The following is a 72,089-nucleotide window of genomic DNA, read 5'->3' as shown; positions in this document are numbered from 1 at the left end:
AGGTGTTTAGGTTATATTTCCGATCCTTTCCTCAATGAGGGTTGAGGAGTATTTATAGACTTTCACCTTTTGTCACGTAGTGGCCAACTGGCTAGCAGGTGGAAAGACTGATCTACCTTCGGCCGAGGGACCCATGGCAGGCCGGCGGGCCCTGTTGACTCGCCGCCGAGGGGTCTTGGATATGAGTACGCGGATATGTGCCCTGGCTGGCTAGTGATCCCAGCCGAGACCCAAGAGACAGGCCGACGGGCTGCGTCGGTTAGGCTGTCTAAGTCATTGACTTGCTGTGGATATCTTTGACCTTGCTCAATATGTTGACTCGGTCAGCGGGTGCAGAATATGCCCCATCAAAAAGCAATAAAAGAAGTTCAACGGGAAATTCAAAAATTATTTTTACAAGGTGTTACACGGGGCATTTCCCCGCTCAATTCCCAAAGCAATTCGGTAGCCCCTTGGAGGGCTCCTGACTGGAGGACGTCACCTAAGCAACATTGATCGTCCTCTTCAGCTTCCATGAGCTTGAACTTGAATCATTCGGAGGAGAATAGTTTACATCCACATATGCTCGAACTTTTCTCACCCTTGCTCCGTTCTCACCGGCTGTAACACTCTCACTCCCAACTTGACTGACATTAATTGCACATTGCCCTTTGACAGCTCCTTCATTGCTTTCATCTGTACCTGCAGCAAGGAAAACAGACGAACTTTCCTCCTTTTTGCTCTCAATCTGAGGCGGAGGGGTAACAATAGCAGCACAATACTCCAAATTTTCATTTGGAGTGTCAATAATAGGGTCAATAGAAGAGAGGGCATTGCAAGGCTGAGCTTGCATGGGAGCACTCCGGAACTTAGACTGATGGAATATCAGCTCCTCGTCCCCAACCTGAAAAGTAACGTCTTACCCCTGACGTCTATTACTGCACGGGCAGTAGACAAAAATAGTCTCCCTAAAATAATAGGAGTATGTGCATCTTCGGGGATGTCTAAAACGACGAAGTCAACGGGAATAAAGAACCTCCCGATCTTCACAGGTACGTCTTCTATTACACCTAGTGGCCGTGATATACTACGGTCGGCCATCTGGACAGTCATGTTGGTGCAATTAAACTTTGTCAAACCAAGTCTCTTAGCCAGAGACAACGGTAAGACACTCACGCTAGCGCCTAGATCACATAACGCGTTATCAATCAAATGGGTACCGATATGACACGGAATCGAAAAACTACCCGGGTCTGACTGTTTGGGAGGTAACTTATTCTGAACTAGGGCTGACCCCACCTCAGTCAAGGCTACCGTCTCATTATCACTAATATGTCTCTTACGCGATAAAATTTCTTTCATAAATTTAAGGTAAGAGGGTACCTGTTTCAGCAGTTCGGCGAATGGTACAGTGACCTGCAAGCTTCTCAAGATCTCGGCAAATTTGCCAAATTGCTGATTAGCTTTAGTATTCTGCAGACGCCTCGGGAAGGGGAACCGTGATGGGTATCTCGAGTCCCTTGTTTCTCTCTTCTAACGTGTCAGCCGGATCAAGCTCTGTATCCTTTGGACGCTTCTTTTCTCTCGAACGAGGTCTTTCAGGCGATTTCTCACTTAATCGAGCACTAGCAGGCTCTCGATCAAGCTGTCCGTCATACATACTACTTGATCGACCAAAATTCCCATTCCATCGAGTAGTCTCTTCAATAGTATCACTCGATCGAGTAGAAAAATCACTCAATCGAGCAGTTGTCTTTTCCTGTTCACTCGATCGAGTGGAATTTCTACTCGATCGAGTACTTTCATCATCAAATCTGCTCGATCGACCTCCAGAAACTAGTCGATCGAGCACTTTCTTAGCCGTGAGCTCATTTCCTTCGACAGAACACTGTTCATCAGCTATTATTTCCTTCCCCGGGTCTGATTTCAACACTTCTGGTCCCTTATATGAACGACCGCTTCTCAAATTGATTAAATTTACCGTCTCATGTGGATTTTTGTCAGTTTGTGACGGTAAATGACCCGGTTTCCTTGTAGATTGGTTCGCGGCTAATTGGGCAACTTGAGTTTTAAGGGCCTTGATAGATGCATCTTTCTGTTGATCACTCAATTGCCACTGCTTCGTAAAAGACTGCAGCATAGTCTTTAGCTCACCAATCTCACTCACCCCTCCAGAAGATGATGCTCCGTTATTGGGAGGAGGGAAGGAGGGAGGCTTCTGAAAGCCTTGTTGATTCTTATATGGAGGAACATAAAGGCTGCTCACAAAGGAGGAGGGGTAGGATTGAGCACATTTTGACTAGTCCACCTAAAATTGGGATGGACTGCCCCTTGGTTGTTGTAATAGGAACCCCCTCCTTGCCTATATTGTTGAAAGGCGAGGACTTGTTCCTTCTCCATAAGACAGCCAACAGCAGTGTGGCCATCATTGCTCCCACATCTCTCATATGTGACGGTCTCCCCTCTAGTAAGTACATGGACCGTCTGAGGCTCCCCAGCAGAGTGTAACTCCAACTTGTCAAATCTAGCATTCATGGCTTCCAGCTGAGACACAACATGCTTATCAACTGCATGATCTGTTCTAATACCATCCCTCGGGTTTCCATACTCCGCACTATGATTCGCCATCTCTTCAATAAGGGCCCATCCCTTATCATCATCGGTATTTTCCTGGAATCTCCCATTAGATGCCGCATCAAGTATGGCTCTGTGGTCATCATACAGCCCATTGTAGAACTGATTAGATATAAACCATGGGTCAAAACCATGGTGAGGAATAGACCTCACCAATTTCTTGAATCGGGACCATGCCTCATATATAGTCTCATTGGGAGCCTGCCTGAAACTGGTAATCTTGGCCCTCAGCTGATTGGTGCGCTGTGGAGGGAAATATCTCTTGTAAAAGGCAAGAGCAAGAGACTCCCAATCTGTAACCCCTGCAGCTATGCGGTCTAAGTCAGTCAGCCACTCCCTGGCTGAATCGGCCAAAGAAAAAGGAAACAAAACCTCCTTAATATTATCTTGAGTTACCCCCTTTGTGGCTGGGATAGTAGAACAGTAGTCTGTAAAGACCTCCATGTGCTTCCTCGGGTCTTCACCTGCCACACCTCTATACAGATTTCTCTCCACCAGATTGATGTAGGAAGGAGGGATGTCGAATGTATTCCCATCCTCAGTCTAGAGATTGAAACCCTTTGGAATTGAGGATGCTTTAGGTACCGAATGACTGGAAAGTTTTGGCATCTTTGCTTGTTGATCGGCAAAAACAGGAATGTCTTCTGCGAAAAGAGAGTGATGTAGCTCTGGTTCGAAAGTACTCAAGTCTTCCTTTCGTGATTTCCTCTGCAGACGGAGTCTATGCCTGAATAGTCTCTCTGGCTCTGAATCAGCTGAAACTAACTCAAACCTGTCTGACCTGGGCATAAACAACACTGAAAGAAAATGAATAAGAACTGCCTCAAGGAATGAAAATTCCCTGAGACGGATAAAATAAACGAAACAAAAACAGATAGGGCAATTGCCTCCCCGGCAACGGCGCCAAAATTTGATACGTCTGTCGTATACCTATCAAAAATAAACTAACTATATAGCTAGGGAAATCTGGTCGATCTCCTCAGGGAGGCAAGATATCTATAAAAGTCCGTCTATTTGGTCACAAATTGGGGGGGGGGGGGTTGTTTGAATTGTTTTCTAAACTAAAGGTTTAAAGGAAGAGAAGTAGAGAAAAGAGCAGCAAAAGCAGGGAAACAGATTTAAACTATCGGATAGAGAAGGGTCATGTCAGGATTTCGGTTCACTACGGTAGTTCAGTGACTCAACTGTAAACAGCTTAGATAAATTACTGCAAGACGGATACGGAAAGGTCCTTTCGGTCCACTTTCTATCCTAAATTACCACTAACTTAACTTGCATCCTCGTCAGGGTAGTCTACTGTTCATAGCAAGCCTATTTAGTCCAATCTTTCGATCTAGGATTAATTTTAGCCAGATTAAAGGGATGACTCAGAAGTGTGCACTCAACTAAGTCGGTAAAAATACAATTAAATTGCTATGGTGACAAAATCTCACAATTAATTCATCTAACATATTTACTACATCGTCACATTTCTACCGTAGCTCCCCTAACCCCAACATGAAAGGAGTTTAGCTACTCATATTGCTATTAACATCAAAACTAATAACAAATAACGAATTAACAATAAACATGATTAAATAATAAATAAAGTGCATAAAAGAGAATTAGGGCAGAAATTAAATATGACTAAACGAAGAATTAAAGCAAACAAAAGAGAGATTATTATTAAGAAAAGAGAAAGGGATTACAATCGTGCGAATCCGGCGTAAAGAACACAAAATCCGAGCAAAATAATCCCGAGAACAAGGTTACAGTGAATAGGGAAAAGTACACAGTCTTGAAAATTAGATAAAAGCTAAGTAGTGAATAAAATCTGATACTAATGACCTAGCTAATGCGTGCTTAAATAGGAAAATAACTAAGTTTATCGAAATAAAACAACTCACGGGCTAATTAAAGCCCATGACAACAGAAACCACTCGATCGAGCAAAACTCAGGACAATCTACTCGATCGAGTAGAATAGTTACTCGATCGAGTAACTCTCTTTTCAGCACCTTTGGATCGAGTAGAAAACTACTCGATCGACCAACTGGGATCATAAAAACCACTCGATCGAGTGGTAAAACTACTCGATCGAGTCTTTTGTCTTCAAATCAGCTCAAGTTCATGCCCGACTGCCTCGTAATCTGTGCCTTTACGCTTCCCAATGCAGTATCTCACTCTGGAAAATCCCGTCTCCTCTAAATGCATGCAAAAAGGACAAAAAGGGTACGATTCCACTACTTTCGCGTTCATTTCTACAAAATGGACAAAACGAACCAAAGTAGCCAATTCGGGGCATAATACTATATAAACAGTACAAAAATGCATAGAAATACGTGCTGAAATAGGCTAAAAAGACTATATAATATGCACGTATCAGAAGACTAAGTCTGAGAAGGCTGACATGGTACCATTTATTCTATTATTTTCATTTAAGTTCAATTCACATGTTATTGTTGGGATAAAAATTGCTGAAACATTAAATTCTTGGCACACAGCTTCAGTTAATGGCATTCGTACTACTGAAGTTGAATGCTGGAGGAAAGCTTTCCGAAGAAGAAGTGAAGATGATGGAGGATGTCATTTATAAAGGGGGTAATAAGGTACAACAGATTGGTCAAGAGGCCACTACTACCTTGGCAATACATGAGAAGGAAGTATCGGTCAACGAGATTCAGAAAGATCAGGTACCTAATGCTTCTGAAGTTGTAACAACTAAAGCCGATCAGGTACCTAATATACTTCCTTATTTTTCATTTTTTTTTGGGTAAGATCAGGGGGTGTGTTCCCTGCCAGCTCTAATGCTATAACTTCTAACATCGTGCCATTGGTTAATTTTATTAGGTAAATAATGGGTCTGAAAAGGAGATGCAACTTGAGAAGACGGCTGATGGAAAACAGCATACATCCCCTTCAAGTGTTTAATTAGTTAAATTTATATGAATTCTATTAAATTTTGGGATATAATAATGTATGTGTATATTCTTCAGGCCGTAAACAAGAGGCCAGTTATTCTTGCTGACCCTAAATTCGAAAATCCATATGTCCGTGTTGGCCGGGGTCTCGTAGAAATGCACACCAAATCAGCAGTGGAAACTGTAGTTCATGGCGAAAAACTTTTGCCGAATCATAGAAAAGTAGAGATAACTATAGTCTTTCCATGCCATGAAAACTTTCAACGTCGTCGATTCGGACGACATTACCATTCTGGGAGATGCGGTTGGAATTTTCATCCAATGGCCGGAATCTCACATCTACTTGGCTCGGTCGTCTCTGTCTCAGCCGAAAGCAGTTGGGGTTAGAAGAAATACCTTTATATATATGTTACATTTTTAATTGTTGAATGTTTTTATATGTTAAATTTATATGTTATTTTTTTTGTAGGGAACAAAAAAGCCGGCTTTGGCGGATAAGCCTAAATCCACAGACATGCCAACTACCTCGTCGAGACAACAACTTGATGAGGTATTTAATTAACTTCTCCATTTTTATGAAAACCTCCCTTTAATTTTTTTTTGTTTCTGTATTTCTAAAAAGCATGGAAATTTTTTGTATGTAGGGAACAAAAAAGTCGGCTAAGGCGGATAAGCCTAAGTCCACGGACATGCCAACTACCTCGTCCAGACAACAACTTGATGATGTATTTTATTAACTTCTCCATTTTTTTAAAAACCTCGCTCTCTTTATTTATATTTTTTCTGTATTTCTAAAAAGCATGGTAATTTTGTGTAGGGGACAAAAAAGACTGATAAGCCTAAGTCCCAGTCATATACTGCTACTACTACCTCATCATTGAAAGAGCAGTTGATGAGGTATTTAGTTAAGTACGCTTTTATTTTTATTACTCCAACTAGCTAGCTAGGATATGTTACCTTTGGATTTTTTATTATTTTAATTATCTACATGTGTAGGCTGGTGGTAGTAGCACAAAATCAAAGAATCATTATTTCCCCGAACTGAAAGAAGTTAGGAGTTTAAACTCCACAAAATATTCTGGGAAGGATTACATGCAAAAAGTAAGAACGGTGACGATGAGGAAACTACATGAGGAGGCTTGCTTGTCGCACAGCCAACGAGCAATTGATAATTATTCCGCCGAGGAGGATATTCTAGGGGTTGAGTGCGAAGCACTTATGTCATGGGATATGCTAGCCGGTTGGTGGCCTAGACAGATTGATGTCCAACACCTATTTGTTTGGATGAAGTAAGTTTCTTAATAAATAATTTCATATTCTAATATTCGTTCTGACTACTAGATAGTGTTTTAAATACCGGAATTAATACCGTAATAATGTAGGATATTGAAATTGAGAGTGATCCCCGAGAAGAAGATTCCATCTGATCAATACGTATTCCTGTGCCCCTATATTTTATCTTTATTTATTCCGGAATACTCTGCTCAAGATCGGGTAGATTATATTGCTCAAGAATTGGCGACAACCAAGAAGCTGATTTTTGCCCCTTATAATGAAAAAGGGTAATAAACAAATTAATATTACGTTTCCCCCTACAATTGCATTTTCATAACTAATATATGTACTTGTTAATAATGATGATGTCTCTTGATGTAGGACTCATTGGGTGCTAGCAGCCATCATGCCGACAAAGAAGAAAGTTTTTTGGTTGGACTCTATACATAATCAACCAAGCGAGACTTTTAAGCACTTGATTATTAAGTAAGTTTATAATACTGATTTATTTATAATAACATTAAGTTTCAATTTTTATTTATAGCAAAAAGCTCATTTTTGCCCCTAAAAAAATGAGTTTCTACCTCCTTTTTTTTTTTAAAAAAAAAAGGGCCTTTGAGAAGAGAAGAGCTAACGAGCAGGATCAACCCACGAAAGATTCTGATGATGGCCCTACTTTTATTACGATAACAGAGGTACGTGCTCAAATACAATACATTAAGTGCAAAAATCTGTGTTTAATACTAATACAATACCTAAAGTTCAAGATTCTGATGTGAGCCTTCTCTCGTCTGTTTTTTTTTATGTAATAATAGGCCTCTCGCCAGCCGGATAGCATACAATGTGGATACTACGTTTGTCGGTTCATGTTGGAGATTATTAGGCGAGATTTATCCTTATTCCAGAAAAGGTTAGTAATTTAATAATGTGTTTATTACTCTTTTTAAATTAGAGCTGATGTTGTCTTGCTTGCTGCTATACCATGATGTTGCTATGCAGTATTTGATGTTGCATTGTTACAATAATGTCTTGTCTTTGTTTTTTCCGCAGTATGTAATCAACCCGTCACAAGAGATTCAGCCGTACAAAAGTTTAGATATAGACGAGGTAAGGGACATGTTGGGCAAATACGTCTTAGAACATAGAAATGCATGATACTCAGAGCTTAGATCAACTTATTAGTAAATTTTTTGTTGAAGTTAGAGAATGATTAGTTCATGTAAATTTAACTCCTTGTAAGTATATATATATGATGCTTCTGTTGTGGTTGAATTGAATCTATTGAGTTCTGATGAACCCAGCTGTGATTTATGCTGGTGCTGGTATATAGTGCTGCTGATATATGCAGGTTTTTGAATGGCATGAAACATATTTAATTTTTAAAAATATTAGGAGTTCGTAATAAAAACGGTTACTAAAAAAAACCGTTGTGAATACCTTTCACAACGGTTACTAAAAAAAACTGTTGTGAATACCTTTCACAAATACCGCGCATAATATTCAACAACAGGTTTTAAACGAAGAACCGTTGTTAAAAGTCTTCACAATTTTGGAGGGAAAGTTACAACAACGGGTTTTAAACAAAGAACCGTTGTTACTACAAATTTCAACAACGGGTATGTAGCATATACCCGTTGTTAAAAGTCTTCACAATTTTGGAGGGAAAGTTACAACGGTTATACATATAACAACCGTTGTTATATTATTCCCACCAAATTTTTGAAACACTTTCCACAACGGCTTACACGCAACAACAACGGCTTTTAACCGTGGTGAATACTTTCAACAACGGTTTAAGTAAATAACCTAACCGTTGTAAATACCTTTTACAACGGCCGTTTTAACAATGTCCGCTTTTTGTTTTTACAACGGTTTTTACCCGTTGTTATAGCCTGTATCTGTAATAGTGCTAGGGTTGGGTTAACTCGCATTCCTCAAACTCCAGTCTTAAGTTTGGGTGTCGAGTTGGGTATAAATCTCATCCAATCAAAGATAAATAAATACATGGAAAAACGGGTACTAAGTTTCAACAACGTACATAACATGGTTACTCCACATTTGAGTAAGTCTCCTGAGAGAGGGTCTCTCAAGAAGCTTATTCAGAGATTATTTTACAATTTTAAGAAAAAGTGGTACTAAAGGTAATAAAATAGATACAAATCATGATTAAAGATAAAATAGGTACATTTATTAAGTAAATACGTACGAAATAAGTCAAATTACTCTGTCATGATCAACAACAAAAGAGTCACAAATACAAATAAAAAAGTACGAAACACTGGTCTCTCAGTAACTAATTAAAAAACCGTTTCTCACAAGTTTTAGTGAAATTTGGAATGAAGGAATATATAATAACACAGGTTAATTTTTTAGTGACTTTTCCACTAACATGGAATATATAATTTTTTAATGATTGTTCCATAAAAAAAAAACAGGAAGTCTCAATATAGACGGGAATATCCGTCTATAATGAGAGATGGGCCGGATTCCTCTCATAAAGAGGCAAGTGAAAGATCAAATAGTAACCCACTTGGTTTTTCACTTGCCCTCTCACTTGCCTCTTTGTGAAAGGGATCCGACCCGTCTCTTATTATAGACGGATATACCTGTCTATAATGAGAATTTGTAAAAAAAAAAAGGGGATATTTTCTCATGTACTCTTAAATTTTTTTCGTTTTCTAAGGTGTATCCTTCGTTTTTTTCAAAAAAAAAAAATCGAGCGGCAATAACCTGTTCAGAAAACGGTAATTTTTTTTCCAAACCAATTATCTCGTCAAGGCTTTGAATTTAAAGAAAATCGCCGCTTTTAGAACTTGTAGCCGGTAGTTATGGTTGGTCAAAACTTTTTTAAGGAATAAATTTTAACTGACCATAATTCCCGACTACGAGTTGAGGTGAATTCTTTTTCAAACTGAAGACCTCTTAAAGAGGATCAACTTGAAAAAAAAAATTATTGTATTCTAAATTTGTAACCCTGAGCTATTGAAATCAAAATAAAAAGAGGGATACACCTTACAAAAGGAAAAAAATTGAGGGGTACACGATCCCCAAAAAGAATTCTTCATGACTGGATCAATATGTTTTACAGAGATTTGTTTAAAACCGTTTTACAAGAGCGAGATAAATTACTCTTTTGTAGAGGTAAGAGTATTAAAACGTTTCATAAAAGATCAAACTGTAAGAATATTGGATCCAATAATACTATTTATGTGGACACACTATTATACAGATTGTATTTGTTTGTTATCGTTTAAGTCTAGCCCAATATAGTGATCCATTTGGATAATATAATACGGGCATATTAATTACGTCTTATAAAGTATGGGCCGGATATCTTAATTGTGTAGATACCCATTAGGTTACTAATGCATGATGGGCGCATTAGATTAAGGAGACTATATATATAAGTCACCTGGGTTATGGTCCCTGGTAGTACACAATAACCTAATCTTCCCGCATCCCATCAGTAGAGAGATCCCCATGGTATGTGTGTCTACTAGAAGACCTAATCCTGAAGACCGTCCCTTCAGGCGGTTCATCTTAACCATTCGTCATGAAATCAGGTACGCTTCCGTTCTACAGTTTATACCGAGTAATTTAGTATGAAGTTTATGGTCTCTATTCAGATTAATTCTAACAAGTGGTATCAGAGCAACTATGTGACCGTGTGGTGAGCCTGTGGTCAAGAGTACCCGGGTCACCCACCTAGCGGGGGAGGATTCTGGGCTTGGCTGCGGTCAGCTTCCGGGCACAACGAGCACGTTGTGTTATTTAAGTGGGGGAGTTTGTAACACCCCGTGACGTTATGAGATTGAGTTGTCCCACATCGGGAAAATATTGGGATTATGATATGTTTATAAGGGCTTCCACCCACCACTTAGTAACAAGGCCTTGTGCTTTTTGGCTTAAGTGAGGACAAATAATAGGCTCAAAGGTACACATCTCATCTTATTGGGGTTGTGTTACGACGTTGGCGGGTCGGGTTGTTATAAATGGTATCAGAGTTTGCAATGACTAATCTTGGGACACTCAATCATTTTCTCGACATTAAGGTACACCATAATAAAACGGGTTTGTTTCTCTCGCAAAACCAGTACGCTCGTGATATCTTAAAACGTGCTACCATGGATTCCTGCAATCCCTTGAGTACCCCTGTTGAACCCGGAGCCAAACTATCTACTACGGCCGGTCCCCTCATTCCTTAGTAAGCGGATCCGTAAAATGGAGTTTGTATCAACATGTATAATTGACACCTTTTCACTCTGAATTGTTTCTTAAACAGTACATCACTTGTAATGTTATTAGAAACTATAGTAACTGCACATTTGTCATAAATTACTTAAGTGGTCTTTCAATACCGTACCGAATTTGCAGCCTTAAGACAAATGTTCATAACCAACTAGGAGTCGAAATACCAAATGATCTCAACCTGAATCGATCTCCTTTAAATAATGTTTTGTTCCAAAGATAAATGACCAACAATATATTTGGCTGCCCTTAGTGGATCCAAAATCCTAATTCGTATTGCCTTAATATCTGTCCAACAAACTTTAGAATGTACGCAATATCCGAACGCATACAAGCTAAATATATACCATAATACTTAAACACATTAAATATTTCCTGAGACACATGAATTTAAGCATTAATGAATTTTTCTGAATATTTTCCTTAGGGCATTTGAGACTAATTTGTCTCCTTTACTGAAAGGGTTTAAAACTGGAATATTTTCATACTCCACTGAATCCTGAGTATCTACAATCATCTACTAGATTCATCTAGATCAAATAAGATGATAACATAATAGATTTAAGATTTCTTAGACGGAAAACCTTACTTAAAGCTTTATTAGATGAATTACCTTAATTTGCAGAAAATCTACTTTGAATCTATTGAATCAAAGTTCTAGTTACTGCACTGAATAGTTTCGTCAATGTCACCATTGGAAAACAAACCTTTAACATTCATCCAATATAAACAAAAAACCGAATATGCCCAAAAGTCCTTATAGTCAATACCGACATGATGATCCTGATTGTCACATTACCTTTTACACCCTTCTTGGTAACAAATGAATAATTGAAACCAATATATTTCACAATTTTAGGTAATGAACAAAGTCTAAATATCATCATTCATCAAATGACTTATTTTCTTTATGGCATCAATCCACTTATATGAGTTAGGACCTTCAGTGGTTTGGCAAAAAGCGATTAAATCATCTTTACCATTCCATTATTTAACTCTTATTACAACTAGATAGTCTGTCACTACATTGTTGTCCATTTTTATCCATATAGGAAAACAATATAATTAATGTAGTTGTATACCTTATTATGTGGATCTTCTAATGAATTGGTTATTGAGATATTTGAGTTTGTTCTACCAAATTGATCTTATGATCCTGTATAGAGAGACTTAACAATTTCAATTACCTTTTCTCCCACTCAAACTCAATATCTTCAATGAATCCCATAATTTCCGTCTTAAATAACTTGATTGTGGGATCATTAACTTATTACCCTTAAACCTTAAGTACTATCCAACAAAATAGTCATTGACATTCCTTAAGTCCAACTATTAATCTTATGACTTTTAAACCTCAACCTGACTATCCTTAAGTCCAACTACTAACCTTATAACTTTTAAACTTCAACCTTAATTAGTTGGACATACCGGATGTGTACATTATTTACAGTATGATTAAATAGTCAATGGTATTGTTAGAAATTTATCCAGAGATAGCTGCAATCTTAAGAACTTATAACTAGAGTAATATGGAAAAGAGTATAAATAATCACACTCTTTACCAGGCCTTAGGATCTTGTTTGATTACATACTACACCATCCATATTAAGAATCCTCATATGGTGTAATAATATCAAATATAAGATCGAACTCCTCTAGAAATTCTTAAAAATAACCTTGACGTTATTATCCTTAATAGTCATTGCCAAAGTATTAACACTTATATCAAAGATGACAAAACTATTCTTTTACTGAGTAAAATAACTCAGTCAAATATCGCTGAAAACGTCAAAAACTCAAAACTTCGTAACACAACCCCAATAACAACCCGACCCGCCAACGTCGTAACACCGTAATAAAACGGGTTTGTTACTCAAGGGATTGCCGGAATCGCCAACGTCGAAATGAGGGGACCGGCCGTAGTAGATAGTTTGGCTCCGGGTTCAACAGGAGTACTCAAGGGATTGCAGGAATCCATGGTAGCACGTTTTAAGATATCACGAGCGTACTGGTTTTGCGAGAGAAACAAACCCGTTTTATTACGGTGTACCTTAATGTCGAGAAAATGATTGATTGTCCTAAGATTAGTCATTGCAAATTCAGCCGAAAGAGCGTGAATAATCTGGCGGAGAAGATCAGTACTAGAGGCTGTCAAAATGATATCATCCACATATACAAGCAAATAAACCATATAAGTACCATCTCGATAAACAAATAAGGACTGATCACAAACCCTACTCTTGAAACCCCGAGATTGAATGAAGGTCGCAAAGCGGTGGTACCAAGCTCGCGGAGCTTGTTTAAGGCCATATAAGGACTTGTGAAGCCGACATACCTTACGAGGAGCCGAGGGGTCAACGAAACCAGGCGGTTGATGCATATACACTGTTTCAACAAGATCGCCATGAAGAAACGCATTCTTGACATCCAATTGATGGATTGGCCAAGAACGAGAGGTAGCAAGACTGAGTACAGTTCGAATTGTGGTGGGTTTTAACCACCGGACTGCAAGTTTTATCACAATAAATGCCTACCTATTGACATTTACCATTCACCACAAGGCGTGCCTTGTAGCGCTGCAACGATCCGTCGGACATAAATTTGTGACGAAATAGCCATAGGCACCGAATAACAGAAGCATTGTTAGGACGCTGTACCAATTCCCATGTGTTATTTTCAATTAAAGCACGTCATTCGTCGGTCATGGTAGCATGCCAATTCGGATCTTGGAGGAAGTTTGGGTGATTTAGGAATAGGGGAGAGTTACGAGGAAGTCGTGGCAATGAGGTCAATGGGGGTCCGAGGTTTGAAAATACCACGCATGGCACGTGTATTCATTTTATGCTCGCGGGTTGGGGGTGGTGGAGGTGGAGGTGGTGGTGGTACCGTGGCTGGGGAGGATTTGGGTGTAGTGGACTGGGTAGGGGATGGGAGGCAGGGGAAACAGGGGACACGAGGGAGGCATGGGTATGGGTGTTTTGTGGCGGTATAGGGCTGCGGGGGGAGTTGGGTTGGGTTTTGTTTGGGGAGGGGATGGTTTGTAGGTGGGCGTCAATGAGGGCAGAGCGGAGGGCAGCGGTGGATAGGTCAGGGAAGGGATGGTTTCCAGGAGAGGACGCAGGTGTAGCAAATAAGAACACGGATTGAGGGTAGCCGAGAAAAACACATTTAGTGGAGCGAGGGGCAAGCTTGTGTGGTCTTTTGGAAGAAAGGTTGGGGAAACAAGCGCACCCAAATACCCGGCGGTGAGAGTAGGACGGGTTTTTGTGATAGAGAGCGGAAGTAGGTGAGCGGAAATTTAGGAGTTTAGTGGGTAAGATGTTGTGTAAGTGTACGGCTGTTTGAAGGACGCCCACCCAAAACGCTGTTGGTGTAGAGGAATTATGAAGTAAGGCAAGTAAGATTTCATTTATGTGGCGTAGCATTCGTTCAGCCTTGCCATTTTGTGACGATGTTTGTGGGCACGAAAATCGGAAAATAAGGCCATTGTGATTAGCAAAATTTCGAAACTCATGGTTGTCTAATTCGCGGCCTAAGTCACATTGAAAAGCTTTAATAGGTCGTTGAAATTGGGTTTTGACATAATTACGGAAATTTAGAAATTTGGTGAAAGTGTCAGACTTGAATTTTAACGGGTATACCCACACAAATTGCGTGAAATTATCAATTAAGATTAAATAGTATTTGTATCCGGCTTTGCTCGTAACTGGAGAAGTCCATAATTCGCTATGAATTATATCAAAAGGTGCGAGAGTAGTAGAATTAGAATCGTGAAAAGGTAAACGTTTGTGCTTGCTTATTTGACACAAATTACATAAATGTGACACCCCCATACTCCAAGTGCCTTAGCAGGACCACTCAGGTATAGGAACATCACCATCTCGGTTACCCGAGGCAATGATAATCATAAGACAATAAAGAAACGTACTTTAAAAGTAAATATAATTTAAGTGATTACATGTCTCAAACCAATACTGTCAAATGAAATACAACCAATCCAAAACTGTCTACTAATAAAACTGAACAACTAAAGGACATCGTCTGACACAGCGGAAGACTCTTCTAATCGGAAGTGATGACTCATCCAGCCTAGCCCATATGCATCATATCAAACTCGCTCAATAATCGCTCACAATCCCCGAATGGATCACCACAGTTTTTAAAACATTAAACGGGGTCAGTACTAATTACACAATCAAAGCCACACTGAAACAATCATACAAACAGCTCACACACAATCCCAGTTTCCATCTCCAATCACCTCATAACTAACTACACACTAAAGTGTGTAGCCCTGCCAGAGTACCCATCGCAACAGATACACCTCGCCGCCAGTGAGGGACCAGAGCCATTCCCACCTAAGCCCCGCTCATCTCCATTGAGCGATAAACCCATGTTCATTAATGTGCACATCCCTTTTATGGCGGTTCCACAGAAGGCGAATCAAGGGCGTGAAGCCACTCCCACAAGTGACTCCACTCAGCCAGGGAGGCACCCCGATGATCACAGACAGTTATATACAGCAACAATCAACAACATAAACCAACAACCGTTAAGATCACCAACAATGTAATTAATCAACAACTACAACACAATCATCACACACATCATGTAACTAATACTGAGTAGGGAAACCCTACCTGGAAAGCAATCACAGACTCAGATGATCTAAGCAGCTACTCAGAATCTCTCCTCAACAAAGCCTCCTCTTATACATACATATAATTACTACCTTAACCATATGATCATAAAAACCCCCAAATCCCCAAATTAGGGTTTAATCAATATTAACCAAATGCTATAAAAATGGTATGTAGAACTTATCCACGATGCAAGGATCAAAACGGTACAAAGAACAAAGAAAACCGACACCTCTAGCTCCGGGATTTGCTAATAATGCGGAAGAACAAGGCAACGTAACTTGAAATCTCCCTTAACAGTGAATTAGGTTTTGTAAAAGTGTTTAAAGAAGATGATGAATTATTATATATTAATCCGCATTACTAACAAAACCCGTCAAATAACACCCGTAACCCGACTTACTCGATCGAGTAAGGCACTTACTCGATCGAGTGCCACTTACTCGATCGAGTGCCAAGCTTACTCGATCGAGTAGCCTACAGGCAGACTACTGTTTTCGCATAAAACCATACTTACTCGAGAGAGTAAGTCCCACTCGATAGAGTACCCACAGACTCATAAAATCGTAGTATTACAATAAAGAAGAGTTTAATTTGCTACTACAATCAATGCTAGACAAGGACTTTAGAAAATTAAAAACATTTGCACCTGGACGACCCAGACGGGAATGCCAGGCATCGGAGGAGAAAGTGAGAAAATGTTGGTGATGGTTATCAAACAATACCTCGCAAGTGCACGGTTGTCGTTGTACACTTTTGAGGGTCGATACCACAAGGAGTTGGTAGACTACTAATCGTTCTAATCCTTGAGCTTAGCTAAGTCAAGCAATAAAAGGGTGATGGTAATAATCTAACAACTAAACTAGCAAGAAGAAAAGCAATTAAACAAGAGAAGTAAAAACAAGCAAAAGAGATTAAGTATTAATGAAATGATAGGAAACCTAGAACTCGGTTCTCCCACGACGATTCGTAATTTCACATAACAATTCCCTAGGCTAATCACAAGGGTAGAAAGATGAGGGGGAGATGGCTCTGATTCGCCTACTAACTCACTCTCGGGCTCATAATAGGACACTAGAACTACCCACCAACCCCCCTCTCGGTTTCGAAGGTCGGAATCCCTAACCTATTACCCGGCTACCCTAAGAACATGCATTTTCCCAAGGTGGCTTAGTAATGGCTAAGGTCATTAAGCCCTCATCATATTCCGGGTCATCCCACTCCTCCTCTCGGAGGTCGATTTCAAACACTAGCCTAAAGGTACCCTCCCTTGGTTCTCCCTTTCGCTCTCAACCTAGGTTAGGGATAAGACGAATTTACGGGTATCCAATTTACAACCTAACCAACTCTCGTTGGTGGACAAGGGTTACAAATCGACACTATCCAAAATTAATCCATAAACCATATCATTCCTCTAAACTACCCTCACCAATTTCCCCCAACAATTAGCCTTTATGAGAATCAATTAGTGAAATTACTCATGTCGGGTCAAACCGAGTCCTAGTAGAAGACTACTCACTAATCATGGTTCTAAAGGCAAAAGAAACAATAAAGATGGATTCTTTAAGCATAAACATGGTGGGAGACTAAATTCTACTACTAATCATGCAATTAATCAACAAGATTATGAGGAAAGACAAATTAATCTAAGATGGAAAGAGATTAAACCAAAAGACATAAACTTTAACACAAAGAACTCAAAGATTCAATCTTTGTCACAAGAAATCAAAGACTCAATCTTTGGGTGCAAACAACAATGGTGAACAAAGAAAAGATGAACAAGAGAGAGAAAAACATCAATCAAACAACAAAGAGTGGGATTCTAACATAAGCAACTAAACAAAACTTAAGAGAAGAGCAGATGTAAACAAATGAAATTAGGAAGAGAAATTATACAAACTCAATAGCAAAGAAAGGAACTTGGATTGATAATAAGAAATGAGAAACCTTCAATCTTCTTATAACCCAATTTCTAGCACTAAATATGATATAATTATTGAAGAACTTGTTCTAATTAGGGAAAGATTAGCAATGTAATTAACAAAGTTTGAAACTTGGAAAAGGGAAATATATTAGATCTAGGGTTGTGTGTACAAATGGTTAAGGGAGGGGGTATTTATAGTCTTTCATTGGATTTAGAAAAGAAGAGAAAATAAAGCCCAAATCCGCAGCAGCTGCGTTCTACCGGTGGACCGGCTACCGGTCAGCCTACCAGTAGCGAGGTCATTGCAATTTGGAGTTGGAAATTTGGGAAAATAACTGCCATGTGTGTTCTGCCGGTGGACCGGCTGCCGCTGGACAGGCTGCCGGCCTGCCGGCAGAACTTAATCTTCAATGCTTCCAAACCTTCATGATTGTGTGCTCTACCGGTTGGCTGGCTACCGGTCAGCCTACCGGTAGCGAGGCCAATTAATTATTTCTTTTTCAATTCCAATTCAACGTGTGCTTTTGTGCTCTGCCGGTGGACCGGCTGCCGGCATGTCGGCAGAACACAGTCTTCAACTTCCTTTTTTTTCTCTTGGCAATGTCAGTGGGGGTGTTCTGCCCGTGGCAGGACCGGCTGTCGGTGTGACGGCAGAACACACTTCTCAGCCTTTTTCAACTCCTTTTCTTCTCAAGCTAACACGATCTAGCTCCTTCACTCGGTCTTCATTCCATCTTGCCTTTATCAAGGTCAATTCCATACAAAAGAGTACGGGGGGTCATAATATCGAGGTACATGGAATAAAGGGCAAAACAAGAGCGAGAGTGAGCTAAAAACGCGCTAAAAAGGCAAAATGCATGAGAAACTGGAAGTGAAATGGCGTAAACTAACCACATATCAAATCTCCCCACACTAAAGCCTTACTCGTCCTCGAGTAAGTCAAAAACCAATGCACAAGAGACTACTTATAATAACCATCAAGGGCGTGTGCACAATATAAGCATCACTCAATTATTCTAAATTAATAGCCGATCAAGTATTAGCGCACTCAACGCCCCTTCAACTCACAATTTGACACTCATGAGGGAAAAGTGCCCAATTGCAAGGCAAGTTGGGTGTTGCTACAAAATTGTGATGCATCCATCATGAAAGCACATAATCAAGCTATAGAATGCATCTAACAAAAAATGTTCCACTTTCCTCATCTAAGTGGCCGGATTTTCAAACAACAAAACATGGTCTTGGTCGGGAGTACCTCCCAGAAGTTCCAACGGAGGTGCCAACCTCCTAAGCATGGCCCAAGCAACCCTAGCGTGACCAATACTCAAGAAACACATTCAAGAGAGGGGTAAGAGGAAATAGGCAAGTCCGCCGAGAATTACAAACCGACACGAAATTCAACCAAGAGACCCATGACTAAGGGGACCTAGGCAACGACATCCTCACGGTTTCCACTGGTCACTCAATGAAAGATCAAGGTGATTTTTTTGACAAATAGTAACCAAAGTCACTCCCCTTACTCGACTAGCGAAAACGTGCTCGCAATCTAATGTGTAAGACCATCCTATGCCCAATGAAATGCAAACAATGGTATAATGCACACAATATGAAACAAGGGTTATAACGGGGCTAGGGAGTAAGACAAAACGGGATTGGTGCAAGCACCGTTTGGATATGTGGAGTTCAAATCAAGAATTGCCGACACATCGTAACCCATTTCTTATTGCAACACATGAGACATGTCTATGCCCTAACATAGCATGGATCACCAAAACTATGCAAAAATTGCATAAACCCAACTCAAATTGGAAAAATTTGAAAATACTCCTCTTATTTCAACAAATGAGCAACGTCTATGATACGTGCATATTATATAGTCTTTTTAGCCTATTTCAGCACATATTTCTATGCATTTTTGTACTGTTTATATAGTATTATGCCCCGAATTGGCTACTTTGGTTCGTTTTGTCCGTTTTGTAGAAATGAACGCGAAAGTAGTGGAATCGTACCCTTTTCTGTCCTTTTTACATGCATTTAGAGGAGACGGGATTTTCCAGAGTGAGATACTGCATTGGAATGTGTGAAGGCACGGATTACGAGGCAGTCGGGCATGGACTTGAGTTGAACTGAAGACAGAAGACTCGATCGAGTAGTTTTACCACTCGATCGAGTGGTTTTTATGGTCCCAGTCGGTCGATCGAATAGTTTTCTACTCGATCCAAAGATGCTGAAAAGAGAGTTACTCGGTCGAGTAACTATTCTACTCGATCGAGTAGATTGTCCTGAGTTTTGCTCGATCGAGTGGTTTCTGCTGTCATGGGCTTTAATTAGCCCATGAGTTGTTTTATTTCGATAAACTTAGTTATTTTCCTATTTAAGCACGCATTAGCTAGGTCATTATCATCAGATTTTATTCACTACTTAGCTTTTATCTAATATTCAAGACTGCGTTACTTTTCCCTATTCACTGTAACCTTGTTCTCGGGATTGTTTTGCTCGGATTTTGTGTTCTTTACGCCGGATTCGCACGATTGTAATCCCTTTCTCTTTTATTAATAATAATCTCTCTTTTGTTTTCTTTAATTCTTCGTTTAGTCATATTTAATTTCTGCCCTAATTCTCTTTTATGCACTTTATTTATTATTTCATCATGTTTATTGTTAATTCGTTATTTGTTATTAGTTTTGATGTTAATAGCAATATGAGTAGCTAAACTCCTTTCATGTTGGGGTTAGGGGAGCTACGGTAGAAATGTGACGATGTAGTAAATAGGTTAGATGAATTAATTGTGAGATTCTGTCACCATAGCAATTTAATTGTATTTTTACCGACTTAGTTGAGTGCACGCTTCTGAGTCATCCCTTTAATCTGGCTAAAATTAATCCTAGATCGAAAGATTGGACTAAATAGGCTTGTTATGAACAGTAAACTACCCTGACGAGGATGAAAGTTAAGTTAGTGGTAATTTAGGATAGAAAGTGGGCCGAAAGGACCTTTCCGTATCCGTCTTGCAGTAATTTGTCTAAGCTGTTTACAGTTGAGTCACTGAACTACCGTAGTGAACCGAAATCCTGACATTATCAAATTTTGGCGCCGTTGTCGGGGAGGCAATTGCCCTATCTGTTTTTGTTTCGTTTATTTTATATCCGTCTCAGGGAATTTTAATTCCTTGAGGCAGTTCTTATTCATTTTCTTTCAGTGTTGTTTATGCCCAGTCGATGTGTTTGAGTTAGTTTCAGCTGATTCAGAGCCAGAGAGACTATTCAGGCATATAGACTCCGTCTGCAGAGGAAATCACAAAAGGAAGACTTGAGTACTTTCGAGCCAGAGCTACATCACTCTCTTTTCGCAGAAGACATTCCTGTTTTTGCCGATCAACAAGCAAAGATGCCAAAACTTTCCAGTCATTCGGTACCTAAAGCATCCTCAATTCCAAAGGGTTTCAATCTCCAGACTGAGGATGGGAATACATTCGACATCCGTCCTTCCTACATCAATCTGGTGGAGAGAAATCTGTATATAGGTGTGGCAGGTGAAGACCCAAGGAAGCACATGGAGGTCTTTACAGACTACTGTTCTACTATCCCCGCCACAAAGGGGGTAACTCAAGACAAGATTAAGGAGGTTTTGTTTCTTTTTTCTTTGGCTGATTCAGCCAGGGAGTGGCTGAGTGACTTAGATCGCACAGCTGCAGGGGCTACAGATTGGGAGTCTCTTACTCTTGCCTTTTAGAAGAGATATTTCCCTCCACAGCGCACCAATCAGCTAAGGGCCAAGATTACCAGTTTCAGGCAGGCTCCCGATGAGACTTTATATGAGGCATGGTCCCGATTCAAGAAATTGGTGAGGTCTATTCCTCACCATGGTTTTGACCCATGGTTTATATCTAATCAGTTCTACAATGGGCTGTATGATGACCACAGAGCCATACTTGATGCGGCATCTAATGGGCGATTCCAGGAAAATACCGATGATGATAAGGGATGGGCCCTTATTGAAGAGATGGAGAATCATAGTGCTGAGTATGGAAACCCAAGGGATAGTATTAGAATAGTTCATGCAGTTGATAAGCAGGTTGTGGCTCAGCTGGAAGCCATGAATGCTAGATTTGACAAGTTGGAGTTACACTCTGCTGGGGAGCCTCAGACGGTCCATGTACTTACTAGAGGGGAGACCGTCACATGCGAGAGATGTGGGAGCAATGATGGCCACACTGCTGTTGGCTGTCTTATGGAGAAGGAACAAGTCCTCGCCTTTCAACAATATAGGCAAGGAAGGGGTTCCTATTACAACAACCAAGGGGCAGTCCATCTCAATTTGAGGTGGACTAGTCAAAATGTGCTCAATCCTACCCCCCCTCCGTACCAGCAGCAGCCGTATGTTCCTCCACATAAGAATCAACAAGGCTTTTAGAAGCCTCCCTCCTTCCCTCCTCCCAATCACGGAGCATCATCTTCTGGAGGGGTGAGTGAGATTGGTGAGCTAAAGACTATGCTGCAGTCTTTTACGAAGCAGTGGCAATTGAGTGATCAACAAAAAGATGCATCCATCAAGGCCCTTGAAACTCAAGTTGCCCAATTGCCGCGAACCAATCTACAAGGAAACCGGGTCATTTACCATCACAAACCGACAAAAATCCACATGAGACGGTAAATTTAATCAATTTGAGAAGCGGTCGTTCATATGAGGGACCAGAAGTGTTGAAATAAGACCCGAGGAAGGAAATAATAGCTGATGAACAGTGTTCTGTCGAAGAAAATGAGCTCACGACTAAGAAAGTGCTCGATCGACTAGTTTATGGAGGTCGATCGAGCAGATTTGATGATGAAAGTACTCAATCGAGTAGAAATTCCACTCGATCGAGTGAACAGGAAAAGACAACTGCTCGATCGAGTGATTTTTCTACTCGATCGAGTGATACTATTGAATAGACTACTCGATCGAATGGGAATTTTGGTCGATCAAGTAGTATGGATGACGGACAGCTTGATCGAGAGCCTGCTAGTGCTCGATTAAGTGAGAAATCGCATGAAAGACCTCGTTCGAGAGGAAAGAAGCGTCCAAAGGATACAGAGCTTGATCCGGCTGACACGTTAGAAGAGAGAAACAAGGGACTTGAGATACCCATCACGGTTCCCTTCCCGATGCATCTGCAGAATACTAAAGCTAATCAGCAATTTGGCAAATTTGCCGAGATCTTGAGAAGCTTGCAAGTCACTGTACCATTCGCCGAACTGCTGACACAGGTACCCTCTTACCTTAAATTTATGAAAGAAATTTTATCGCGTAAGAGGCATATTAGTGATAATGAGACGGTAGCCTTGACTGAGGTGGGGTCAGCCCTAGTTCAGAATAAGTTACCTCCCAAACAGTCAGACACGGGTAGTTTTTCGATTCCGTGTCATATCGGTACCCATTTGATTGATAACGCGTTATGCGATCTAGGCGCTAGCGTGAGTGTCTTACCGTTGTCTCTGGCTAAGAGACTTGGTTTGACAAAGTTTAATTGCACCAACATGACTGTCCAGATGGCCGACCGTAGTATATCACGGCCACTAGGTGTAATAGAAGACGTACCTGTGAAGATCGGGAGGTTCTTTATTCCCGTTGACTTCATCGTTTTAGACATCCCCGAAGATGCACATACCCCTATTATTTTAGGGAGACCATTTTTGTCTACTGCCCGTGCAGTAATAGACGTCGGGGGTAAGACGTTGAATTTTCAGGTTGGGGACGAGGAGCTGATATTCCATCAGTCAAAGTTCCGGAGGGCTCCCATGCAAGCTCAGCCTTGCAATGCCCTCTCTTCTATTGACCCTATTATTGACACTCCAAATGAAAATTTGGAGTATTGTGCTGCTATTGTTACCCCTCCGCCTCAGATTGAGAGCAAAAAGGAGGAAAGTTCGTCTGTTTTCCTTGCTGTAGGTACAGATGAAAGCAATGAAGGAGCTGTCAAAGGGCAATGTGCAATTAATGTCAGTCAAGTTGGGAGTGAGAGTGTTACAGCCGGTGAGAACGGAGCAAGGGTGAGAAAAGTTCGAGCATATGTGGATGTAAACTATTCTCCTCCGAATGATTCAAGTTCAAGCTCATGGAAGCTGAAGAGGACGATTAATGTTGCTGAGGTGACGTCCTCCAGTCAGGAGCCCTCCAAGGGGCTACCGAATTGCTTTGGGAATTGAGCGGGGAAATGCCCCGTGTAACACCTTGTAAAAACAATTTTTGAATTTCCCGTTGAACTTATTTTATTGCTTTTAATTAGGACAATTAGATTTTAGACAATTTTTAGCGTAGATTTAAGATTATAGACTGTTACTTTGCGTATTTGGTATTTTGGGATATTGTTGCACGTGTTTTTATGCAGGTTTGGGGAATTTTTACGCAAGTTCAAAGGAAGAAAGACGAATTAAGGAACTTACACGAGTAAAAGAGCTCGATCGAGTACTTTTTGTACTCGATCGAGTGAAATATGGTCGATCGAGTGCTTCTTTTTCAGTCGATCGAGTAAATCACATATGGGGAGTTCTCGACCGAGTAGATTTCTACTCGATCGAGTGAATGGGTCATCAAAGTCCTCGATCGAGCAGTTCTAAACCACTCGATCGAGTAAATGGGAAAGGACGCACAGGGAGTTTTCATTTAACTTCCTTATTTTTTGTTCTTATTTCATTTGTTCCCTAATTTTTCGACTCTCCTCCCTAATTGCGATAACAAAATCCCCCAAATCCCCCATTTTTCTTGCCCTCATACCAAATCCGTCACCTACATCTTGTTGCTTGCTAATTAATCATTCAAAGCCCCTAATTCTCCCCTTGATTTGTGCCATTTTACACGGTTTATAAGCGGGATTAGGGTTTGCGGTTTTCGTTCAAAAAATCGCCAATTTTAGCTTGTTATTTGAAGATTAGTTGCAATTTGTAGGTTATTCCCATCAAGTAAGTAATTCCTCCATCCTCATTGCATTTTAATTTCATCTTTTTTTGCATTTTTATGAGGTAAATTGGAATTAGGGCTTCGAAATTGCCTGCTTAGTCGAGTTTTTCGACTTATACTGTCCTTGCTTGCCCTTATTTGCCTTATTTGATGATCAACCCCTTTCCTCATTGCTTTTACATGTTTAATTTCGAATTTTGCTAGAAATTTGCGATAAAGGTGCAGCACAGTCGAAATTTTTCGACTGTAATACTGGGTTTTCGACTGTCATACTGAGTTTTCATGCTTTCATGCCTATTTTACTTCATTTGTTGATTAATTGCTGCTGTTGTTGACTGCTATCCCGCCCCTATCGCTATTTACATGCTATATTCGAAAATTTTGAGGAAAATCGGGAAATTAAGGGTTGTAGTCGACTTTTTCGACTGGTAGGGGAACTGTCATGCTGGTTTTCATGCTGTTAGCCACTGTTTTTCTTATAAATTCCCCTGACCTTTGTATACAGTATGGAGTCTAGCTCACTGCCCTCCACTAGCTCGACTTCTAGTCCACCCTTGACTGAGACGGTGGTCCCTGCTGTTACCACCGCCTTCACTTCAGTTAGTACCGCAGCCCCTGTGTTTCTAGTTTCAGCCGCCGGTACCGTTTTTACCCCAGCTAGCTCTGCTGCTAGCTCTGTTTCGGCTGCCACTTCCGTTACGGCCACCACCACTACTAGCACTGCTGCTAGCCTTTCTTCGTCAGTGGTGGCCACAACAGCCACATCCTCTACTCCAACCGCTGTCTTTACACCTGTGGCGGACTCGCCTGCAGTTGCAGCTGCCTTTAGAGCAGCCATAGTTCCTCACACCGTCACTGCACGGGCTTTTGCTTTGGGTTCTAGAGGCCGGGGCCGAGGTCGTGGACGTTACCGTTCTACACCAGGTCCTGCTACCTCTACTTCTGCCGCTCCCTCCACTTCAGCTGCTTCTCCTTCTGGCACGGTTACGGTCCGAGGGGACACCTCCCTTGACTCTCACCCCGACTATCCGCAGGTACTTTTTATTAACGTTGTTCATCGTAAGAGGTTTTATCACCTCCTAGGCTGTGAGTTTGTTCCTTCCCGGTTTTTAGATAAACCGGCACTTGAGAGACTCGGCATTTACGAGTCGGTTTGTGAGCTTCTACGGGGCATGGGGATGACCGGGCTCATCACTATGAGCGGCCGTACCTTTTTGGAGCTGAGTCTTGAGTTCCTCAGCTCCTTCACCTTCTCCTCCGGAGCACACGATGCTGACCCCGCTACTTCTTCGGTGTCTTTCCGGTTGTTCAACCGGACTTTTCCGATGACTTTGGAGGAGTTTGGTTGCAGACTTGGCCTTTCCTCTACGGGCTACACTACCGCCCCCAGGAGGGTCATTCGTCAGCTTTGGCGGACCCTGGCCCATACCACCTTTCATGAGCGAAAGCTCGCCCAGGTCCACTTTCTCCTGCCCGTTACTCTCTTAGGTTAATGGGGAGCACCATCTTCGGCCGAAAGGAGCCGAACAACTTCACGAACACCGAGCTCTCCATCCTGGACGGTTACCTGAACGTTGACTGTGAGGGTCCTTTTACCCTCAACATTGCTTACTTGACCGCCCAGTACTTTCAGGCCTTAGGGCTGAAGGAGACGGGATCTATTGCCTGTGGTGGCATAGCCACCATTCTTGCCCGTTCCCTCTTCCCCGTCTGGCCTCGTGACTTGCATTACCTCGAGGGAGAGAGGTTGCTGAGTCTGGATGCCATGCTTTCTCAGTATTGGCTGACCCCAGACTACCAGACATGGAAGATAGACGGCTCCTTGTCTGCAGACCTACCTTGTGACACTCTCCCCCATCTAGCCCCTTTGCCTATTGTCGCTAGGGGCACCCGACTGCCACCTCCACCTGCTTTCCACCTTCCACTCCAACCACCTCCCACTATTCCCGCCGCCAAGAAGCGGCGTAGAGTTGAGACTGGAGAGGGGTCCACACCTTTAGGGATTACCCAGCCTTCCACGGCTACTCCCATCCCGACCCTTACTCCCACTCCTACTCCTGTACCACCCACCGACCAGACACAGGCACAGCCGGTTTTTCCGGCTACTTTCGTACCACCTCCACCCTTTGTGGCGTCCGCGGTCATGGACCAAGGGCGCCGTGACGGTTTGTTGCTTGAGATTGCAGAGCGACAGGCTCGTATGGAGAGGGACTTAGCTCATACCTTACACCCTCTGTACGAGTACCACTTGAGGCGACACCGTCCGATCCCAGAGGGTTAGCCACACCCTTCCTTCTACCGGTACCCAGCTGAGGGGTACCCGGAGTCTGCTGAGGAGGAGGAGGACGAGGACGAGGACCCTGCGGTGGCTGCGGAGAGAGCTCGAGCAGAGCAGAGGAGGAGGAGAGAGGAGTAAGAGGATCCGGAGTTCAGGGTGGAGGACATCCGTGACGAGGAGGCTGATGAGTAGCTACTGGTCTACTCACTTCCCCAGTTTTTTGGCTGGTTTGGGGAAGTTCGTGTTTTGTATGTATTTCTTACTCTTTTATTTTGTCTCCTTTTTATTTTATTGTTTTTATTCTTTATTGGTTGTATATTCCCGTTCTCCTGTATATATCTGCTGGTGTATGCTGGAGGACAACGAGGGCGTTGTCCGTTTTGGTTTAGGGAGGGTATTGCATCCTTTTGAGTCTGCATTTGCATTTGTTTTGCATTCACGTTTATTTATTTCAGCTTGCATTGTTTATTTATTTCATTAAAAAAAATCAAAAAAATTAGAAAATTTCAAAAAAATCCAAAAATATTCACGTTTATTTTTGCATATAGGTTGAGTCGGAACGGTAGATTTCTGTGATGAAACTGCACTATAACTTGTCATTTTACTTAACCCTTGCACTTCTGTTGATAGTTATTAGCTTTGTCATACGCATAATCTATGAGTTTCTGTTCAAATATAGCTGACTGTTTAGACTTGAACTGATAAATTGGCAAACTGCTCCATAAATTCTGAGTTTTAGAGCCCATAACTGGTGACATTCATGACCGGTTCATTAGGAATTGAGAGTAGTACTCCTTGCATAGCATGTTCATCATTTTTGCACTTTTATGACATTCAATTTCTTGTCAAATGCACATATTCGGGTTTGTGGTTGGTGTCACATGCAGGGAGGTGCTTGCAAATTCTCCCCTTTTCTTATATCTTTCACCCATTTCGCTCCACTTTAGCCAAAACTTACCTTTTTGACCCATTAACTACATCCAAAATTAAGCCTGCCTAATCAAGCTAGTTTTAGTATGTCTTTTGTGGTATGATTTTCCATCTGCAGTTTGGCCCGTATCTTTTGTATGGAATTGGTGAAAATTAAGGAAGGAGAAAAAGAAAAAAAAAAAGAGAATTGAAAAAGAAAAAAAGAAAACGTGAAAGAAGAAGAAAGAAAGAAAAAAAAACGAAAAAAAAATTGAAAAAAAAGAAGGCTGATTCACGTGAGAAAAAAATAAAGAAAAGAAAAAGTTGAAAAAATAAAGTTTGATTTGTTTGTTGTGATTCATTTAGACGGTGTTTAAAAAGGAAAGTTTGTGACCGTCTAACTCCTCCATTCTTATTCCATATTTTTGAGGAGATTGTGTATGAGTTTAGTGAGTTGTGTGCCAAATGAAGGGCACTTGTACTTAGTTTTTCAGTCAGTTGAGATTCGGATGGTTTATTATGGTCCTGTTAGGAACTAGCTTGACGCTTTTACCTCCACATTACCATAACTTGTTTTGCTTTTTCTCACCTGATCACTATTCCCATATTATTTGTAAGCCCTCGGCTGTGACGGATATTATTGGTTGGAGTGTGTGCATTAGTACTTGAATCGTCTTTCATTTTTGTTGCATGCATGCTATGTAGGTCGTAGTTAGGTGAGTGACTGTCTTTTCTTCTCACTTTTACATATAACATTCACCCTTTGCTTCATGAGAGAATAGTGACCACGAGAGAGTCCGATTTTGTTGGTCTTGCAAGGTCGATAGGTTGGCTATATTTCTGAACAGCTTATAACTCGTTTGCGTATTGACTGCTTAGCTATAACTGCTAGTTTTTGTTGCATTAAATTGGTTCAAGTAGACAAGTTAAGCTAGCTCTGAGTTTTCATTTCCGTTCCGTTAGTTGCATTTTAGTTTACTCGAGGACGAGTAAAGGTTCGGTTTGGGGAGATTTGATACGTGCATATTATATAGTCTTTTTAGCCTATTTCAGCACGTATTTCTATGCATTTTTGTACTGTTTATATAGTATTATGCCCCAAATTGGCTACTTTGGTTCGTTTTATCCGTTTTGTAGAAATGAATGCGAAAGTAGTGGAATCGTACCCTTTTCTGTCCTTTTTACATGCATTTAGAGGAGACGGGATTTTCCAGAGTGAGATACTGCATTGGAATGTGTGAAGGCACGGATTACGAGGCAGTCGGGCATGGACTTGAGCTGAACTGAAGACAGAAGACTCGATCGAGTAGTTTTACCACTCGATCAAGTGGTTTTTATGGTCCCAGTCGGTCGATCGAGTAGTTTTCTACTCGATCCAAAGATGCTGAAAAGAGAGTTACTCGGTCGAGTAACTATTCTACTCGATCGAGTAGATTGTCCTGAGTTTTGCTCGATCGAGTGGTTTCTGCTGTCATGGGCTTTAATTATCCCATGAGTTGTTTTATTTCGATAAACTTAGTTATTTTCCTATTTAAGCACGCATTAGCTAGGTCATTATCATCAGATTTTATTCACTACTTAGCTTTCATCTAATATTCAAGACTGCGTTACTTTTCCCTATTCACTGTAACCTTGTTCTGGGGATTGTTTTGCTCGGATTTTGTGTTCTTTACGCCAGATTCACACGATTGTAATCCCTTTCTCTTTTCTTAATAATAATCTCTCTTTTGTTTGCTTTAATTCTTCGTTTAGTCATATTTAATTTCTGCCCTAATTCTCTTTTATGCACTTTATTTATTATTTCATCATGTTTATTGTTAATTCGTTATTTGTTATTAGTTTTGATGTTAATAGCAATATGAGTAGCTAAACTCCTTTCATGTTGGGGTTAGGGGAGCTACGGTAGAAATGTGACGATGTAGTAAATAGGTTAGATGAATTAATTGTGAGATTCTGTCACCATAACAATTTAATTGTATTTTTACCGACTTAGTTGAGTGCACGCTTCTGAGTCATCCCTTTAATCTGGCTAAAATTAATCCTAGATCGAAAGATTGGACTAAATAGGTTTGCTATGAACAGTAGACTACCCTGACGAGGATGAAAGTTAAGTTAGTGGTAATTTAGGATAGAAAGTGGGCCGAAAGGACCTTTCCGTATCCGTCTTGCAGTAATTTGTCTAAGCTGTTTACAGTTGAGTCACTGAACTACCGTAGTGAACCGAAATCTTGACATGACCCTTCTCTATCTGATAGTTTAAATCTGTTCCCCTGCTTTTAATGCTCTTTTCTCTACTTCTCTTCCTTTAAACCTTTAGTTTAGAAAACAATTCAAACAACCCCCCCCCCCCCCCATTTGTGACCAAATAGACGGTCTTTTACAGATATCTTGCCTCCCTGAGGAGATCGACCTGACTTCCCTAGCTATATAGTTAGTTTAGTTAGTTTATTTTTTATAGGTATACGACAGACGTATCAGTTTACACCCTAACAAAAACTCGGTTTCCCAAATTATGCAAAAATTGTGTAAACCCGACTCACTTTGGAAAAACATCAAATTGTCCTTTTATTTAGCAACGACTTTTTCTATCCCTTTAAATGATGAGGAGGGGTGTTGCTTGCCTTTTTCCTTTCTTGACAATATATATGCACAACACAAGTAACTCATTTTTTTGGATTATTCAGAACTTTTTCACTTTTCTCTTTCATTTTTCATTACAATTTTTCAACCTCTTATTTATATACAACACCAAATGTAGACTAAATTTTTGACCCAATGGACTTGTACTTCGCCCATCACCAAATTCCGACTCCACCACCTAGACACTTCTACAAATCACGACCCATTCTTGATCAAGGAGAGGTGTTTTTGGGATGTAGCTCTTTTAGTGGGTATGCCAAAAAGAAATAGGCTAAGGCTCAGAGGGGTGAATCAAAAAGGAAATCAATGCAAGGGACGAAACTAAGCTACTTTGGCTGTATGAGGTTCATATAAACGGATTTTATTTCATAGCATGTAGACAAAAAAAATGAAATACAATTCACGGTCTAAGGACGAAATGACACACTTATGCGTCTTGATGTGACACGCCTTGCGAGGAGGCCTACTCTCAAACCTAGATGAGGGTGGGGTATGAATGTACCCACCCTAGGAGGCTCTACCCTTACCTTTGAGTGCCTAAGTCGAGCCCTAGGTCTAGTCTACGGTCTTAGGTCTCACAAGATCGGTCTAAACTCATTGGCCAAGCCCACCTCCCTAGGCTAACTAAGAGGTCACGGGTGCAAGTCACGGGGAGGGGGAAGGCACAATTCGAAGTATAGCTCATCATGGGGGTACTTGGTTTCCTTCCTCGACCATGCTTATGCAAAACATTAACAAATTAAGTGCAACTAAGTCCAACAACAACACATTTGCACATGTGACAAAATGCATGCGGAAATCGAAAGAACATGAAAATAAACATGCAACCAATGTCTAATCCTATCAGCACACATCAACACCAAACAATCCATAGGTCTACCAAGGAGACACCCAAGGCGACAAAATTTCCATTCTCCTTCAAAATATCCAGGATACCAAAAAGAAAGAATAGTGAAAGGAGTAAGAGATAGGAAGGATTAGACCAAGCGGTCTTCTAGCTCCTTTTTTCCTCAAATGGTCAATGCGCTATGCCAAAGGTTAGACAAGACATATATATACAATGCAAATGTTTTTGTAATTTTTCTGAAATTTTTCAATTTTTAGGCATTTTCTTGAAATTTTATCAAATTTACAAGTATTTACAAATATATACAAATATTCACAAGAGTGGATATTTCCCTCCCCACACTTGAGATGTACATTGTCCTCAATGGATAAAAGCATAGGGAGTGAATAATAAAAAGAAAGGAACATATTTTTGTATTTTGTCAAATTTTGAAAAGAAAATAACATATTTTTGGTATTTTTTTGTGTTTGAAAATGAAAAGGACATGTTTTTGGTGTTTTTAAAATATATGAATTTCCTCCCCACATTTATTTATTTACATTACTTCCAAATGAAAATAAATGTGTGGAGGAAAATAAATAAAATTAAAATGCATGTTTTTGAATTTTTGAGAGTTTTTTTTAGGCCCTCCCCACACTTATTTATAAATATGGGAGGGCATGTAGAGAAATAAAAGAACATGTTTTTGTGGGTTTTTTTATATGGAATCCCCTCCCCACACTTATCTATGTGCATAATGTGTTGATGAGATTCGGAAATTAAAATGCGTGTTTTTGTGTTTTTGTTATTTTTTTCGTTTTTTTTTATAGGGATGCAATGCATGATCTAATCTAAATGCAAGAAACGAATAACAATGCAACTAAATTATATGAATGCAAGCTACATGTGACGATTTGTACAAGAAATGAAATCTAATGCAAAGTATATGAATGCATCTAACATGACTAATCTACATATGATAGAAGTACACTAAATGCATGCGGAATTTAAATATGAATGAGAGTTTGGATTTGAGGGAGACATACTTGTCTTTTGGATTGAATTGGGAGTAGGTTGAGCCACCAACTCGGCCCTCAAGACTCGGAGTTCATATCATCATCATTCTCCCCGGCCCCAAATTCGGAGACTTGAATCAAATCGTCGGGGTTGAAGGTGTGGTCACCTCCACTACCGCCGGTACCCAAGAGACCTCCCGTGAAGTCTCCACTCATCATCATCACACCGTCATCACCTCCAATAGGCGTTATGCCCCTCCGGTCGTTGCTAGGGCCTAGGAGGGAAGATGGGAGCGGAGAAGTAATCCGGTTGGAGGTTAAGACCCCCGTGAATGATCTTCCCGTCCGCACTAGAGTAGTTCCCGTCGGGCCATGTAAAGTAGGAAGGGCGCCGGGCATCAAAGGGGACGTACTCCCGTCTACAAAAATCATCGTAGATCAGGTAGGAACCGGTGGATTGGTCGTAGTAGATGTTATCCAACTTCCGCCCCAACACATCTCTCTCACTCGCGGCCTTAGCCGTAGCAATGTCCATCCTCTCCATCCACTCGGTAAGGGAAGGTGGTAAGGGAGGGTATGAAGGTTGACCCGAGGAAGACCCCTCACCGGGTTGGAATTGTCATGGTGGGGGGTTGGTGGGTTTGCGGCATAGTGTATTGGAGTGTTGAAGGAGTGGCCGCTCGACTATCCCTCGACTAAACACGTGGAGGGTTAGGGGGAGGTTGATCGGTGGATACCTCCGCTTCAAGCCGGAGGAGGTAATCGTCTTTGTCTTGTTCAATTTTAATTGCGGTGGTTGAATTCCGGTAATTGGTTTGCCAATACTCACGTCCGTCAAGGGGGTTAACTTTTAGCCACTCAAACTTGTTGGTCAAGTAATGTTTAGTCAAATAAGTTTCCCCGGGCACCCAATTCATGGTGGAAAGGTCCACCGGACGGTCCATTGATCGAGCAATTCGGGTGATGATGCCACCCACATGGATCAGGACTTTTTATCCCGGAGAATTGGCAATTTTTGACAAGTGAATTGCAAGGTGGTGAGCCATATTAATCTTGAAGGCGGTGGGTTTTGTAAAAAAATAGGAACCCCAAAATTTCGAGTTCATTAGTCCTAAACACCCACGGCTCATCCACCGCAAGAATTGTGCAGCCCATAAACCTATGGCAAACCCGAATGACGGGGTTGTGGCAAGAAATTGCGGCCCTTTTGACCCCAACGGCATCATCAAGACCGGATATGGCCTTCCAAACTCGGGCATAGTGAAATGTAGCGGGAGGGTTATGGGATGTGGCATTTTCTAACCCAAAAATATTAGCCAACCGGCTCAAAGAAATTGTGTGGTCCCGGTTCATAAGACGAAAACTGAGGGTAGCTACCAAATTCGTCTGACGGTGTTTGCTAATTATCAAGCTACTCAAAACTTCCCATGTAAGCCTAGGGTAAGTATACTCATGCATAAGGTACATGCCCCTCATCCTGACTCCGGTGAAAAGAGCTTTTGTCTCCCTAGCTAACCCGAGGGCCGATAAAGACGGATGATGTAAAAACTTGGTAGGGGTAAGGGGACGATTCTTGAAAAGGATAAATTTACCTTTCTGAGTTTGGGTGGCAAACTCCACCGATGGGAAATCCGGGTCCGGGTTGGTGTCGTTGGCGGCACGTGCAATAAGCACTGCATGTGCCTGTGCAACATCAGCTCGTGTTCTCCTTCCCGCCATATTGAAGATTAAAGGGGATTTTGTGAAGTTTGATTGAAGATTGGTTGAGATTTGAGGGAGTTAGGGTGTGTTTTGAGGGAAAATGAAGGAGAAATGAAGGAGAAAGAGGAAACAATGAGTCAAAATGAGGAGGAAATAAGGGTGGTGCGGGTTTTAGATTGCGTTCTGCTGGTGCGTCTTGCCGGTCTGCAGACCGGCTGCGGGTCTGCCGGCTGAGCACACCCCCTTTTTCAATTTTTTTTCAAATTTTTCCTCAATTTCACTTGTCCTCGCTACCGGTGGACGAACCGGCTGCCGGTCCACCGGTAGAACACACCCCTAATCTCATTTTTATACATTTTGACCTTTGATCTGCGTGTCCTGCCGGTGAGCCGGCTGCCGGCCTACCGGCAGAACACTCCTTTGTTCTTCATTCTTCAATTTTCCAAGAGTAATGTTGTCCCTGACGGTGAGCCGGCTGCCGGCCTACCGGCAGGACACACTCCCAATACAATTTTCCCCCAAATAATTTGTTCGTGCTACCGGTGGATGGACCTGCTGCCGGTCAACCGGTAGAACACAACATACAGCTCAATTTTACCAATTTTCCAACTTGTCCAAGTTTTCACTTAACTTGAAATTCGAAACTTTCGTTTGACCTCGGGACTCGTGTTTTCCACTATCAAGCGGACGCATCATGTCGGGATTTCGGGCCAAACGAAATTAAGACTTGTTTTCCTCAAAAGTCGACAAAATGTGCTTCCCAAATCTCTCATTATCTACCTAAAATGAATGCTATTTACAAATTGCATGGGTTGCCTCCCATGTAGCGCCCTTGTTTTATGTCGTAGGCTCGACCAAGTCATGAATTACAATCAAGGATGGAGAAAATAAGTAGCAATGGAGCTTATATTCTACATGACGGGTGTGCCGGCAATGTATTGCTTCAATCGTTGTCCATTCACCTTGAAAACTTGATCCCCATCGGGTTACTTCCACCGACCCATAAGGAAAAACTCGGACCACGGTGAAAGGTCCCGACCACTTTGACTTTAGTTTCCCCGAGAATAGCTTGAACCTTGAGTTAAAGAGGAGAACCAAATCTCCCACCTTGAACTCCCTCCTTATAATAGCCTTTTCATGGAATCGCTTGGTCTTTTCCTTATACAACCTAGAGCTCTCATAAGCCTATAGCCTAAACTCCTCCAATTCATTGAGGTCAAGTAGTCGCCTTTCTCCCGCACTTTTCAAGTCAAAGTTGAGAAGTCAGATTGCCCAATGTGCTTTGTGCTCCAATTCTACCGGTAAGTGGCAAGGCTTCCCATACACCAACCGGAATGGTGAAGTTCCTATCGGTGTTTTGAAAGCGGTCCGGTAAGCCCATAATACATCGTTGAGCTTAGTTGACCAATCCTTCCTTGACCAGCTTACGGTCTTCTCAAGAATCATCTTAATCTCTCGGTTTGAGATCTCGGCTTGTCCGTTTGCTTGTGGGTGGTAGGCAAGACTACGCCGATGTTGCACCCCATGTTTCCTTAGAAGAGCATCTAGAGTCCTTCCCCGAAAATGCGTTCCAGGATCACTAATCACAATGCTTGGAACCCCAAATCTTGGAAATATGATTGTCTCCATGAGTTTTGTTACCGACTTTGCATCACAAGTTTTCTTTGGGATAGCTTCAACCCATTTTCTCTCATAATCAACCGCAACAAGGATGTACTCATTCCCATGGGATGAGGGAAAAGGACCTTGATAGTCAATCCCCCATACATCAAATAGCTCTACTTCAAGAATGTAGTTTGCGGGCATTTCATCCCTCTTTGAAATGTTTCCACTTTGTTGACACTTGTCACATCCTTTGATATAGCTTGCCACATCATGAAATAAAGTAGGCCAATAGAAACCGCATTGGAGCACCCTTGCGGCGGTCTTTCTTGAACTACCATGCCCTCCACTTGGCATGTCATGGCAATGAGAGATTATGGGCTTTACTTCTTCATTTGGGATGCACCTTCTAATTATCCCATCCGCACAAGACTTGTAAAGGCATGGTTCCTCCCAAAAATATTGCTTAAGATCATGAAAGAATTTCTTCCTCTTATGGGAGTCATAACCATGTGGGATGACCTCGGATACCAAGTAATTGACATAATCCGCGTACCAAGGGACATCCATTAGAGCAAGCGCAAACAATTGATCATCCGGCAAGGAGTCATCAATCGGTAGCCCATCCTTCACATTCTCATGGGATAATCGGGAGAGATGGTCGGCTACTACATTCTCCACACCCTTCTTGTCTCTTATTTCAACATCAAACTCTTGAAGCAAAAGTATCCATCGGATCAAGCGGGGTTTTGATTCCTTCTTGATTAACAAGTGCCTCAATGCCGTATGATCGGTGTGTACAATTACTTTAAAGCCCACCAAGTAAGGAACGGAACTTGTTCATAGCATATATGACCGCCAAGAGCTCATTTTCGGTGGTGGTGTAGTTTTCTTGAGCTTCATCCAAGGTTTTGCTTGCATAATATATGGCATGAACTTTGCTATTCTTTCTTTGTCCAAGCCCTACTCCCACCGCTACATCACTAGCATCGCACATTAACTCAAAAGGTTCTCCCAAAGTGGGAGGTTGCATAATTGGAACGGTGATGTGTAATACTACGGATTTTCTTAAGTTGAATACTCGACCGAGTAGAGCCTACTCGGCCGAGTAGTGCTAATGGTGTAGTCTGTTTTGGTTTTGCCGAGGAATACTCGGCCGAGTATGAAGAATACTCGACCGAGTAGAGGATACTCGGCTGAGTATACACTTTACTCGACCAAGTATCCGGTCTGGCGAGTATTAATTCAGCGGTTTGATGCAGGAGTGTTTAGGATTATTTTATATTCAAAGTCAGTTTCTAAAACGTCATTTCAACCCTAATCATTTTACGATCATTCTAATCACTCTTTAATCACTCCCTAATCATTCTTTAATATCTTTGTGTGTGCAATTGTCATATTCCTTGCGTGTAATCTCTCATCCTATTGTTGGTAAGTTTCATTCCCCATGTCATTTATGTTCTTTTAGGGTTACTGTATATATGGAATTTGGGGAATAAGGGGGAATTGTGCAATGTGTAATTGTGCTATATGGTTATTGTATAGGAGAAGACTTCATAGAGGAGCCTTTCTGATTGTTCGATTTTCGTACTGCTGTTGATTGCTAAGGTAGGGTTTCCCTACTCAATTTACTGTTTATTGATTTAAGACTTGATTGTATTGTGATTGTCGTTATCTGCTGATCATCGGAGTACGGATGTTGTGGTGATGGTGTTGGTGTGCTTGTGTTGTGATGGTTGTGATGGTTGTGGTGTTGTGACAGCGGTGAGGCTGCATATGTTGTGTTTGTGGTGGAGTCACTTGCGGGAGTGGCTTCACACCCTAGTTCACCCTCCGTGGAACCCGTCACGGGAGGGGATGTGCACATTAAGGGACAGGGATTGTTAGTCGCTCGTTGATAAGCTGGACAAGGTGGGATGGGCTGCGGTCACCCACTAGCGGCGTGGATTACCTGTTGCGATGGGTAATCTGGCAGGGCTATACACTTTGGTGTGTAGTCGGTTACTGTGTGAGATCGGGAGACTGGGGGTGGAGGATGATAAGCTGGTTACCTTGTTTGTTTGTCTTATATTAATTGAGTAATACTGACCCCGTTGTTGTTTGTGGAATCTGCTGTGATCCATTCGGGGATGGTGAGCAGGCTTGACAGGTATTGCTATTGGTGAGCTTGGGGAAGTCATGGGAGAGTTGTCATCACCAGTTGTAATATCACAGTCGAGTCTTTGTTATGATTTCATAGTTGTTAGACATTGGATTTATTTTATTGAGTCAGTTTTGGATTTGGTTTGATGTAAACTTTTACACCTTATGGTATTTTAATAAATGTGCTCAGTTCAGACGCTTTTGATATATACTAACCTCGGGCAACCGAGATGGTAACACACTTTCATGGTAGGGTGGTCCTGGTAAGGCACCTTGGTATGAGGGGGTATTACAAAGTGGTATCAGAGCCGAAGATTCCGGTACCTAAAACAAATGAACATAATGAACTTAGGGAGTCTAACTAAAATGAACCCGGGGAGAGTTGTTTGGAACTACCGCAAAGACTTGGGAGACGTCCCGGAGTCACAATTTGGCCCTCACTAACTCGAGTCGGTCACATGGGGGGAGTGTGTTGAGAGTTGTGTCATGTGTGTGCATGTATGTGAAGGTTCATGGTGATAATAAGTGATGGTCGGAAAATTGTATGTGGAATTCGTAAATATGGTGAATGAGAAAGTAGTAGAAGGGACGAGTAGAAGAGGTCGGTGAATCGAATTTAGCATGTGAATGATTGGCATGATTATGTGTTTATAATGTGGCATTAAAATTTCTGTTGTTATATGTTTCATCATTGGGATAGAAACCATGATAGAGACCCTGTACTGTTTTTGACCGTCTTTGGCATGAGTCGGCCGAGCAGGGCGGGTGCTCGACCGAGTAGGGAGTACTCGGCCGAGGAACCAAGCACTCGACCGAGTGTAGTTTGGCAGTAAGTAGCAGTTGCTACTGGATGTGTTTACTCGACCGAGTATTTAGGTGTACTCGACCGAGTAGAGTGATACGTGCATTTTAGATAGTCTTTTTAGGCCTTTTCATGCACGTATTTCCATGCTTTTATCGTAGTTTATGCTACGAAATGCCCCGAATATGCTACTTTGGTTTGTTTTGTCTTATTTGCAGGAATGAACCAGAAAGTAGTGAAATCAAGCCTTTTACCGTCCGTTTAGCATGCATTTGGAGGAAGAGTGAATTTGGAGCGGGAATGTATCTATTTTGAGATGCGCAAAGAAGAAAGATAGCTAGCCGAGCAAAGGAAGAACTACAAATTGCTAGTGCCTTCTTTGAAGAGCCATATCTCGATTTCTAAAACAGATATTCAGGTGATTCTAATTGGAGATGAAAGCCTGTCCTCTTAGCTTTCCAACGCCACTGGAATCGCCCTGTTTGCCCAAATAACGAAGAAATGGCAGCCGTTTGAAGTTCAGTGCGCAAAGCAGGAAATCGTGCGCTGGAAAGTACTCGATCGAGTACAATTATGTTCGATCGAGTCCGTTTTCTACTCGATCGAGTAGTTGCATTTTGGGATTTACTCGATCGAGTAGATTTTCTACTCGATCGAGTGGTTTAAGCTTTAGTTTACTCGATCGAGTGGTTTTAAATCACTCGATCGAGTGGATTCTCTTATGGGCTTGGTCTTTTTAGTTTTATTCCGTCATTAGGTCAAATAAATCCTATTTTCTTATAAATAGGAAGTTAGGACGTCATGTTTAGGGGGGCTTCTCCTCTCTTTTTATTCCAATACACTGTTTCTATTACTTTGTTCTTCTCTATTTCCGGATCATTATTGCTGTAATTCATTCTTTCCCTTACTCTTAATTTAATGCTTACTTCTTCTTTATCTCTCGTTCTTCTTTCCTTTATCATTATGTCTAGCTAAATTCTTTGCTAGGATTAGGGTAGTCAATGGATTATGTTAATCGCTAATTAGGTTATTAGATCTGTCGTTGTTGTTTTAGTCTTTGTTGTTAATCGCTGCTATAACTGTATCCTGCTAGTTGATTCGAAGCAATTAGCCTTTTAATATTGGTAAACCTTGACCTGGACCGAAAGGTTGGAAGGGGCGAGACCCACAGTGAACAATAGGATGCTTTAGTGAGGGCGAAAGTTAAGCTAATGGCATTTTAGGGCGAATTGAGACCGAAAGGAGATATTCGTTGCCTCTTCGACCGACACATTGACTAATCTGTGACTTTAACTGCAATTGACTGACGTTCATTGATGACCCGAAATCCTAGTTCCCTTCTCTTATTGTTAATTTCTCTTATCTTTATTTCTCTTGCCTTAGTCTCAGTAGCTTAGTTAAATCAAATCAAAACCCCCATTAGTGACATTAGACATACCGAAGTAGACAAGTGAATAGTGACTGCCTCCCTGTGGAGATCGACCCTACTTATCGCTAGCTTCTGTTAGTTATATTTAGGTATTTTATTTTTGGTACATAACGACCGTATCAAATTTTGGCGCCGTTGCCGGGGAGGTAACTATTTATTTACTTGTTTTATTTGTCTGTTTTTAGCCTCAAGGAATTTATTCCTTGAGGCCGTTCTATTCTTTTCCTTTAGTGCTGTTTTGATAGGCCCTACAGGTCCTACCTAGACAGTTCTAGGTGAAAGATTGTCAAAGGGAAGGCTTGAGTACCTTTGACCCATCACCTATGTCCCATTATATGGCGCAACAGGTGATTTACTGCGGGAGATGTGGTGCTGCTGAGCACAATGCAGTTCTTTGTATGGCAGAAAATGACGCGGTCTACGAGTTCAAGTTTTGGGGACGTGTTAGCCATTCCCCTGTAGTTGTGCCACCACATCCACCCTATTAATGACCACCGCAACAAGACCCTCCTGATATATAGAAAGAAGAGATTGCGGAGCTGAAGTCTTTATTGGAAACACTTGCATCCAAAAGGCAAGAGAGTGATAGACGTATGGAAGCTCAATTCATTGAGCTGGAGTCTCAAATAGCTCAGCTAGCTGCTGAGTCGGATAATAGGCAACCAGAAGAGGTGTACTTTACTGAGAGCGGTTTTTCCCATGAAGAAACCGTGTTGCCCAATGCTGAGGATGATTTTTATGACTCAGATTACGAGTTTCTATCATATTTCACTGCCTTACACGAGGATTTCAGCACTGTACAGGAAGAATCACTCGATCGAGCGACTTATATTAGTCGATCGAGTGAATTTCCAGAAAAACCATTCGATCGAGTAGATCAAAGCACTCGATCGAGTGAAAATCAGGAAGGAAGTGGTCGATCGAGTAACAATTCTACTCGATCGACTGAATTGGCCAGTGAGAGCATTGATTCGTCATGTGGGTTTGTTTTGGATGACGATTTTGACGATGATAATGGATACGGTGAATCTCCCTTATTCAAAGCCGAGTTGGATGCACTTTAGGCTGCGATTTACAGGCTGAAATCCACTGAGAAGGGTGACGAGGAGGCAGCTGAGTCGGTAATTGCTCCTAGCACGGAAGAGGTAATAAATTTCTTTATCTATGATTCCATCGTTGAGAGCAACCAACCCGAGGTAGTAAACGATAATTCTATTATTGTTTGTTTGAACAGTACAATTCCTCATTTTACTCATGCTTCGTATTTCAATAATATACCCTCCCCCAGATGGTTACTTAACTTAACTGTCTTTCATCGTACTTATCATCACAAAATTGTTAATCTGAAATGGAGCCCTAGATTATCATTAATTGCTCCCGAGTTCCTTTATTTTGTAGACAAATTTAGGAGCTCCCATAGTAAATTTGTTAGACTTAAATGTTTATATACTTTTATTTCCTATGCTTGTATTCCACTGTGGTGCTACTTACATTTTTGTGTAGCACATACGCAGATGTACGATCTCATGTTGCGCGCTTTGAGCTGTTTTGATTGTCACTAATTAGAGAGCCTCGAAGAAAAGAAGGTCGAGCTGGGACCTGTCTGAAACTAGCGCAACCCGGAAGGCAATCCGGAGATTTATTATTTTTCATTTTATTTCAGTTGTGTGTAATAAATGGTCTTCGTACCATAGACTATTTCAGTTATGCTTGTTTTTGTTAGTTTTGCGGGCTGTTTTCATTGCGTCTTTGCAGGTTTCTAATGAGGTTCACTCGATCGAGTACTTTTTGTACTCGATCGAGAGCTTTTGCTGCTATTCTGTTCGATAGAGCACTCTTATTCCACTCGATCGAGCACCTGCAAAGAGAGAACTACTCGATCGACTGCTATTCCTCTCGATCGAGCTGTTTTGGATGCCCTTTGACTTGGATTTGCTTCCTGTGACGATATCTGAGCTATTTAGCGACCTCCCACGTTGCTGGCTGGTTTGGGGAGGTCCCTTCTTCGCGTATTCTTGTGAGCTTTCCGTATTTACTCTCTTTCTCTTTTAGTTTCCATTTCCTTTCCATGTTTTGGTACAATGGGGGCATTGTACGGTTTGGTTTGGGGAGGTTATGCATCCATATCTGTGTCTGCATATTGTTTTTATTGCATTTCTGTTATCATATTTAATTTACATTTACATTGTTGTTTATTTTTCATATAAAATTTAAAATCTCATAAAAATTGAAAAATTAGAAAAAATTCAAAAATTTCACGTTTATTTTTGCATATAGGTTGAGTCGGAACGGTAGATTTCAATGATGATATTGCACTGCAATTTGTCTTTCTGCTTAAGCCTTGCAATAAACTATTATTATTTTTAGCTTTGTCTTATTGCATATCTACGAGTTAATGTTGAATTTAGCTGAACGAATAGACTTGACCTGAAATTTTGGCAACCTACTTATATATTCTAAGGATTAGAGCCGTATAAATTGGTGTCATTTGTGACCAGTTTCATGTAGGATTGTGAGTAGTTACTCCTTGCATAACATGTTCATTAATTTGCACGTATATGAAATTCAATTGCTTTTTGCCGTCATACATTCGGGTTAGTGGTTGGTGTCACATGCATGGAGGTGCTTACAATTTCCCTTTCTTTCATTTTTACCCATTTAACTCCACATTAGCCAAATTTGCCTGTTGACCCTTAACTACATCCCAAATTTAGCCTGCCTTGTCAAGCTAGTTTAGTGTATATTTTGCGGTATATATTTTATCGTGCCGAGTTTGGCTTGTATCTGATGATTTGGAGTTGATAATTTATGAAGAAAAGGAGGATAAGAAAAAAAAAAGAAGAAAAAAAAACGTGAAGTTGAAGAAAAAAAAAGAAAACGAAAAAGAAAAAGACGTGATGAAAAGAAAAAAAAAAAAAAAAAAGAAGATGTTGTTTGATGAGTCGGTTTCGCTCCTATGCTTTACTTATATCATTTGAGGAGTAAGTTCAGTTCGGTTTGGTGAGTTTTGTGCCAAATGAAGGGCACTCGTGCTTAAATCTATAATTGAGATGGAAATGGATGTTGTCACATGGTTTTGTTTAGGTACTAGCTTGGCCGCCTATACCTCCACATTCCCATAAATATTTTGCCTTTTCTTACCCATTGCCTCACTTTACCATATCTTTGTAAGCCCTCGGCTGTGACAGGACCTTGTTTGGTTGGAATGTATGAACGGTATCTAGAATTGTCTATCGTATTAGTTGCATGCATGTTTATGTGGGTCGTAGTCTAGGTGAGCGACTATTTTTCTTTCTCTCTTACATTTATATGTTCACCCTTTGCTTCATGAGAGAAGAGTGACCCGTGAGAGTCCATTATTAAAGGTCTTGCAAGGTCGACGGTTCAGTTTTATTATAAACATCTTACAACTCGTTTGCATTTGACTGTTTGCTATAAGTGTTAGTTGCTTGCATTAAATTGGTTTAAGTGGGCATTTGTAGCTAGCTCTGAGTTATCTTTTCCGTTCCATTAGTTTGCAATTAGTTTACTCGAGGACGAGTAAAGGTTTGGTTTGGGGAGATTTGATACGTGCATTTTATATAGTCTTTTTAGGCCTTTTCATGCACGTATTTCCATGCTTTTATCGTAGTTTATGCTACGAAATGCCCCGACTATGCTACTTTGGTTTGTTTTGTCTTATTTGCAGGAATGAACCAGAAAGTAGTGAAATCAAGCCTTTTACCGTCCGTTTAGCATGCATTTGGAGGAAGAGTGAATTTGGAGCGGGAATGTAGCTATTTTGAGATGCACAAAGAAGAAAGATACCTAGGCGAGCAAAGGAAGAACTTCAAATTGCTAGTGCCTACTTTTAAGAGCCATATCTCGAGTTCTACAACAGATACTCAGGAGATTACACTTGTAGATGAAAGCTTGTCCTCTTAGCTTTCCAACGCCACCGGAATCGCCCTGTTTGCCCAAGTAACGAAGAAATGGCAACCGTTTGAAGTTCAGAGCGCAAAGCAGGAAATCGTGCGCTGGAAAGTAATCGATCGAGTACAATTATGTTCGATCGAGTCCTTTTTCTACTCGATCGAGTAGTTGTATTTTGGGATTTACTCGATCGAGTAGATTTTCTACTCGATCGAGTGGTTTAAGATCTAGTTTACTCGATCGAGTGGTTTTAAATCACTCGATCGAGTGGATTCTCTTATGGGCTTGGTCTTTTTAGTTTTATTCCGTCATTAGGTCAAATAAATCCTATTTTCTTATCAATAGGAAGTTAGGACGTCATGTTTAGGGGGGCTTCTCCTCTCTTTTTATTCCAATACACTGTTTCTGTTACTTTGTTCTTCTCTATTTCCGGATCATTATTGCTGTAATTCATTCTTTCCCTTATTCTTAATTTAATGCTTACTTCTTCTTTATCTCCCGTTCTTATTTCCTTTATCATTATGTCTAGCTAAATTCTCTGCTAGGATTAGGGTACTCAATGGATTATGTTAATTGCTAATTAGGTTATTAGATCTGTCGTTGTTGTTTTAGTCTTTGTTGGTAATCGATGCTATAACTGTATCCTGCTAGTTGATTCAAAGCAATTAGCCTTTTAATATTGAAACCTTGACCTAGACCGAAAGGTTGGAAGGGGTGAGACCCGCAATGAACAATAGGATGCTTTAGTGAGGGCGAAATTTAAGCTAATAGCATTTTAGGGCGAATTGAGACCGAAAGGAGATATTCGTTGCCCCTTAGACCGACACATTGACTAATCTGTGCCTTTAACTGCAATTGACTGACGTTCATTGATGACCCGAAATCCTAGTTCCCTTCTCTTATTGTTAATTTCTCTTATCTTTATTTCTCTTGCCTTAGTCTCAGTAGCTTAGTTAAATCAAATCAAAACCCCCATTAGTGACATTAGACAGACCGAAGTAGACAAGTGAATAGTGACCGCCTCCCTGTGGAGATCGACCCTACTTATCGCTAGCTCCTGTTAGTTATATTTAGGTATTTTATTTTTGGTACATAACGGCCGTATCATAGAGCATACTGGGCCGAGTGTTGTGTATACTCGACCGAGTATGCGTTTTGTGAATTTGAGGTCGGCTACTGGAGTCGACTACTCGACCGAGTACCGGGGATACTCGACCGAGTAGTCGTTACTCGACCGAGTACTGTCTGGTACTCGGCCGAGTGTTCCTTTGACGGAGAATTTTTACATTTTGAGCCGTAGGCTTTTGTGCTTACGTTTCCTTGTCTCTTATCATCTCAAAATGCCTCCCAAAAGAACTGCCGCACAGATTCAAGCTTCTGAGATGACTGTTGATGAGGTTGCTCGTATGATTGAGCAACAAGAGGCTCTCCTTGAGTCTCTTAGGAATGTGGGAAAAGGGAATGAGAAGCCGGTGGATGCTACTCAGCTTAGCATCATCATTGCCCGCTTCAACCCTCCCACATATGAAGGGGTTGGGGAACCAAAGCTGCACGAGAAGTGGCACCGTGAGATTGAAAGTCTCATGGAAATGGTCAATTGTCCCGATGACATGATCGTTGAGCAGGTAGTATACTACCTGAGGAGTGAAGCCGCTGTGTGGTAGCAAAACGTCAAGGAAGATGCTAGAGCCTACTACCAGGCTGAGGGTCTGGGGGCTATTCCGTGGTCAGGGTTGAAGAGCGCTATGAGAGAGCAGTTTGTGCTGGAGCATATCCGACACAAGATGGGATCTGAGTTTGATTCCTTCACCATGTCCGAGAATTTGACAGTCACTGAGTACTATCATCGGTTCCTAGAGCTATCTCGCTATGTTGAGGACATGCAGTTGGGACAGAGAGGTTTGGCTCTCCGTTTTGAGAGGGGTTTATCTGCCAAGATCGTGAGTCGTATGTCAGCTGGGGTTGCTACTGACCTTAAGGAAGTGTACCTAAGAGCGGGCCAAGCTGAGAGAATGGTAGACCTCTCAAGGGAGATTAGTGAGAGGACTGCTGCTGAAAAGAGGAAGGCCGGCAATGGAGGCAACAGTCAGTCGGGCAACAAGAAGGGAAGCTTCAAACATGCAAAGGCTTTTTCTGGTGGAGCTGGTTTCTCGGGGGGATCTCGTGGCTGGGTAAAGACTGGAGGTCGGAGTCTGAGTGACAACTCCAGCCTTACATGCTTCAACTGTGGTGGTGTAGGCCACAGGAGGCGGGAATGCATGAGTTACAGGCCCGACACTGGTTCAGGCGCTCATCAGGGGAATTTCTCTCAGGGGCCGACTCAGAGCTTTGCTAGTAATCGACCGAGTGGATCATGGGGCAACAGAGGGGGACAGAACAACCAGGGCAGCTATAACCGCAGTGGTGGTGGATCTTATCAGCGTCAGAACAACAGCGCCACCCATGATTCGGCAGCCAAGCTGAGCTCCTCCAATGCTTCAGTTCAGGGAGGAGGGCAGAAAAGCAGTGGGAAGCTGTTCATGATGGACAAACAGGAAGCGCAGGATGATGCACATGTAGTCACTGGTACCTTTCTTGTTCATAATGTACCATCCATTGTTTTGTTCGATTCGGGGGCAACACATTCTTTTGTGTCTAAGAGTCCTGCCTTGACCATGGGTTTGGTGATGTTTGAGGTTGTAAAGGATGATGTGTTCATACCTTCTGGGGAGTCTGTGTCATGTCTCAAGTTGTATAAGGGTGTGTCTATGGTGGTTGGTGGGGTAGATTTACCGGTAGACCTGTTAGAGTTTCCTATGGACGGGTTTGAGGTGATTGTCGGGATGGATTGGCTGGGTAAGTATGATGCCATGATAGATTGTCGACAAAAGAAAGTGTCCTTAAAGGGTCCTAAGGGGGTTAGGGTGTCCTATAGAGGGTTTGTGGTGAAACCTAAGTGTAAGTTCATAGCTGTCATGACTTTAAAGTCATGTTTGAGGAAGAAGTGCCCCTTTATTCTTTGTCATGTGAGAGATCGCCGAGTAGAGCCGCAGACAGCTGCTGAGATACCTGTGGTGGGAGAGTTTGATGATGTCTTTCCTAAGGAGATACCAAGTTTGCCGCCCAAGAGGGATGTTGATTTCAGTGTGGAGCTTAAACCAGGAACAAGTCCAATATCCAAAGCACCTTACCGTATGGCACCTAAAGAGTTAGCTGAGTTGAAGAAACAGATACATGAGTTGTTAAGCAAAAGTTATATCAGGCCTAGTGTGTCACCGTGGGGAGCCCCAGTGCTGTTTGTGAAGAAGAAAGATGGGAGAATGAGACTGTGCATTGATTACAGAGAGCTCAATCGTGTCAGAGTGAAGAATAAGTATCCTTTGCCTAGGATCGATGACTTGTTTGATCAGCTAAGTGGAGCGGGTGTGTTTTCCAAGATTGACCTGAGGTCAGGCTATCATCAACTGAGGATAGCAGATGAGGATATCCCAAAGACAGCGTTCCGATCTCGTTATGGTCATTATGAGTATGTGGTGATGCCTCATTTGCATGACCGACCAATTTGACCAACTCCACAATCAATCAACTTAATCAATCTGTTTTAATTCCTCTTACGAGGGCACTTTCTTTACATTCGCGTCGAGCATCACTAATCGATATCTTAGTCCTTCTCGTTTCGTCAAACATGTAAGTCTGAGGGTGTATAATCTTTATTTATTTATTGTTATTTTCCTTTTGTATCACAATTGTAAGGTTTATGTCGAAAATACCAATTAAAACCGACTTGTAAAACCATGTTTAAAACCTCTTTTTTTACGGATTTCCAGAAGACTAATCGTCGAGAAAGGACGCAGCAACTGCTGCGCCTCTTCGAAGGAGCGCAGTTCCTGCTGCGCCTCTTCGTGAGGCTGTCGCAGTTCCTGCTTCCTTTCTTCTTCCTTCGTCCTCTGTAATTCGTCAAGTATTTGTTTTGTTTTGTTTGTTCTTGTTAATTCTTTTGACATAATAGCATAACAATTCACATGTATATTATTCATCATTCATTAACATGTTTAATTCGTCATTAAATCCGACTTAAATCCCTTATAATCTCATATTTGCGTCCTGTGTCCTGTTACTTACAATATTTCTTGAAGACTACCCAAGCAGTTTTCCCCAGCAGTTCCCGCCTGTGTCCTGCTACTCACAATATTTCTTGTTTCCCCTCGGAGTGCGATAAAGGTGTCGTTCTCCAGAAGTTCCAAAACCAGAGCCTCCTTCCTTAGGTTCGTAAACCCAAAGTTAGGATTCATACCCCTAGATTCTTAGACCCCAAAATAGCTTCCTTTAGGTTCATAAGCCTTTAAGCTCCCACACCAACATCCTTAGGTTCGTAAACCCATAAATCCTTTTGGAGTTCTCATACCTCAGAAAGCTTAAACGCACGCGTTTAAAACAAGAATTAGTAACCAAGTAGTTCCTAAACTTAACCCTAGGATCCCAAATCCTCTTAGGTTCACAAGCCTTTAAGTTCTCATACCAGCCGTCCTTTTAGGTTCGTATACCCAGGTTCATACACCTAGCTTCTTTTAGGTTCCTAAACTCCCTAGAGTTCATACATTTTTCCCCTTAGGATCACATTCCTTTAGGATCACCTTTTCCCTTTAGGATCATAATCCTTTAAGATCACCTTTTCTTAGAGTTCCTACACTCAAACCTTGGTTACCTCTTAAGTTGAACTTATATTTGACCTCCTTCCCGACGATGCTTTCCATTAGGGCCCCACACCCTAGCACAATCCTTATATATCTTTTAGGTCTTAACCTTAGCTCCTACGCTTAACCTTAGCTCCCACACACCTCCGGAAACATCTCAGGAAAGAAGTCTCAGGTATGGTATCTTCTTATGGCTGGCGAGCCTCCTTACGTAGTCTAATGGACTTTAAACGACCCTCCCCGATAGTCGACAGATTCTAAAATGTTCCCGACGACAGGTCCTTGGCTCAGACCCCTTGAGCCGCCTCGCGTCGCCATAGTCGTCAGGTTATAATCTTCGATTGACCTGATGGCTATACTTTGACTTTCGCCTTGTCCAAGCCTCAGTCAAAGTGGGGGCTCTGTAGACACCTCATTTCTGCACCTCCCGCAAACCACCCGGTGATGATTGGGCCGCATGTTTGCTACGCGGAACGATTTGTGACAGTTCGTAAGTTTATCGTCAAGTGATTGCTCAAACACTAATGTCTACCTCTTAGTTGTCATCTACAAGCCGATACGGTCGTTTTGACAGTAATTAGAGTACATTTGGAGTCCGGGCCTAAAACCGTCTTCATTTTCTGATAACCGTTAAATCCCGAGTCAGAATGTTCCGGATATTTCTATTCCATATTTTATAAATATTTCATAATCTTTATCCCTTTGGTAAACAATTTCCCGTAATATTCACATAAAATATTAAGGAAAACCAAATTATTCCGTCCTACCATAACTTAAACACGGAAATCTTTCTTCCGCATGAGGAAACCACTTGGGAACAGACGCAGCACGTGTTGCGCCTCTTCCAAAAGACGCAGTGGCTGCTGCGCCTCTTTCCAGGTTATTTTCTGCGTGATTTTCGTATCTTTTTTATATCTTTCCGAGATTCACTTCTAAAGAGTCTCCGAAACTCTAATTCCTTCACGTGATTAGTATAAATAGGAGCCTTCGCTCCTCATATTTCTCACGCGAGTGTCCGCCCTTCTCTTCTCCCTTTGCATTCTAGACCTTTGTTCTTACTTTTTGGCGCCTACGTGCTTGAACATTCGACCACGTAAGCTCGGATCCTTCTGAGTACCAGCCTCGTTTGCATGACCGACCAATTTAACCAACTCCACAATCAATCAACTTAATCAATCTGTTTTAATTCCTCTTACGAGGGCACTTTCTTTACATTCGCGTGGAGCATCACTAATCGATATCTTAGTCCTTCTCGTTGATGGTATCAAGCTATACCTCGCAAGTGCACGATTTTATCGTTGTACACTATTAAGGGTCGATCCAGCAAGGAGCAAGGAAGACTACTAATCGTTTTAACTCTATGGTTTAGCTAAGTCGACAATAACGGGAAAAGGTTATACTAGAACTACCAATAACAAGGTAAAACAACTAAATAAAGAAAATAGGAGAGAAAGCAAGATAAACTAAATGGATGTAATTCAAATGATTTAAAAACCTAAGACTCGGTTCTTCCCAAACAATTCGTAATTCCACACAATCAAATCTCTTGGCTAATCACAAGGGTAGTTAGGTCAGGAGGTGACGACTCTAATTCGCCTAAGACCCCCCTCTCGGGTTCGAAATAGGACACTAGTACTACCCACCAACCCCCCTCTCGGGTTCGAAGGTCGGAATCCTTAACCCAATACCCAACTACCCCAAAAACATGCATTTTCCCAAGGTAGTCCGGTTATTCGCTAAGGTCATTAAGCCCCATCAATTCCCGGGTCATCCCACTCCCTCTCTCGAGGGTCGATTTCAAACGCTAGATTAGAGGTGTCCCACCCCGGTTCTCCCTTTCGGTCTCAACCAAGGTCAACAATAAGGTCAAATCTCGGGTATCCAAATCACAACCTAACCAACTTTCGTTGGTGGTCAAGGGTCGTAAATCGACACTACCCAAAAGTCAACCCCTAAACAAAGTCAATCCTCTAACCTACCCTCACCAATTTCCCCAAATAATTGGCCTTTATGAAATTCAATTAGTGAAATTACTCATGTTGGGTCAAACCGAGCCCTAGTGGAGGACTACTCACTAATCATGGTCCTAATTGCAAAATAAACAATAAAGATGGAAACTTTGGTCACAAACATGGTGGGAAGATAAAATTTACTACTAAACATGCAACAATCCAACAATAGTTGTAAGGAAAGATGATTTAATCTAATAACAAGGTTGATTAAACTAAAAGACACAATCTTTAACCAAATCAACTCAAAGATTAAGTCTTTGAGGACAACTACCCAAGGATGAACAAATGAAAGAGAAACAAAGGAAAGATGAACAATGAAAAGATGAACAATGATGGAAATAACAACAACAACAAACAACAACAACAATTTTAACATAAACAATCAAACAAACATAAAAGAAGAACAAGATGTAAACAAATGAAAATAGGGAGAGAATTAATACCAACAAAATAGTGAAAGAGGAATTTGGATAGAAATAATAAAGAAGGAAATCCTTCAATCTTCTTACAAACCCAAATTCAATCACTAATTGATTGAAGAACTTCTCTAATTAAGGAAAGATTAACAAAGAGATTAACAAAGTTTTAAGCTTGAAAGGGTAAAAATTCTGGATCTAGGGTTGTGTGTACAAAAGGGTTTAAGAGGGGGTATTTATAGGCTTGTACAAGATTAGGAAGAAAAAGAAGAAAAGCCCAAAATCCGTTGCTGCTGCGTTTTGCCGGTGGACCGGCTGCCGGTGGTCCAACCGGCAAAACCGTGCAATGAATTAAAATATCTGGCATCCGTGTTTTGCCGGTGGGCCGGCTGCCGGCCTGCCGGCAAAACACACTCTTCAGGACTTCTTCTTCTTTGTTGATGTGTGAAATGCCGGTTGACCGGCTGCCGGTGCTCCTACCGGCAGCGAGGTCAAGCTTGTTTTTCACCAAAATTTCCAATTAATTCCACTTGCTGTGTTTTACCGGTGGGTCGGTTGCCTGCCGGCAAAACACAGTCTTCAACTTTTCTTCAAAAACTTCAGTGATCCTCTGGGGTGTGTTTTGCCGGTGTTTGGACCGGCTGCCGGTCTGCCGGCAAAACACACTCTTCACCATTTCTTCACCTCTTCTTCATGTAAAGGCAATGGGGTGCCTTTCTTGCCCCAATTTCTCTATACTTGGATCATTTCCTACAAAAGGAAGCACAAGGTGACAAGTACGGGCATTGGGCACAAAATGCAAGGAAAAACACTCGAAATCGACTCGATATGAGTCGGTATGCATAAAAGAAAGAGGGAATTAGAAGTGAATTAATCGTATATCAAACCTCCCCACACTTAAGCCTTACTCGTCCCCGAGTAAGTCACAAAACCAAATGTACAAAGCATTATTATGATAGATATGGAGAGTGGATGCACAATATAAGCATCACTCATCTAAACTACTATTTAAGCCGATCGAGTATTAGCGCACTCAACGCCCCTTCAACTCACAATTTGACACTCATGAGGGGAGAGTGCCCTATTGCAAGGCAAGTTGGGTCTTGCTACAAAACTTTCGACACATTCTTCATGAAAGCACGTAAACAACAAAATAGAATGCATCTAACAAAATGGTCCACTTTCCTCATCTAAGTGGCCGAATTTTCAAATAGCAAAAACACGGTCTAGGTAGGGAGTACCGTCTCAGAAGTGCCAATTGAGGTGCCAACCCCCTAAATGTGACAAAAGCAACCCTTGTGTGACCAATGCTTAAGAAACAAATTCAAGAGCGGGGAAAGGGAAGAAAGGGCAAGTCCGCCGAGAATTACAAAACCGACACAAGATTCAACCAAAGGACCCATGACTAAGGGGACCAAGGCAACGACATCCTCACGGTTTTCACTCGTCACTCAACGAAAGAACAAGGTGATTTTTGTGACAAAAAGTAACCAAAATCACTCAACTAACTCGACTAGCGAAAACGTGCCCGCAATCTAATGTGTAGGATCGTCCTATGTCCAATGAAATGCAAACAAAGGGAAAATGCACAAAACATGAAGCAAGGGTTACAACGGGGCTAAGGAGAAGGTCGAAACGGGATTGGTGCAAGCACCGTTTGGACATGTGGGGCTCAAATCAAGAATCGTCGACACATCACATCCCATCTCTTATTGCAACACATGAGACACGTCTATGCCCTAACATAGCAATGATGACCAAAACTATGCAAAAATTGCATAAACCCAACTCAAGTAGGAAAAATTTGATAAAACTCCTTTTATTTCAACAAATGGTAACGTCTACACCGTAACAACGACTCGGTTTCCCAAGCCATGCAAAAAATGTGCAAACCCGACTCATCTTTGGAAAAACATCAATTTGCCCCTTTTTATTTAGCAACGGCTTTTTCTACCCCTTTAAATGATGAGTAGGGGTGTTGCTTGCCTTTTTCTTTTTCTTGACAACAAACAAATGTATACAACAACACAACTCATTTTTTGAATTTTTCATGACTTTTTCACTTTTCTATTTTGCTTTTCATTACAATTTTACAACCTCTTATTTATTTACAAACCAAATTCACCTCGAAATCCGACCCAAGTGGATGTGCAAGCCATCCACCGTCACGACCCAAATCACCTCCTACAACACAACTACAAAACCGACCAATTCTTGATTAAGGAAGGGTGGTTATGGGAATGTAGCTATTTAGGTGGGTTTGCCAAATGAAAGGTCTAAGCTCAAAGGGGGTGAATAAAAAAGGGAAACAATGTAGGGGAGAAAACAAGGCTATTTGGCTATGTGAGGCTCATAAAAACTGATTTTTGCATCATGTCATATGCACAAAAATGTAATGCAATTTCATGGTCTAAGGACGATGCGACACACTTATGCGTAATGATGTGACACGTCTCGCGAGGAGACCTACTCTCGAACCTAGATGAGGGCGGGGTATGAATGTACCCGCCCTAGGAGGCTCTACCCTTACCTTTGAGTAGCTAAGTCGAGCCAAAGGTCTAGTCTACGGCCCTAGGTCTCACAAGATCGGTCTAAACTCATTGGTCAAGCCCTCCTTCCTCGGCTAACTAAGAGGCCACGGGTGCGAGTCACGAGGAGGGGAAAGGCACAATTGGGCACATTAGTTCATCATGGGGGTACTTGGTTCCCTTCCTTTGACCATGCTTTTTCTTAAAAACTTATTTACAAACTTAATGCAAAAAGAAAGAAATGCAACAAGTATTTACATGCGAACAAATGCATGCGGAAATTTAAACAAACATGAAATGAAACGTGCAACAAATTGGCTAAACCTAGCAGCACATCAACACCAAAATTCCAAACGGTCTCCCAAGGAGACACCCAAAGCAACAAAATTCCCATTCTCCTTCAAAGTATGCAAGATACCAAAAAGAAAGAATAGTAAAAGGAGCAAGAGATAGGAAGGATTATACCAAGCGGTCTTCAAGCTCCCTTTTGCCTCAAGTGGTCAATGCGCCAAGCCAAAAGGTTAGACAAAACATATATATACAATGCAAAATTTTTTTTGAATTTTCAGAAATTTTTCAATTTTTAGGCATTTTATCTAATTTATAAACATTTACAATTATAAACAAATATTCACAAGAGTGGATATTTCCCTCCCCACACTTGAGATGTACATTGTCCTCAATGGACAAAAGCATAGGGAGTGAATAAGAAAAAGAAATGAGCATATTTTTTTGATTTTTGATTTTTCAAAGGGAAAATAACATATTTTTGTGATTTTTGGTTTTGAAAAATTGAAAAGACATATTTTTGGGTTTTTGATATGAGAACTCCCTCCCCACACTTATTTATTTACATTACTTCCAAATGGAAATAAATGTGTGGAGGGAATTCAAATTAAAAGCATGTTTTTGTTTGTTTTTTTTAGGCCCTCCCCACACTTATTTATAGACATGGGAGGGCATATTAGTAAAATAAATTAACATGTTTTTGGTGGTTTTTGTAATTTTTCAATTTTTAGTTGGTTTTTATTTTGAAAATGCAATGTATGCTCTATTCTACATGCAAAATTGAAATGACAATGCAAATTATGCTAAGTGAATGCAATTACTAAATGTGACAATATATTACAAAATTGAAATCTAATGCAATCCTATATGACGCAACTAAATGAATTATCAACTAAATGCATGCGAAAAATTAAAACATGAATGAGAAATTTGGATAAAAGGGAGGGATCATACTTGTCATTTGGATTGATTATGAGGAGCATACCAAAGGCTTTGGATTTGAAAAGGGAGTAATAATAGGCCATCAACTCGGCCTCTTGGGACTAAGACCCCATCACATCATCAAAATCTTCATCATTGATATCATCTCCGGTATTTAAATCGGAGCCTTGAACTAAATCCTCGGGGTTGAAGGTGAAGTTACCTCCACTACCGCCGGCACCCATGAGACCTCCCGTGAAGTCTCCACTCATGTTCATCACACCGCCATCACCTCCCGCGAAACCACCGGATCCCGACGCACCCGCATCACTAGCAAAATAGGGCCGAACTCCCCCTAACCATTGGGCATCATGCCCCTCCGGTCTAGACTCGGGCATAGGCGGGGAAACGGGTCGCGCAAAGTAGTCCGGTTGGAGGTTAAAGCCACCGCGGACCATACTCCCATCCTTTGGGCAGTTCCCATCGGGCCAAGTGAAATAAGAGGGGTGAGGGTCCTCATAGCCCACGTAATCCCGTCGACAAAAATCATCATAGATGGGATAAGTACCGGTAGCTTGATCATAGTATATCCGGTCCAACTTTCTCCCCAACACGTCCCTCTCACTAGCGGCCTTCGCCGTGGCAATGTCCATCCTCTCCATCCATTCGGTGAGAGATGGAGGTAAGGGTGGATAAGTAGGTTGACCCGAGGAGGAGGCCTCCCCTTGTTGAAATTGCCATGGTGGTGGTTGGTGAGTTTGAGGTGCGGCGTATCGTAGGGAGGAGGGAGTGTCGCGTCTACGGTCCCTAGAATAAACCCGTGGAATATTGGGAGGAGGTTGGTCGGCGGGAGGGTCTTCTTCAATATCAAGGAGATAGAACTCCTTGTCCTTTTCAATTTTTACCGCGGTAACATTTGGAAGCCGGATGGAGTTCTTGTGATTGATTTGCCAATATTCAAGATCGTCAAAGGGGCTCACCTTGAACCACTCAAGCTTGGTGGCCATGTAGTGCTTTGTCAAGTAGGTGTCCCCGGGTATCCAATTCATCGTGGAAAGGTCAACCGGACGGTCCATGTTACGGGCAATTCGGGTGATCATGCCACCCACATGTATCGGGACCTTGTGCCCCGGAGAACTTGCAATTTTGGATAGGTTAAGGGCGAGGTAGTGAGCCACATTAATTCGGAAGGGGGTGGGTTTCGTGAACAAGTAGGACCCTAATATTTCAAGCTCGTGGGTCCTAAACACCCAAGGTTCATCCACCGCAAGAACGGTGCACCCCATACATCTATGCCACACCCGAATGACGGGATTGTGGCAACTTGTCGCGGGCCTTTTCACCCCAACTTGATCATCAAGGCCCGAAATCGCCCTCCAAACACGGGAGTAGTGAAAATCAGCGGGTGGGGTATGCGACGCCGCATTTTCTAGCCCAAAAATTTGAGCCAACCGACCCAAAGTGATGTTGTGTTCCCGGTTCATTAGTCTAAAGCTAAGAGTGGCCACCATGTTCGTTTGCCGGTGTTTGGTAATCTTAAGACTACTCAAAAATTCCCATGTAATCATGGGGTAAGTGTACTCATGCATGGAAAATATGCCCCTCATACCACACCCCGTAAACAAAGCTTCCGTCTCCCTAGCAATCCCAAGGGTAGACAAGGACGGATGATGAAGGAACTTAGTAGGGGTGAGGGGACGATTTTTAAAGAGAATAAACTTACCCTTCTGCGTAGGTGTGGTAAACTCGACAGTGGGAAAGTCCGGATCGGGGTAAGAATCGGTTGCGGCTCGAGCAATCAAATCGGTTTGATCTCTAGCAATGTCCGCCCTTGTTCTTCTTCCGGCCATCTTGATGATTGGAGGAGATTGGTGAAGGTTGGAGGAAGTTTGATTGAGTTTTAATGGAGTTAGGGTTAGAAAGGGGGAAAAATTATGGAGGAGTGATGAAGGAGAAGTGAAGAAATGATTTGGAAAAAGGGGGGTCTCGTGTTATAATTTGTGTTCTGCGGGTGTGTTTTGCCGGTTGGCGAACCGGCAGCCGGTCTACCGGTAAAACACACTCTCCCTTTCTTTAATTTTCGAATTTCTCCTTCAAAATTTTGACCTCGCTGCCGGTGGACCAACCGGTTGCCGGTCCACCGGCAAAACACTCTTCTCAATTGATTTTTCCAAATACCAGGTGTGTTCTGCCGGTGAGCCGGCTGCCGGCCTACCGGCAAAACACACTCCTCACTCAAAAAATCCAACTTCCCAGCTTAAAGTATGAGTGTTTTACCGGTGAGCCGGTTGCCGGCCTACCGGCAAAACACTCCTCTTCACCAATTTTCAAAATCATCCAAGTCTTCAGGTGTGTCATGCCGGTGGGCCGGCTGCCGGTGGTCCAACCGGCAAAACCCACCATTACTTCAATTTTTCAAAAAAATGGCTTGGCCTTGCTGCCGGTGGACCAACCGGCTGCCGGTCCACCGGCAAAACACAACACACAGCTATTTTTTGTTGTGTTCTTCCAATTTGCTCAATTTTTCTTCAACTCGGGATTCGAGCTTTTTCATTGACCCCGGGATTCATGTTTTCCACAACTACTCCGACGCATGATGTCGGGATTAAGGGTCAACGAAAATAAAGCTTGTGTTCTTCAAAAGTGACCTCCGTCACCAATCCAAATAGACAAAATACGACTCCAAATTTCTCACTACTAGTCTAGGATGCAAATTATATACAAAGATGCATGGGTTGCCTCCCATGAAGCGCCCTTGTTTTATGTCGTAGGCTCGACGGAGTTATGAATAACAATCAATAATTTTGAAGGTAGGTAGCAATGGAGCTCACATTCTTGATGATAGGGGTTCCGGCAATGTAGTGCTTGAGTCTTTGCCCGTTCACCTTGAAGGATTGATCTCCATCGGATATTTCAACAGCGCCATGTGGAAAGACTCGGACCACGGTGAAGGGTCCCGACAACTTAGACTTGAGCTTTCCCGCAAACAACTTGAACCTTGAGTTAAAAAGGAGAACCAACTCTCCCTCCTTGAACTCTCTCCGGAGGATGGCCTTGTCATGGAATCTTTTGGTCCTCTCCTTATACAATCTAGAGCTCTCATAAGCCTCTAGTCTAAATTCTTCAAGCTCATTGAGGTCAAGTAGCCGCTTCTCTCCGGCGCTCTTCAAGTCAAAGTTAAGGAGTCGGATGGCCCAATGCGCCTTGTGCTCCAACTCAACCGGTAAATGACAAGGCTTCCCGTACACCAACCGGAACGGTGAAGTTCCTATTGGTGTTTTGAAAGCGGTCCGGTAAGCCCACAATGCATCATTGAGCTTGGTAGACCAATCTTTCCTTGACCGGCTCACGGTCTTTTCAAGGATCATCTTGATTTCACGGTTAGAGATTTCGGCTTGGCCGTTAGCTTGTGGGTGATAGGCAAGACTCCGCCTATGTTGCACCCCATGCTTCTTATCTAATTTTTAGGCATTTTATCTAATTTATAAACATTTACAATTATAAACAAATATTCACAAGAGTGGATATTTCCCTCCCCAAACTTTTTATGCATTCTTTTTCTTTTTGATATATTTTTCTAAAAATCCAAAAATATGTTCTTTTCTTTGAAAAAAAAAATTTTGAAAAAAAAAAAACAAAAACATGTATTTCATTTCCGAATTTCCTCCACACATTTATTTCCATTGGAAATTACGTAAATAAATAAGTGTGGGGAGGAAATTCTATTATTTAAAAATACAAAAACATGTCTTTTACTTTTCTTATTTCTTCCCTACATTGTGTTCCATCGAGGACGATGTAAATTTTAAGTGTGGGGAGGAAAATATCCACCTTGTGTATATTTGTTTATATTTGTATATATTTACTTGTTAATTTGAGAAAATTACAAAAAAATGTCTAAAAATTGATAAATTTCAAAAATTTCAAATTTTTTGCATTGTTTATATTATATATATTGCATTTGTCCTAACCATTTTGATAGGCAACACATGCGAGCATCGGAGAAGACGCTTGGTAAAATTCTTCCAATTCTTTCTCTTTTATCCTTCCTTTTCTTTTTGTATATATTTGCATGGAGGAGGACGGGATTTTTGATGTGGTGTTCCTTTTGGGAACCGTTTTGGATATGCTTGTGTTGTTGGTGTGTTGTTAGAACTAGATATTGTATGCATTTAGTTTAGACATGTATATATGTGTTCACTCTTGCATTCACATAGCTTGTTCATATGATTAGTTGCATTTCATACACGTTGCATCTTGTTTGTAAATTTTTGCATAGAGGGTCTTAATGTGGAGGGCATATGTTGCCAATGTTGATAATTTGTTTTGCCCGTGTCCTTTCCCTCTTGATAGCTCGTGCCTCTTGATGACACATGTTAGGGTTCTTGCTTGCAAAAACCCGGAAGTCTAGCTTAACAACCAAGTTACGACCACCTTGTGAGACCGTATTAGGCCCGAGACTTGACCTAAGTCCGACATAGCTACTAAAATGTGAGGATAGAGCCTCCATATGGCCGATCCATCAAACCGGTCCCGTTAGGTATTTGAGAGTAGTTCTCCTTACGTGGTATGTTATGTCAAAACGCACAAGTATGGTGCTCATTCCTTACCGTAGAAGTGTCGGTGTGCATATTGAGACAATTTTGTTCAAATAAAGTAACCTCACAATAGCCATATAAGCTTTTGTTCTACCCTTGAGTCAATTGTTTCCTTTTGTTAACCCATTTTGAGCCTAAGCCTTATCGTTTCTATTGCCAACAAATTAACTACATCCCATAAACAACTCACCTTGGTTCAGTAGTTCGTCATTGTGGTTCTTTTGTGGAGTATAGTTGGGTTGAAATTTTGACTTATCTTGAGGTGTATGATCGAAATGCCACATGAGTGAAATGCAATTTTGGCTACTTTTGTTTAATAAGAGGTGAACAAGTCGTGAAAAATGCAAGAAAGAAAATCAAATAGAAAAAGAAAAAAAAATGAAGAAGAAAATCAAATAGAAAAGGAGAAAAATGAAATGAAAAAGCAAAAAGAAAAGAATGTATATTTTTGTCTCAAATAAAGGGTTGGTAATTTGCAAATTGAGTTTGTTTTGAAGAGTATTGAATAATTTTTGAAAATAGCAATCTTGCCATATTGTGTGGAAGAATTCATTTGCATGGGTAGAGTTTAGCGGATTGGTTAGATGTGGCGACTACTCGATCTTTAGCCTCACATTTCCTAAAAATGGTGCTTGCACCAACCCCTTTTCACCGAACCCAAGCCCCATTACAACCCGGTTGTCTCTCTTGTATGTGCATCATTTAACATTTCTCTTGCGGATATTGGATATAGTACCATATTAGATTGCGGGCATGCTTCGCAAGTCGAGTTAGGAGAGTGATTTTGGCTACTTTTTGTCACAAAAATCACCCCGTTCTTTCATTTGAGTGACTAGTGAAACCCGTGAGAGTCGGTCTTTGGTCTCCTTTTGGTCAAAGGTTTGATATGGAGTCGAATCTTGTGTGTGTCGTGTCATTGTTGGGAGTATAGCGAAGTACTTCCCCTTTCCCGCCTAGAATTTGTTTCTTAGGCACCCCGTGTTGTCAATTTAGGTTTCTTGAGCTAGAATTAGGGAGCCGACAACTTGGTAAGACTCGGAGACGACATCTTCCACTAATGACTCTCTCTATTTAATTTTTGAAAGCAAAACGACCGCTTAGATGAGGAAAGCGGTTTGACTTTTTGTAGATGCATTCATTGCTTATTTGTGTGCTTAATGTTGGATGTGTCGCAATTTTCCGCAAGCCCCCGCTTGCCTTGCAACGGAGCACATACCTCATTGTGTTTCGTTGTGAGTTGAAGGGATGGAGAAGGCCCGTTAATTGCCTTTCATCGGATATTATTAGTTTAGCTAGCCCTTTTATATTATGGGTCGCGTTTTGGTTTTAATGAGCTTACTCGAGGACGAGTAAGAGATAAGTGTGGGGAGATTTGATAACTCGATATTTTACGCACTTTTAACCCACGTTTTATCTCTTATTTAGTCTAATTAATAACCCGAGTTAAGTTAATTCACCCATTTTAGTACTAAATAAAATATTAGTCGTCTAGTTTTATATAATGTAATTTATATTACTTTTTGGAAATTGGTACTGCTTTTGGACGTTTCATTTTGTAGGTACTAACCCGAGTCGAGTAAAGCAAATAAAACAGAGCAGTCGAGTGATGGGTCAATAATTAAGCTAACGAGTTTGGGCCACGATGCATTGTTTGTGATGCTACTTGCTCACTCTTCACGTGGGCTTTCACAACTAATAGTCCACAACAATTAGTGGAAACAAGTGTGAATCTCAAGTTTGTCTTGTATTCCTCAACAAAAGGAAATGACGGAGCCCTCATTTGGGTGTTGTGGGCTGGCACGTGAGAAAACTAGGAGGGAAGCAGCTCATTCATTTTTTGAGGGGTCTGGAGTGTGTTGGTTGGGGCAGCCTCCATTTTGTTTTGTTCAGAGGCAGAAGACGCAAATGAGAGGAGAAGTAGATAGGTAGGAGTAGTGAGTTTCAGCGGTTGTTCATCAAAAATCCAAAAAATCCACTCTTTCTTTAATTGTTTTTTTTGACTTAGATTTAGATTATTGTCTTAATTTACAACATTTGTATGAAAATCTATCCTCTTACTTTCATTTAATTACAAGTTGGTATGAATTATTTCTCCCTTTTCTCCTTTTTATTGTCATTTCTATTATTAGTGTGTTTTAATTAGTTTAGTCACTTTAATTAGTCAAGTAGTAGTCTTTATTATTCTTACTATGATTAGTGTTAATTTATTCAAGTTTAGTTTTGAGATTAGTTGTTAAAGTTTCAATCTTTATCACTTTACTTTGTTTAATACCATGTTTAAAGTAATTATAAATGTGTCTTATGTTAGTTTAAGTATGTTTGGTGAGTAGTATTTTTACTAGGGTTCGATTAATCCTTACATGCCAAGTTTACATAACTAAATCCCATTTTGATTAGTTGTTGGGTAATTAGTTTGGGTTAATTAAAGGATTTGACTTGCTATGTTTTATTTGGGATTGTTGTTGACTTTTGACCCTTGACCGTCAACGGGAGTTGGCTAGGTTGGGAGTCGGCTCACCTCATTTAGACTAGTCGCCAACTTGAGTTGAACCCGGGAGGGAGAACTTGAGAAGGGTGCCTTTAATTTTCGGTTTGAAATCGACCCTTGGGAGAGGGAGTGGGATGACCGGGAAGATAACGAGGGCTTATTGACCTTAGCTTAGGATAAGGGATTCCGACTTACGAACCCGAGAGGGAGGTAGGTCGGGGTGACTAGTGTCCTACTATGAGCCCGAGAGGGAGTTAGTAGGCGAATTAGAGGCGTTTTCCCCCTTACTATTACCCAATGACTTGTTAACGAGATTTATGAGTGTAAACATGGTGTGTTGGAGGAGAAATCGGACCCTAGCCTTACCTTTATTGTTTAAGACCATTGTTATTTCTATTACTTGCTTTCTTTGTTTGATTTAGTAGTCTTAGTTTATTTAGTTTAGTTATTTAGTTTAATATCAACCAACTTTATGATTCGCGTAGCTAACTTATATCTAAGACAAAACTAGTACTCAAACTTGATCTCCTTGTGGTTCGACCTCGACTACCCTTACTAGTTGAGTTAATTGTTTGATCGGGTACGACGACCTCTACCCCCGTTATCAAAATGGCGCCGTTGCCGGGGAGTGCACCAAAAACTTGATGGTATCAAGCTATACCTCGCAAGTGCACGATTTTATCGTTGTACACTATTAAGGGTCGATCCCACAAGGAGCAAGGAAGACTACTAATCGTTTTAACTCTATGGTTTAGCTAAGTCGACAATAACGGGAAAAGGTTATACTAGAACTACCAATAACAAGGTAAAACAACTAAATAAAGAAAATAGGAGAGAAAGCAAGATAAACTAAATGGATGTAATTCAAATGATTTAAAAACCTAAGACTCGGTTCTTCCCAAACAATTCGTAATTCCACACAATCAAATCTCTTGGCTAATCACAAGGGTAGTTAGGTGAGGAGGTGACGACTCTAATTCGCCTAAGACCCCCCTCTCGGGTTCGAAATAGGACACTAGTACTACCCACCAACCCCCCTCTCGGGTTCGAAGGTCGGAATCCTTAACCCAATACCCAACTACCCCAAAAACACGCATTTTCCCAAGGTAGTCTGGTTATTCGATAAGGTCATTAAGCCCCATCAATTCCCGGGTCATCCCACTCCCTCTCTCGAGGGTCGATTTCAAACGCTAGATTAGAGGTGTCCCACCCCGGTTCTCCCTTTCGGTCTCAACCAAGGTCAACAATAAGGTCAAATCTCGGGTATCCAAATCACAACCTAACCAACTTTCGTTGGTGGTCAAGGGTCGTAAATCGACACTACCCAAAAGTCAACCCCTAAACAAAGTCAATCCTCTAACCTACCCTCACTAATTTCCCCAAATAATTGGCCTTTATGAAATTCAATTAGTGAAATTACTCATGTTGGGTCAAACCGAGCCCTAGTGGAGGACTACTCACTAATCATGGTCCTAATTGCAAAATAAACAATAAAGATGGAAACTTTGGTCACAAACATGGTGGGAAGATAAAATTTACTACTAAACATGCAACAATCCAACAATAGTTGTAAGGAAAGATGATTTAATCTAATAACAAGGTTGATTAAACTAAAAGACACAATCTTTAACCAAATCAACTCAAAGATTAAGTCTTTGAGGACAACTACCCAAGGATGAACAAATGAAAGAGAAACAAAGGAAAGATGAACAATGAAAAGATGAACAATGAAAAGATGAACAATGATGGAAATAACAACAACAAACAAACAACAACAACAATTTTAACATAAACAATCAAACAAACATAAAAGAAGAACAAGATGTAAACAAATGAAAATAGGGAGAGAATTAATACCAACAAAATAGTGAAAGAGGAATTTGGATAGAAATAATAAAGATGGAAATCCTTCAATCTTCTTACAAACCCAAATTCAATCACTAATTAATTGAAGAACTTCTCTAATTAAGGAAAGATTAACAAAGAGATTAACAAAGTTTTAAGCTTGAAAGGGTAAAAATTCTGGATCTAGGGTTGTGTGTACAAAAGGGTTTAAGAGGGGGTATTTATAGGCTTGTACAAGATTAGGAAGAAAAGAGGAAGAAAAAGAAGAAAAGCCCAAAATCCGCTGCTGCTGCGTTTTGCCGGTGGACCGGCTGCCGGTGGTCCAACCGGCAAAACCGTGTAATGAATTAAAATATCTGGCATCCGTGTTTTGCCGGTGGGCCGGCTGCCGGCCTGCCGGCAAAACACACTCTTCAGGACTTCTTCTTCTTTGTTGATGTGTGAAATGCCGGTTGACCGGCTGCCGGTGCTCCTACCGGCAGCGAGGTCAAGCTTGTTTTTCACCAAAATTTCCAATTAATTCCACTTGCTGTGTTTTACCGGTGGGCCGGTTGCCGGCAAAACACAGTCTTCAACTTTTCTTCAAAAACTTCAGTGATCCTCTGGGGTGTGTTTTGCCGGTGTTTGGACCGGCTGCCGGCTTGCCGGCAAAACACACTCTTCACCATTTCTTCACCTCTTCTTCATGTAAAGGCAATGGGGTGCCTTTCTTGCCCCAATTTCTCTATACTTGGATCATTTCCTACAAAAGGAAGCACAAGGTGACAAGTACGGGCATTGGGCACAAAATGCAAGGAAAAACACCCGAAACCGACTCGATATGAGTCGGTATGCATAAAAGAAAGAGGGAATTAGAAGTGAATTAATCGTATATCACTCGTTTCGTCAAACATGTAAGTCTGAGGGTGTATAATCCTTATTTATTTATTGTTATTTACCTTTTGTATCACAATTGTAAGGTTTATGTCGAAAATACCAATTAAAACCGACTTGTAAAACCATGTTTAAAACCTCTTTTTTTACGGATTTCCAGAAGACTGACAGTCGAGAAAGGACGCAGCAACTGCTGCGCCTCTTCGAAGGAGCGCAGTTCCTGCTGCGCCTCTTCGTGAGGCTGCCGCAGTTCCTGCTTCCTTTCTTCTTCCTTCGTCCTCTGTAATTCGTCAAGTATTTGTTTTGTTTTGTTTGTTCTTGTTAATTCTTTTGACATAATAGCATAACAATTCACACGTATATTATTCATCATTCATTAACATGTTTAATTCGTCATTAAATCCGACTTAAATCCCTTATAATCTCATATTTGCGGGTTTTCGTCATTAAATTCAATTCGGGTTTTAGAGATTCAATTTGTTCATATTGAGTTTCTGCAATTCACTTCATTGATATATTTTCATCTGTTTATTGCCATATTCGTCATTAATTTGTCATTAATTCGTCATGTTTAGTTTATTTCATTCACCCATGTCACTAATTAATCGTTCATTCATGTAATTAATTCGTTAATATTCCGTCTTATCCATGTTTATTGCTTTTATGACTATCAATCACATGTAAATAACCTGCTAATCACTTCCATCCGAGTAAATAATTTAATCAATCATTAAATTTACCGACGAATATTAACAACACGCAATTCCGGCTTCACAACCAGAATTCAGGTCAGGAACAGACGCAGTAACTGCTGCGCCTATTCCAAAGGACACAGCTCTGCTGCGCCTGTTCCGGGTTGAATTTTGTCCCTGAACTCCGTTTTTGCCTTGACTTAGTTAATTAGTTTATGTATAATTGACTATTAACCGTATTATCACCTTCTGTTTTGTTCGTTGATTTATTCCTTTATTCGTTTTCTCAAATTATCCGTTTTAAATGTATTTTCGACATAAATCGCTTAATCCCTTGTAATTATTGTAATATTTTCATTATTGTAATTTTCCTATTGCATCTATCATTGTAATATTTATTGCTTTGTAACATTTGTATGTTTTCACATGTAATTGAACTTAAATTCCGACTTCGACATTAATTGTATGCTAATTAATTGTTAACCGACTTAGCCTAATTCTCACATGTTAGGAATAAAACATGGATGTTGCATTGCATGCATATAACCGACGATATATCGAGTATAAATGATGTCCCTAATCATTAGTAGAGGCCGCTATCGAGGAGGGCGGGATTAGGTGTTCGATCAAAAAAGCTTCCTAATACGTACCCTCACCCCTTACTCCAGATCTCCGTGAACACCCGTGTTCATTGGCATCCATGAGAGTCATTCTAGACATAGAATGCTAAGGGTAACGATTTCTTAGTGTTCATGTCTTTACTTTGTGTCTTGACATGACACGAGGTATTCGAACGGTTCCAATTTACCATAAAAATTGGTGGCGACTCCAACAAAAATGCAAACGCTTGTTCTCTTCCTCCCAAGCGCCCCCATGGGCCCCCCGCTGTCCACAGAGTGATCTTGACGGAGGCTCATTGCACTCCTTATTCGGTTCACCCGGGTGGTGACAAGCTTTATAAAGACCTTAAGAAGACTTTCTGGTTGCCAAACATGAAGAGGGATGTAGCTGAGTTTGTGGCTAGATGTTTGACCTGCCAGAGAGTCAAAGGTGAGCAGAGGAGACCAAAGGGTAAAATTCAGTCCTTGGAGGTACCCGAGTGGAAGTGGGAGTCCATCTCCGTGCACTTCATTGTGGGATTACCTAGGTCACAGCAAGGTAATAACATGATCTGGGTGATTGTTGATCGGTTAACCAAGTCAGCTCACTTTGTTCCTATGAAAGATACCTGGTCTAAGATGCAGCTGGCATTGGGTTACAGGAGGCATGTGGTACGGTTACATGGTATACCCAAGGATATAGTTTCTGATCGTGATGCGTGGTTCATATCCAAGTTTTGGCAAGAACTACAAGAGTTGATGGGCACGACCTTGAAGATGAGTACAGCTTTTCATCCGGCAACCAATGGTCAGACAGAACGAACCATTAAGACCTTAGAGGACATGTTGAGGGCATGTGTCATGGAGTTTGGGGGCAGCTGGGAGGACAGACTTGACCTGATTGAGTTTTCATACAACAACAGTTATCATACGAGTATCGGGATGGCACCATTTGAGGCTTTGTATGGTCGGAAGTGCCGAAGTCCAGTTTGTTGGGATGATAGTTCTGAGGATGTGGTTTTAGTGCCACAACTGGTACAAGATATGGTGGAGCTGTTGGGGCTGGTGTCCTCTACAGTTAGTGCAATAACATTTAAATCTCTAAAAGGATCAAAGGGTATACTTTTGTATTATTATCAGTTGGTCCACGTTTATCAATAACGGTTGGCTTGCTAGATAAGTTTGACGTTATTGTCATACAGATGGCGGTGATCAACTGGTCCCTAAAAGTCACACCTATAGGATACGTTTGAGAGATGTGACAGTATGAAAATACAGTCATGTTGATGCCTATTTTGACTAAGCAGTTAGTCGGAGTTATTGACTAATAATTAGTCAAATGCGATGTTGAGATAATTATTTAATACGGATTAAATAATAATGGCTAAGACGAATTAAGCGGTTAATTCGTAAATTAAATTTAAACGGTTATATTTAATCGATGTATATTGAATTAATTATACAATATTGTCTTTGTCGGACATGTATTAATATATCGACTGAGTCATGTTACTAGTTGATATTTTAATAACCGATAACCGATGACGATTTATATTAAAATCCCGTCATATACATTTAGCGAAAATTGATTCGGACCACGAGTTAAAATAAGGAGAAAGTGGAAAGCCCACTCTCTCCCTAATACTCGGTTTGGCCGAACCAAAGAGAACAAAAGGAGAGCTTTCTCTCCTTTTGACCTAACTCATTTTCATTTGAAAGAAAATTAGGTTTTTGAGAGCATTCTTCTCTGAAAAACCTAGATCTCACATTTTGCAAAATTCACACAAAACTCTCTCAATATTGCAAGTCAATTAGAGAGTATTTCTAGCACAAGGGGCATAGTCTCAGACGGTCTTGGGTGCAACGATTAGGAGGAAATCTACTTTGATTTCTGTTCTTAGGCCACATTTCAAAGGACACGGGGTTGATTCTTGTTCTTTATCGTTTCTCTATTGTTTTTCGTTTATGACCATAAATCGCATGTTAAATTTACGTTATAGTCCTAAATTTTAAGGGTTTTATACGGATATTACCACACAAGTGGTATCAGAGCGAGGCCACGTAAATTTTTCTTTGTGATTTTCATCAAACGAATTTGAATCGATAAATTTTTTGCATAAAAAAAACGTGCGGCAGCCATTTTTTTCCTCTCGGCAGAAATTTTTTTTCCTCGGCTGTTTCGTTTTTTTTTTTTTTTGGAAACCGTGACTTTTGGCTTACGTCTGATCAGACGGTCTTTTGTTTTTCGATTTGTTCTTTGCATATTGTTATTTTAAACGATAATTATAGCAATATTGTCAAAGATTTATCAATTGTAGTTTTGTTTTAATACGGATTATGTTCAAATTTCAATTGGTTTTGATAAATCGATTCATGTTTGGCCTGTTTTTGCTCTCGGCTTGAGCCATTGAAATTAAAAAAAAAAAAAAAATTCGGTTTTTTGGCCATAACATATGCATAATACGGATTTTATGCATTCGCTTGATAGTGAAACGGTTCACTCACGTACCATTTAGTTATTTTAAAGCGATTTAAAGTAACGGATTATCATGGATTAAAATTAAGTTGATTAAAGCGGTTTTGTCACATAATTTTAATCATTAAAGGTGGTTTGGATAAATTTAACATAATTACGGAATTATGTCACGAATAAATTTTATTTTAGTTGATGCATTTTTATTTATCGTTATTTTGAATGCCTTGAATGTTTTAATTACGTATTTAATTTTTACAAACGGTTGTAACTTAGTGTGGCCTTAGTAGAACGTGTTACAGTAATGATGGAACACGGTCTTGGTTGTATTTTGAGATCTTGTATCTCCGTTATGGTTTTTTCCTTGTAATTACGTTTTTATTTAGAATGTAAATAGGTTTATATTTTGTAAATTTTAATTGTAATTTTGAGAAGACCAAAGATGGAGACCGGATGCTCACTCCCGCAGCATGGATCAAGATGGAACATCAAGACAAGCTTCTCGGGTCCAATGGTGGATTCCAAAGTTGTATTATGTTCTTTTTACTAGGTTAGGCCACACTAGGAATTTTTATTTACGTTTTGCATTCTTTTATATATTTTATCGTAACGATAGATTGCATCATATTCCGCCTAAAACCAAACCACCTAATAATTGCATGAAAACTGACTCATATAGAGGTCACGCGTTAGTTTTCTATGATATACAGATATCACACGTTTTTTAAGCCATCACCTAAGCTAATTCATTCACGTAATGCTAGTTTTTCGTTCACTTAAAATGAATTAAAACTAAGTTGATGGGATCTTCCTCGTATAACCAAAAATTGAGAATAGTCTTTATAGGTCAAACTCCAATGAATCCCTTCTTCGTCGGTAGGCATAATATGACCCCTTTTACGTCGGGTAAGTTGGAACTGATTGACCTATTTTATCTCAACACTATGGTCACTCGTACGATCCTGTGATTATGGTGGACTATAGATAGGATTTACGGAAATCTATCGACCAAGAGTTCTAACGATAGAACTAGCTAAACATTTGGCTTATCAATTTACGGAAATTGAGTCTTGGGATCACTTGTATTATTCTTGAGGGAGATCAATTATGCAAGTGCAATGAGTCTACACGATTAAAATGAATTTTAAATAGACTTAAATCACCTCGATGAGTTGCTTATTTCGTTTTGTTTTTCCTTTCTTTTTCAGTGTAGATCACGATCACTTAAACTGCTAATAACAAAATGGCTGGCCGTGCTGACGACCCAATGCCAAGTGCCACATTGGACCGTGAGTCCTGGCTTCGGATCTTCATGAATCAGATGAATCAGTCTACTCGACCGAAGAATGATGGATCAAACTTCGCGGACTGGGAGGCAGCATTACGGAATGCTGCCGCTGCTGACGGGAAGCTCAAATATCTAATAGAGCCCATCCCTCCAAACCCAGGTCCCACGGCTAGAGCTAACGAGATCTCCAAGTATAACGATTTCGCCATGGAAGCGGGTGCGATAAAGAACGTACTCATTTTTGCAATAGAATCCAATTTGCAGAAACGCTTCATAGCCCAAGGTGCAAACAAGATTTTCACCACGCTCACTAAGAAATTCTCGAAAGCACCGAGAATCGTGACCTATGAGCATACCACTCGCTTCTTTGATGCGAAACTCCAGAAGGGCCAACCGGTTAGCCCACACATTCTCAGCATGATTGAGAATGTCGAGAGACTGGAGGCGCTTGATTGTAAAATCAGCGAGAACATCGTGATTGACCGCATGCTTCATTCACTCCACGATGGTTTTGCGCTCTTTAGAGCGAATTACTATATGAATGATTTGAAGAAAAGTCCTCATGAACTACACTCCCTACTCGCATGCACCGAGAAGGATATGAAGTTTAGTGGGAGCTTGAAACAGGATGTTCTCGTTGTGTCAAACAAGGGCAAGGGTAAGGGCAAAGCTCAGGCAGACCTAGCGGTAGGTAAACCGAAGTTTAAGAAGTCGGGATCAGGTAAGAGTGGGCCTGGTGAGTCGAGCAACTCATCAGGCGCGACAAAGAGCAAGACCGAAAACATGGAATGCCATCACCGCCACAAGATGGGCATTGGAGGCGTACATGTCTGTTTACCATGAGGACATAAAAGCAGTCGCGTTAAACCCGTTGGTATGTCTTCTTCTTCTACTTTTATTCATATGATTGAGATTAACCACGCAAGTTACGGAACTTGGGTACTAGATACCGGTTGTGGTTCTCATCTGTGTAATCATGTGCGGGGCTCGAAACATCGAACCCCTCGTAAAGGGTGAGGTGGACCTGCGTGTCGGGAATGGAGCACGAGTGGCTGCCGTCTCGAGGGGAACATATGTGATCCAGCTTCCTAGCGGATTTGAGTTATTTTTATATAACTGCTATTATGTACCCAGTCTTTCTAAAAACATTATTTCGGGCCGCACTTGACAAACTTGGTTTTTCATTTGTAATAGAGAATAATACTTGCATTTTCTCATTACACGATATGATTTATGGCAAGGCAGTCTCCATGAACGGAATTTATGTTTTAGATCAGACCACCGAAATATTGCACGTAATGAATAAAAAGTTAAAGGTTGGTGACAAAGATCAAACGTATCTATGGCACTGCCGTATGGGACACATTAATGAGAAACGCGTAAAACAGCTCATAAAGAATGGAGCTATCTCGGCCTTTGATTTTCAATCATTTGGCACGTGTGAATCATGTCTCATTGGCAAGATGACTCGGATTTCCTTCAAAGGTGTTGGAATGCGCGCTGCTGACCTATTAGGACTCATACATACGGATGTGTGTGGACCTATGTCAATCACCGCACGAGAAGGCTATAGGTATTTCATCACTTTCACGGACGATTTAAGTAGATATGGCTATGTCTACTTAATGAAGCACAAAAGTGAATCCTTTGAGAAATTCAAAGAATACCGAGAATCGGGTACAGTAACCTCATCGGGAAGAAAGATTAAAACACTGCGATCAGACCGTGGTGGCGAGTATCTTTCTCACGAGTTTGATCAACACCTTAAGGACTGTGGGATTGCCTTGCAGTTAACTCCACCTGGAACACCTCAGTTAAATGGTGTGTCCGAACGGAGAAATCGAACACTACTTGATATGGTTCGATCCATGATAAGTCACACCGTGTTGCCTGACTCATTGTGGGGTTATGCTCTTCTGTCAGCTGCTCTAATAATTAACCGAAGTCCGTCTAAAGCTGTTGACAAGACTCCATATGAACTATGGAAGGGAACGGTCCCTAACTTGTCCTTTATACGGGTTTGGGGCTGCGAGGCTTATGTCAATTGGAGACACGAGGATAAGCTCGGCCTGCGATCGGTTAAGACATACTTTATAGGTTATCCTAAAGGAACACTTGGTCATTACTTTTATTCGCCAACCGAACAACGTGTATTTGTTGCGGCTAGTGCGACATTCTTAGAGAAGGAATTTCTCGAGAATGCGAAGAGTAATAGAACCTTCGAGCTGTCGGAGATTCCAGAACCAAATACCGAGCAACCGTTGGAAGAACCAGTTCCTTCAATCCCGGCTGCGGTGAATATTCCTGAGGAACCTAGGAGGTCGGGAAGAGTCTCTATTCCTCCGGACAGATACATTGGTATGGTCGAGGAACATGACATAGATGACATTCTACTCTTAACGAGTAGTGAACCCGCAACCTATAAAGGTGCCATGACTAGTTCCGACTCAAAGCTATGGCTTGAGGCCATGCAATCCGAGATGGACTCCATGTATGAGAACAACGTGTGGGATCTTGTTGACTTACCTGCTAAGGTTCGTCCCCTTCAATGCAAATGGCTTTACAAGATAAAGCATTTTGTGGAAGGTCAACAAGATATCTAT

The 72,089-nt window shown here is 41.2% G+C and overlaps 1 protein-coding gene across 1 annotated transcript; it reads right to left on the bottom strand.

The window, feature by feature from the left end:
• Positions 1 to 57,425: 57,425 nt before the first annotated feature.
• Positions 57,426 to 57,998, bottom strand: LOC141655092 (uncharacterized). The gene has a single exon (XM_074462192.1). It carries the CDS (start codon positions 57,996 to 57,998, stop codon positions 57,426 to 57,428), a length of 573 nt encoding a protein of 190 aa, XP_074318293.1.
• Between the last annotated feature and the right edge of the window lie 14,091 nt (positions 57,999 to 72,089).

The sequence above is a fragment of the Silene latifolia genome, chromosome 5, assembly GCF_048544455.1.
Source record: "Silene latifolia isolate original U9 population chromosome 5, ASM4854445v1, whole genome shotgun sequence".
In the NCBI taxonomy this organism is placed as follows: domain Eukaryota; kingdom Viridiplantae; phylum Streptophyta; class Magnoliopsida; order Caryophyllales; family Caryophyllaceae; genus Silene; species Silene latifolia.
The sequence above is the reverse complement of the archived record's forward strand: the minus strand, read 5'-3'. Positions and strand labels throughout refer to the sequence as shown.

Bases quoted from the DNA above. Each gene is read 5' to 3' on its own strand.
- LOC141655092 (XM_074462192.1), bottom strand. From the start codon at position 57,998: ATGATCCTTGAAAAGACCGTGAGCCGGTCAAGGAAAGATTGGTCTACC.